At 32.8% G+C, this 68612-nt stretch overlaps 13 protein-coding genes and 1 non-coding gene across 19 annotated transcripts in view; 6 read left to right on the top strand and 8 right to left on the bottom strand.

The window, feature by feature from the left end:
* Positions 1–543, top strand: part of LOC114169708 (anaerobic nitrite reductase Hb1-like) — a 1054-nt gene extending 511 nt beyond the window's left edge. The window contains exons 3-4 of the mRNA XM_028054975.2: positions 52–168; positions 244–543. Of these exons, the coding sequence (XP_027910776.1) occupies positions 52–168; positions 244–381 (255 nt within the window). The 3' untranslated portion in view covers positions 382–543. The remainder of the gene's footprint in view (positions 1–51; positions 169–243) is intronic.
* Positions 544–6614: 6071 nt separating this feature from the next.
* Positions 6615–7767, top strand: HB1 (hemoglobin 1). Its single transcript, XM_028054974.2, has 4 exons — positions 6615–6791; positions 6897–7011; positions 7102–7218; positions 7360–7767. The coding sequence occupies exons 1-4, from the start codon at positions 6682–6684 to the stop codon at positions 7498–7500; spliced, it is 483 nt and encodes a 160-aa protein (XP_027910775.1). The 5' UTR covers positions 6615–6681; the 3' UTR covers positions 7501–7767.
* A 1640-nt stretch (positions 7768–9407) lies between these two features.
* On the bottom strand, positions 9408–10476 carry LOC114168565 (uncharacterized). The gene has a single exon (XM_028053440.2). It carries the CDS (start codon positions 10305–10307, stop codon positions 9852–9854), a length of 456 nt encoding a protein of 151 aa, XP_027909241.1. The 5' UTR covers positions 10308–10476; the 3' UTR covers positions 9408–9851.
* A 4004-nt stretch (positions 10477–14480) lies between these two features.
* LOC114169120 (Cysteine/Histidine-rich C1 domain family protein) lies at positions 14481–15838 on the bottom strand. Its single transcript, XM_028054152.2, has one exon. It carries the CDS (start codon positions 15340–15342, stop codon positions 14617–14619), a length of 726 nt encoding a protein of 241 aa, XP_027909953.1. The 5' UTR covers positions 15343–15838; the 3' UTR covers positions 14481–14616.
* A 1313-nt stretch (positions 15839–17151) lies between these two features.
* Positions 17152–18877, top strand: LOC114170413 (Tetratricopeptide repeat (TPR)-like superfamily protein). Its single transcript, XM_028055890.2, has one exon. The coding sequence runs from the start codon at positions 17330–17332 to the stop codon at positions 18785–18787; it is 1458 nt and encodes a 485-aa protein (XP_027911691.1). The 5' UTR covers positions 17152–17329; the 3' UTR covers positions 18788–18877.
* A 193-nt stretch (positions 18878–19070) lies between these two features.
* Positions 19071–20838, bottom strand: LOC114170566 (CASP-like protein 5C1). Of its 2 annotated transcripts, XM_028056071.2 has the most exons (4): positions 20118–20838; positions 19703–19835; positions 19506–19609; positions 19071–19280 (listed from the first exon to the last, which is right to left on the bottom strand). In XM_028056071.2, exons 1-4 carry the CDS (start codon positions 20246–20248, stop codon positions 19250–19252), a joined length of 399 nt encoding a protein of 132 aa, XP_027911872.1. In that variant the 5' UTR covers positions 20249–20838; the 3' UTR covers positions 19071–19249. The 2 variants fall into 2 exon arrangements, with proteins under 2 accessions (XP_027911872.1, XP_027911870.1); XM_028056069.2 differs by lacking the exon at positions 19071–19280 and having other exon boundaries at positions 19287–19609; positions 20118–20833.
* A 1198-nt stretch (positions 20839–22036) lies between these two features.
* Positions 22037–24026, bottom strand: TOM6 (translocase of the outer mitochondrial membrane 6). The gene is made up of 2 exons (XM_028053764.2): positions 23726–24026; positions 22037–22299 (listed from the first exon to the last, which is right to left on the bottom strand). The coding sequence occupies exon 1, from the start codon at positions 23909–23911 to the stop codon at positions 23747–23749; it is 165 nt and encodes a 54-aa protein (XP_027909565.1). The 5' UTR covers positions 23912–24026; the 3' UTR covers positions 22037–22299; positions 23726–23746.
* A 2927-nt stretch (positions 24027–26953) lies between these two features.
* LOC114168373 (RING/U-box superfamily protein) lies at positions 26954–29072 on the top strand. The gene has a single exon (XM_028053159.2). The coding sequence runs from the start codon at positions 27079–27081 to the stop codon at positions 28273–28275; it is 1197 nt and encodes a 398-aa protein (XP_027908960.1). The 5' UTR covers positions 26954–27078; the 3' UTR covers positions 28276–29072.
* Positions 29073–31441: 2369 nt separating this feature from the next.
* Positions 31442–37498, top strand: LOC114168391 (putative CoA ligase CCL6). 3 transcript variants are annotated; one of them, XM_028053184.2, is made up of 19 exons: positions 31450–31811; positions 32195–32258; positions 32669–32758; positions 32845–32901; positions 33275–33323; positions 33471–33547; positions 33893–33929; positions 34018–34112; positions 34240–34404; positions 34820–34930; positions 35026–35113; positions 35257–35323; positions 35404–35479; positions 35552–35669; positions 35918–36163; positions 36346–36485; positions 36631–36813; positions 36969–37088; positions 37223–37498. In XM_028053184.2, the coding sequence occupies exons 1-19, from the start codon at positions 31663–31665 to the stop codon at positions 37259–37261; spliced, it is 1971 nt and encodes a 656-aa protein (XP_027908985.1). In that variant the 5' UTR covers positions 31450–31662; the 3' UTR covers positions 37262–37498. The 3 variants fall into 3 exon arrangements, with proteins under 3 accessions (XP_085525532.1, XP_027908985.1, XP_027908986.1); XM_085669406.1 differs by lacking the exon at positions 37223–37498 and having other exon boundaries at positions 31442–31811; positions 36893–37015; XM_028053185.1 differs by lacking the exons at positions 31450–31811; positions 33275–33323 and having other exon boundaries at positions 32189–32258.
* TRNAI-AAU (transfer RNA isoleucine (anticodon AAU)) lies at positions 31975–32048 on the bottom strand. The gene has a single exon. It is a non-coding gene; the product is annotated as a tRNA-Ile (tRNA).
* A 1887-nt stretch (positions 37499–39385) lies between the features above and the next one.
* On the bottom strand, positions 39386–42251 carry COR413-PM1 (cold regulated 413 plasma membrane 1). Its single transcript, XM_028056055.2, has 4 exons — positions 41995–42251; positions 40494–40601; positions 40330–40400; positions 39386–39948 (listed from the first exon to the last, which is right to left on the bottom strand). Exons 1-4 carry the CDS (start codon positions 42159–42161, stop codon positions 39695–39697), a joined length of 600 nt encoding a protein of 199 aa, XP_027911856.1. The 5' UTR covers positions 42162–42251; the 3' UTR covers positions 39386–39694.
* A 4567-nt stretch (positions 42252–46818) lies between these two features.
* On the bottom strand, positions 46819–48645 carry LOC114169762 (allene oxide synthase 3-like). Its single transcript, XM_028055055.2, has 2 exons — positions 47794–48645; positions 46819–47701 (listed from the first exon to the last, which is right to left on the bottom strand). The coding sequence occupies exons 1-2, from the start codon at positions 48557–48559 to the stop codon at positions 47025–47027; spliced, it is 1443 nt and encodes a 480-aa protein (XP_027910856.1). The 5' UTR covers positions 48560–48645; the 3' UTR covers positions 46819–47024.
* Positions 48646–51507: 2862 nt separating this feature from the next.
* On the bottom strand, positions 51508–55979 carry LOC114168514 (clast3-like protein). Of its 3 annotated transcripts, none has more exons than XM_085668583.1 (8): positions 55703–55979; positions 55313–55478; positions 55156–55214; positions 53880–53998; positions 53427–53664; positions 52846–52966; positions 52280–52360; positions 51508–51786 (listed from the first exon to the last, which is right to left on the bottom strand). In XM_085668583.1, the coding sequence occupies exons 1-7, from the start codon at positions 55760–55762 to the stop codon at positions 52281–52283; spliced, it is 843 nt and encodes a 280-aa protein (XP_085524709.1). In that variant the 5' UTR covers positions 55763–55979; the 3' UTR covers positions 51508–51786; position 52280. The 3 variants fall into 3 exon arrangements, with proteins under 3 accessions (XP_085524709.1, XP_027909167.1, XP_027909166.1); XM_028053366.2 differs by having other exon boundaries at positions 51508–51740; XM_028053365.2 differs by lacking the exon at positions 51508–51786 and having other exon boundaries at positions 52135–52360.
* A 6082-nt stretch (positions 55980–62061) lies between these two features.
* On the top strand, positions 62062–68118 carry LOC114170412 (uncharacterized). Its single transcript, XM_028055889.2, has one exon. The coding sequence runs from the start codon at positions 62173–62175 to the stop codon at positions 68035–68037; it is 5865 nt and encodes a 1954-aa protein (XP_027911690.1). The 5' UTR covers positions 62062–62172; the 3' UTR covers positions 68038–68118.
* The last annotated feature ends 494 nt before the right edge of the window (positions 68119–68612 follow it).

Below are 68612 nucleotides of genomic sequence, written 5' to 3'. Positions count from 1 at the left end.
TTAGATACGGGATATTGATATATTAATTTTCGTTTGTTTTTGTTATTGCAGACATGTGACTCAGCTGCTCAACTGAGAAAAGCTGGGAAAGTCACTGTGAGGGAATCAAGCTTGAAAAAATTGGGTGCTTCTCATTTTAAAGCTGGAGTTATAGCTGAACATTTTGAGGTATGTGAATGTTGCATAACTTTTGGTTTCTCTTTATGTATAGAGTTTCATTGTTTTTGTTTTGTTTTGTTTAAGGTAACAAAATTGGCTCTGTTGGAGACCGTAAAAGAAGCAGTGCCTGAAATGTGGTCACCGGCGATGGAGAATGCATGGGCAGAAGCTCATGATCAGCTAGCAGATGCCATCATCTCTGAAATGAAGCCATCTTCTTAGACTCTACTTCCTTTCTCTCTCATTGAATAAGATTTTTAATAAGGTGGTGTTTGGGTCTCCTTTGTATGAGAAAATAATGTATCTTTTTCAAAATCCTGTATTTGAATGTGATGTAAGTCGGAACAATTTGGGTCAAATAAATGATTACTAATATCTCAACAATTGTGGCCGCAAATCAGGATCACAGATTACAAAATCACAAATTATTATATATTTAAAAAAATCATTATATTTTGATTATTAAATTTTAATAATTTTTTCTTATAATATAATATATCTTCTATTAAATGGTTTAAAAATATTGAAAATAAAAAAATAATAAATCAGATAAAAAATATTACCTAAAATTATAAGAAAAAATTATCAAAATTTAATAGTAAAAAATCAATTTTCATGTGAAAACACATATATTTATATTTTGTTGTGAGGGATTGCATATGTTTAGGATCTGTATGTTTATATGGGAGAACAGAGAAGATAATTTTTGTTGAGATTCTGGTTTTATTGGAGACAGGGGAAGGGGGTCTCTGCAATTACACTGGCAATGGGATCTTAATACTTACAAAGTGAAAACTAATAAATAAAAAAGAAACTGTATGAAAAATAAGAAATTGATAACCCGGGATGGCAAGAAGACGGGTTCTAAGTAAAAATCAATTTCCTGTTCTAATATTCAATAAATATAAAACTTTTGTTATAATCTAAATTTGTATTTAATTATGTTTTAATATTAATTAATTAATATTTATTAAAAAAATTTAAAAAATTTATTATAAAATACTTGAAATCAAAAGAATATATTTAATTTAAAATATTTAGAAAAATGATAATGTAACTTAAATAAAAGGGAAGGAATTATATACAATATTACTATAAAATTTTATAACAATAAAAACATTAAATGATTTTGAAAATTTTAATAAAATAAAGTTCATAAAATTAAAAAATATTTTTTAAATTATAAAAAAATAAATATTTGAATTTAAAATTATTTGTTGAAAATTTCACGATCTAATAAAATATATAAGGGGTGAAAAAATCAATTTACGATACTCCTTAACATTATTTCAGACGTTTATTTCCTTTCTAATTATAAAGGTTATAATACTTTGAAATTAATAAAAGACTTTTTGAACATAATTATAAAAAAAAAGTGTCTAGATTTTGTGGATATAAAATAGAATAAATCAAACAATCAATTTGAAGAGTCTAAGAAAAAGGTGGGTAGAGAGAGATAAAACTTACAACACTAAATACTAAAATAATAATATATATATATATATATATATATATATATATATATATATATATATATATATATATATATTTGTTTCGTATGTATATAAAAGGTGGATTGAGAAAGGAAAAAAATTACAAAACTAAAAACTAATTGTTTTCACATTTAAAAAGTATAAATAATAAATATATTTGTACTTATTTCAGAAATAATTAATTGTAGTGAATAAGATTTGTTAGTAATAAAAATTATAATTAATTTTTAAATTGATCACTATAGTGACTAATATTTTTTATTATTAAAATTTGTTGTTAATAAAACATATTTTATCTCTGTTCCGATTTAAAATACTCATGTAGCATGAAAAACTTATATACATACATATACAAAATAACTTTAGATAAATATTTATATGTTTTCTTAAAATTAAGAAATTGACTAGTCTAGAACCAAATTTTAAGTTAAAATGATTTAAGATAGTTTTTTATGAAATAAAATGTTATATTGAGTTTTAATATTTCTCATGAATCTTGTATTTTGGTTTATTGAAGAAAAATCTTAAAAACATAACTTTCTACTCATGCATAAAAAAAGTAGGGTTAACAACAATTATTTATGAAAAATTTAAAGAAAGATTAATTTACTTCAAAATTAATGTTTACTACAGTAATTTTAGGGTTAATTATTATGTTTTTAGTTCCTAAATTATTAAATAATTTTGGTTGTTCTTTTAAACTTTGATCTAATTTGGTTCGTATCCCTTTTAAAACTCAAGGATTTAATCCTTCATGACCAATGACCTAAGTCTTTTTTTTTTTCGTGACAAACGAAGTGCCATGTCATCATCATGTTTTAAGCCACGTTCACCATTAGACTTCCCACGTGGAAAATAAATTATGAGAGGTTGTATTTATATTTTAGAAGTGTTATCTAAAATTAGGATTGTTTGTAATGGGATTTGGGAAATTTCATAGAGTGTTGAAGGTGATTGCGTTTTGATATTGAAAGGAGAATCGCATTGCACTTTTGACGAAGGGAATTTGATGTTCGAAGATTAACAAAAGCAGCAAAAAGGAATTTTGAGAACGAAGAACACATTCAAACACATGGTTTGATTTAGGAATTCACAATTTCTGCAAGTAAGGTTAGTTTGTAGATTCATTTTGTTTTTTGCAATGTTTGTTTGTTTGTTGAGTACGTTTAGGCTTATGATTGTTTGAGTTTGTTTTATTTGAGTGTTAATTTAAAATGTAGGGTTCAAAATGGCGTTCGACGTCGCTTTTCATCATATGGGTAAGTTCAAAAAGAAGAGGGGAGTGAAATACATTGATGGGGAATGCATGTAGTTAAAGGAATTGATCCAATTGATGGTTATACTTTGAAGCATTGAGAATAGTTAAAGAGTTCAAATATTGTGGTGATGTGAACATTTGGTGGAAGGGTTCCAAAGAAAGCTTGTACAACAGACTCATACTATTGAGTGATGATAGGAGATAGACTATGGTGAGAGATGGACAATGGCAATATGCTCGCCTACATGATTATGTTGTTGAATTTGTTAGAGTTAATGTTGAAACATTCAAGATTAAGATCAATCAACCTCGAACCACTTTGGAACCAAGGTTTTGGTGTTTTTACATGTGCTTAGATGGTTGTAAGGAGGAGTTCTTGGTTGGTTGCAGACCCTTCATTAGTGTTGACGGTTGTCATCTAAAGACATCTTATGGTGGTTAGTTATTGGTTGTAGTGGGTAGAGACCCTGATAACTGATACTTTCCACAAGCTTTTGCTGTTGTGGAAAACGAATGTAAAGAGACGTGTAGATGGTTTCTCACATTTGCTGAGTGATATTAGGGACATTTCAAAGTCATCATTGGATTTTCATTTCAGATCAACAAAAGGTAAATTATACTTGAACTTAATACCAAATTATTTTTTATAGAGTCATTTCATGATCATATTTGAACAGAGTACTTATATTCTTTGCAAGGACTTATGATTGTGTTTGCTGATATTTTGGATAGGGTGGAAATTACAAGAAGAAATTTAGTGGAGGGGCAATGATAAGAGACCTTATGATGGGGCTATAAATGCAACATTCTATTAGGAGTGGAGAAAAAATGGGTGAGTTGAAGAATAATTGGTTAGTTGCAATTCACAAAAAATATTGGTGTAAACATGCATTTAATAGTTATCTTAAGTGTGATGTGTTGATGAATAACTTGTATGATAATAATCCAATAGTTCAATTTTACTGGCTTGAGACAAACCAATCATTACTGTGATGGAATGAATTAGATCATACATCATAAGTAGATTTGCAACACTAATAGAAAAACTAAATACATATCTTGGAAGTGTCATACCTAAACCTCGAAAAAGGCTAGATATGAAAGTGAGAGATACACACCCATGGTTGCACCCAGTAACGAAGCACCCATAACACCAAGAAGACGCACAAGAAGCATGACTACACAAGTTTTAGGGTCTCAAGCTAGTACTAATACACCCTCTGGACAACCAATGTGATATTTGATGGATTAGTTGTCGTTTTAGTTGGTTTTATTTAAATCTAAACATTTTTTGGAATATGTATGCACTTTTGTCACCCACTTATGGAACATATTAGTAGTGGGTAGATTTATGGTGGACCACTTTTGTGTCATGGACCACTTGTATGATGCAAAATATTGTATTACATTCAAGCTTATAATGGACCACTTGTATGATGCATAATTTTTGTATTGCATTCAAGGCTATAACAAAAATGACTAATTACCTCATTTTGTTTAACTACTTTATTCAATTCCCAATGAAGGTAACTCATATTATTGATTAGCTCTTTTACTTTATTCAATTTCCATTACTTATAAAATTACAAAAGGCCATGTGAAATCATGAACTACAACAACATTTTTCAAATGCTTATTTCACATAACATAACATCACTAACAACATATTCTAGGAATAAGTAACATACAAAAGTAGCATATTACTTTGCACTTACAATATTACAATACTAATTACAATTAATCATTAACAAAACATAACAAAAAACAAAATTGTTGATGCCCATAATACAACAAACAAAATTAGCATAATTTTCCCAACTTTTCTCTCTTACTATAATTTCCTCTTCAACTTATCATTCTTCTTTATCAACTCCAATACAACTTTTCCATTTTCAAAACAAACTTCATCTTCTCCAGTTTCTGTTTCTACATTAACTTCAATTTCAGTTTCACCTTCATCAACCCACTCAAAGTAATTACAATGTGAATTGGTCTCTGCAATAAAAATTAGAAACCATTATGACAACAAATCATACTTGATAAAACTAATGCATTTTTTGACTTACTGTCCAATTTCTACACATCTCTATAATAATCTTCCTTTATTCTTCAAAGTAGTTGCTTTGAGCAACAACAATCTTTCCCCACACCCACAAACTTTTGATGCTAATTCTAAAGACGACCCCACATGTTTGCGACATTCTAGAACCAATGTTCCTCAGCATAGAACCAAATCCTTTGTTGTCAGATTTCATCACACTACAATACTGATTTGCAAATTAAATTACCAATTAATGACATAATTCAACCACAATCTCACAACAATGAAAAACCCTAAATGCCCAAACCCTAGATCCGCAATCCCACACTCCATTCCCACAAAGACAAATTACCTATCTTCCCCAATACGAACTTGAGAAAGCTAGCGAAATTCCTAAGCACCACTCCATTGTTTGAATGCAAAATTATGGAGCATAGTCAAACATAGGAGCTTCAACAAATTCTTCATGTTATATATGTTGATATTGTACATAAAATTAATAAGTCTAATTACTTACTCAACACTTGAGAAGTCTAACCGTGAACGTGACTTAGAATGGAGTGATGACACGACACTCTGCATGTCATGTAAAAAAAAACACTAACGTCGTTGCTTATGAAGAACTAAATCATGAGTTTCAAAAGGAGAGACCTAATTAAGTAAAAATTTGAAAGAGAAACTAAAATCCAAATTGGGCAATAGTTTAGGAAAAAAAAAACAAAATTAACCCATAATTTTATTCAAAATCAATTTTCCAAACCCAACACTTAAATTGTAGTCCACTCTTTACAATTATAAACAAGACTTAAACAAATTTAAGTTTTTCCAATCAACATTTTTTATTTTGTAATATATATATATATATATATATATATATATTTTAAATTAAATAATTATCTGGTTTAAGTATTTCTTTTCTTTACTTTTTTATTGTACTCTGCTGGTGTATCTTAAGTTTTGACAAAAACTAACTTTTAGACTTGTTCCTGAATAATAAAACTAGTTGATAAATTCTAAGTTATAAACTTTGAGCTAATAAATCAGTTTGTTCACTCAGAAGCATGTGGTAAATATAAAATTACATAGAAGAACTCAATTATATCAGTTGTGTGCTGTCTGGTCTCCCGAGAATAAATTAATCAACCAGAATGCGCCGCCATAATTGCAGAAGAAAAAAAGAAACCGTAGTTGATGTTGTACTCTTCATCTTTTGGTCTAGTTGTCAAAAGAAAACACAAAAGTTAATAATATGATCATAAGAGGAAAGAGATAAAAATATAATGAAGCATATCAAAGCATAGAATAATTTGATTTGATCTCATCATGGCTTACGTAGGGTATGTTCAACCAAACCAATTGAAGTTCAAATTAAACTCCACGACCATGTTGACTGACCAAAACCATGAAGCAGCCCCTGGTTTTTGTGCTCCTAGTATGCCACTTTGGAACTGTACATACCTTTGGATATACAACAAAAGGTGGCATGAACCAAATCTAATCACACATGATCCAGAAACCATGTTTTTTTGGATATATTTTACCATTCTGGAAAGTAAACGGACTAAGAAAACTTGAGTGGCAAGGTACCCACATGCATTGGGAATGACTCAACGTTGCAGTGAAAGGCCAATGAATTCCACTATAAAAACTTTACCAAACCATTCCACAACATCATCAACTTCCACTGCAATCACAATCCTAAACAAATACCTTAGCATATACCCGACAACATGAACTCCATGGGAAAATGTTTCACGGAAGAGCAAGAAGCTCTGGTGGTGAAATCATGGAACGTGATGAAGAAGAATTCTGGGGAGTTGGGTCTCAAGTTTTTCTTGAAGTAAGCTTCTTCAACTTTCTCAAACCCTCTTCTTGCTTATGTTTTAACTTTATCTCTTTCTCAAACCATTAAACAACTCAACTGATATGGCTTCAAACTTGGTAGAATATTTGAGATTGCTCCATCAGCTCAGAAACTGTTCTCGTTCTTGAGAGATTCAACCGTTCCTTTGGAGCAAAACCCCAAGCTCAAGCCCCATGCAACCTCTGTCTTTGTAATGGTAAGCTAAAATTAAATTAACACTAAACTATTACTCTATTATACAAGCCATGTTTCTTGGTATCACTTCACTTTGTTTTTGTTATTGTAGACCTGTGATTCAGCAGTTCAACTGCGGAAAGCTGGTAAAGTCACTGTCAGAGAATCAACCTTGAAAAAACTAGGTGCTACCCATCTCAGAACTGGCGTTGCAAACGAACATTTTGAGGTATATAATACAATACAATACAATAAACTTTCATTATAAGTATGATTGACTAATTAAACATTGTTAATGAGGAAGCATCGATTTATAGATTGAAAACTATATTTGCTGCTATCTGATTATATTGTCTCTGGTTTTGTTAAGGTGACAAAGTTTGCACTTTTGGAGACCATAAAAGAAGCTGTGCCTGAAATGTGGTCACCGGAGATGAAGAATGCATGGGGAGAAGCTTATGATCAGCTGGTGGATGCCATTAAATCTGAAATGAAACCACCCTCCGCTTAGACAAAAAATTCCTCACCTGAAGCTTTTCATTCCATCCCTCTGAAACTGAATAAAATTGATGCGGAGCTATACTTTTCCCCTGTTTGTAATAGTAAAATTGTTCAGTGTTGGTGCTTTTCTTTTGTGTGAAAGAAATGTTTTTTATGTAATGCAGCTATTTAGAAGTTGCTAAGTAGAAAGGAAGTGTCTTCTGGTATTAATGTAACAGTTCTATAACTGCAGGTGACTGAATGAATTATAGAATTATAGCTATTTGTGGCTTTGTTACATTTTTTTGTTGTGGCTCTATGAAGGATTGTGGTTTACCAATGTAACTTGCACTGATAATAGCCTTGTTTTTGTGCATGATGTTTCTTCATATCTGTTCCCAACCCAAAACAGAGGAACAGTAATCATAACAAGCAAGTTGATCCTCACTTCTAAGAAGTCGGTATTCTGAACTGGGAACTGTGTAAACTGCACATGGATTCTGTTTTTGGCAGAGTGAAAATAAGAGAAGAGAGAGGAAGCAAAAAAAGGTTTATTTTTCTTTCTTAAAAAAAAAAAAAACCAACGTTAATATATAAACTTTTGTTCTAATTTTCTCTTATTTCGTTTTAATTGAATCACTTTCATTTTTTCCTTTATTTCTCTTTTTATTTAACCTATCACATGTACGGGTGTCCCACCATGTCAAGATTTTTGTAGACACATTATATCTCTGTATCCTTCTTCCTTTCTTCTAGAAATAGAACTCACGTGTAAAGAAAGATATATCATTTTATTGCAAAAAATGTTGAATTTGATATCTTTTAAATGTTCTAATTCAGCAATTTTAATTTTAATGTTTATTATTATTATTATTTTTATTTAAAGTCTTTATGATTGAATTTGATATGTGAAAAATGACTGGAGAAATAAAATGTTACATCATCATAATATTATAGATCATTACCAAGTACTGTATATAAACTAAGATTTTTTTTTTTTAGGAAACTCACAACAAAATCAGATCATAAGACCTAAAAGTACCAAAATATAAACAGTATCCACTAATGTTACAGAGACTAAATAAACAAAATATTTAACTAACTTTATTGTTAAATAAAAAAAAAAGTGTATTAAAGCATCACTTTAGAATAGTGTGATCTCAATTAAGTGCACATGTACGAAACAACACACCTGAAAAAAATTAAATAAAAACCCTAGTTCATGAGGAAGTGCACCCAATATAACAAGTTCCCAAATAGAAAATAAAGTCCTCTCTCTCATCTCATCATTCATTCAGAGAAAACAAACAATGGTCTGAAACCCTTCAGTGGGATCCACTGAAGCAATGTGCATACATACATGCACAGACTCAAGTCTGAACAGCAGGGGAAGCATTTGAGAAGATGCAGAAGCATAAACACAAGCATATAAGCATGTGATGTGTACCCATTTGTCGATGCATGTTTGTGCTTCTCTCTCTGTCTCTTCTGCTTGTCGAATCTGTTTATAATATTTATCATGATATATACAATTTCATATATATGGATATTCTTCGATTCAACCCAATTGTGAGATCATAATTTATATGTATATATCTTGAATCGAAGACCTTGACCAATTAATAACCATCTAGGTTCACAAAATTTGGAACATAGTTCTTCTGCTGACTGGTTTTCAATCTCTACTTCTACTTTGAATAGAATGAAGTTTATGAAAATGTACATTGTCCCTAGTCAAATTTTAAATCTATATGTGACGGAATCGCTTATGTCATATGTATACATACCTAACATACACATCAAGATTATTTTTGATGATTGAGTGAGGAAAAGAATCCAACACGAATATTTCTTCCATTAATTCGAATATTATATGTATGGTTCATAAATAATGACACGAACGAGTTTACTTTCTTGCAAGACAAAAAATCATGATCATTTGCAAAGTGCTAAAGCACAACATTCAATTATCTCAAAAGCTTCTGTACAGACATATAAACCAATAGCTAAAAAAATTGAAGTGAATATTTGACACAAATGTTTATCAGCTAGCATAGTTCTAGCATACACATTTCATTTTTTGGCTTATAATTCTGAAGTCTCGTCCATTTCACATGCGTACTCCAGAGTAGGAATTGATCGATAATCTGGTCTTTGTCACCTTAATTCCCTTCACCATATGTAATTCTTCGTTGTTTTTCATGAAAGTTTCTGCAGAACTTCAAAAATCTGCAATATATGGTGGCTTAAGCATACATATATGTGTATATAGATCCATAGACCGAGCTTGTCTCTTGACTTCACCACACCATCATCATCCAGCAGATCAATCCACAGATTTCACAACACGTGTGAAGATATCACACACGCAATTTCCAAAACCTAATGGGAATACCCCAGAGAAACGTTTGAAAGAATAGGATGCGTGCGGAATTTCTTTTGTGGATTACGTTTTAAGATTGGGTAGTTAGGTGTTGTAGCAGTAGTTGCAGTTCCAGTTCCAGTTCCAGCTGCAGCTATAGCTGCATTAGCCTTGATGGCAAGTGCCCCCAAGTCCTGAAGAGAGAGTGGAACACGGGATTTGGAAAGTGGCACAATGAAGTATATGAGACCCAATTGAAGATCTTGAGTTGGAGGCACAGCGAGCATTGGCGATCCGACATACATGGTTTCTGAGCAGCATATGTAACAGTTTGGGTTCTCCGACAAGACATGCCATGCCTTAACCGGCTCCTTCAGTTGCTCCAACCTCCCATCTATGCTCACTATGTTCACCGTCGATTGCCAACTCAGCTTTCCACCTTTCACCGAGTATTCAGTAGATGTGCAGATTCCCATGCTGTTCTTCGTTCTTCTGTGTTAGAAACCGAGAGATGAGATTATGATGAGAATGAATGAAAGTTGTGAATACTAGTTTTTTTGTGAGGGAATTGGGAGAGTTGGTGGAGGTATTTATAAGCAAAGAAGAGGAAAAAGAGAAGTAAAATATAGGTTGAATGAATGAGACACATGATTGTTGGATTAGTATTTATAATATGAAAAGTAATGCAAGAAAAGCACGGAAACTGATAGGAAGGTTATATATTAGTCTTGAACATGCTTCTTCGTTGCTTCCTTTTCTACTGTGCGGATAACGAAACCTATGCACAGTTGTTATGTCGTGCGTAAGTGCTTTTGTCCTCAAAGGTTATGGTCCCGTTTTCCACATGTCGTCAAGGGAAACTAATCATGGCTTTAACATCATTTTTTTATGGTTCAAAAACGACAGGAGAAAAAGAATATCAGATTGGAGGTAAAAAGTAAATCTTTTTTTATTCTGGTTTTAGTTTGCAGACAAAAGTTTAGGTAAAAACTGCAGTACTTACGTACGAAGGAGTAATTAATTATAATAAAATGTGCTTGAGAACTTGTTCTTTATGGTTTGAAATTAGTTAAAGTGGTTGTTTAGGTTGAAAGATTTGTGTTCTGGTTGCATTGATGAGTTAGTGTTTTATAAAATAACTGAGATAATAGAAAAAGTTAGTCCTATTATTGGTAATGATATATTGGTTGCAGATGAGAAAGATGAATGAACGGATGAGAGTGGTGAAAATGACATGAAAAAAAGAAAAGCATGTCGAGTTTGAAGTCTTGGATTGTGTGTGCGTGTGTGTGGTTGGAAGCATCACTGAATTTTCTGTGATGATACGTATTTTGTTTTCACATGACTCCTCCTATCTTTGCATGGGTTGGAGCCTCTTTTCTATCATAAATCATCTTTTTCCCATTACTGTTTCCACTTTTTTTCCATATACTCATCACTCCTTTATTCCTCTCTCTCTCTTTTCTTCTATATTTGTATCATCTTCATCAATCATTAATTAACTTGTTTCACACAACATATAAAGCCATTTAAATATCAATCAATATATAGATAAATAATTAAGTTCAGAATTCATGAAAAGACTATTTAATTTTATACAGATAAATAGACTAATTAAATATACACACCTAATATTAAGTAATAAACTACACACACAGACATACATATATATGAGTAAATAATAAATTAAATAAATAATTTAGCTCGAAAAGTTTTTGGATGTTACAATAACCAATCAAACAATAAGTTAATGAAAAAAAAAATCAATAGAACAATTTAAGTTATAATTGATTTCAATAAGTCATTTAAAATTTACTGTTATATAGTTATCTATATTTAAATGAATTGCTTGATTATGAAAAAAATATTATTAAAGTTTTTATAATAGATTAAGATATATAATTGTAATGTTCATTCCGTAATTATATCATTGTTGGTTTTTTTTTATAAAAATAATTGGTTTAGAAAGAATGAAGTGCATATAAAAGCACTTATTTTCTGCTTTCTGAAGCTGTTCTAATTTTCCTATTCATCAAGAAAAATATAAATAAAAAAATTACATCATTGAAACTTATGTTTTATATAAATAAAATTTAAAAGAGAAGTAAACCACATAAACTTCTCACTTTTAGTATAGTATTTTTTTTTTCATTTTTACTTTTTTGAGAATTTAAAATCGGATAAGTGCGTTTTCCATATTTAACTTGTTTTATAAAAGAAATAACGTTTCCCACAAAAAATTTAAACAATATTTTTATGATTTTTTTTCAAACTTCCTGCAAAAATATTTTCGTAGTGAGTATATTTTAATGGAACCAAAACTGATTCAGATAGATTATAAATGTTATGAAATTTGTTTGGTACTATTTTATACCTTAAAATATATATGAAAAGAATTTGTATTGAATAGTATTCGTAGACGAAATTGAAAATGATTTAAAAGAAAAGTCAACGAGTCGTTGTTACTCGGTTTCAGTACTAATGCGACATTTCAAGAAGATATGAACACAGACTGGAATATTTGAAATTATTTACAGCGTGTTTCTTCACAAACGCGGAAAGATAGGAAAAAAAAAAGAATACAAATTAATTGCATAGATCGAGGATCTAAACAGGCAAAAATAAAAATAATTTCAAGATTTAAACTTTTAATACAATATAGAGATCATTCATTTGTTGAAGAATTACATGCTAAACAAGACATAAATAATGATGCATTTCACATAATTTATTATCATTACTTACATTTTTTACTATAATAAAATGAATAATTAAAACAAAAGTTAAATTAAATTAATCTATACACTTTTATAAACTTTCTACTTTATTTTTCTTTTTCACCTTCTTTTCGATCTAAACAAAACATTAACATATAATTTATTTCAATATGTCTCACGTATTGGATTATATTTTAACATGATAATTGATTATTAATTTAATATAATATATTCTTATTCTATTCAGTAAAATAAACAATTAAAATAACATATAAATTAAATTAAATTAAATTTATCTGTAATTATATTATAAATTATTTTTTAATTATATTAATATTAAAAAATATGTTTTCATATCAAATTATTTATAAACTTTTTATTCATTTCTTTTTACTTTCTCAAACAACTCTTTCTTTAATTTAAATAAAGCATCACTTTGAAATAAATGTTTTTTATTTTTATTTTTAAAAAATAAAAGTAATATGATTTTTTTAATTAAAATATTTTTTACGAATTAATGAAATCTATAATATATGTTTATTTTTTTTTCTTTAAAGAAAAGGCGAAACTACAACATTTTCACTTCTAACAAATGTTTTCCAATTTGATAATTTTAAAATAAAATATTATTTTGTTTATTACTTATAAATAAACTTAAATATATTTTTCTTCACGATAAAATAACTATAAAATTAATCTCTAAAAAGAAAGAAAAAGGGACATATGTTTTTCTGTGTGCATAAAATCAATAATTGATAAAAAATAGATTAAAACAATAACTAATTTTAACAAATTGCAAGGAAAACATTCCAAGTAAAATTTGTGCCCTAAAGTGTTGAAAAAGTACAGAAAATTGGTGGAAAGGATTAAGGGGACAACCAACATGAAGTGTCAAGAATAGCATTTAGAATTTTAGAAAAGACAACAGAATATTTTTGGGTTTTAAAAGAAAAAGGAAGGGGAGTATAAATAATAAAAGCCCAACTTGTGGAAGTGGGTTCATTCAAGTCCAAAGCATCACATATCGGCCCAACAGCTTTCCAATTGGACTTTCTCTTTCGCACTGTATTTCTTATATCCAGTAAGTTAGTCCTGAAAAATACTATGTATATTACAAAATCTATTTAGAAAAATATATTTCATTGCGCATTCTAAAAAGCCTGTATGAAAATTACATTCCAAAATTTTGAAGAAATTGTCCTAAAATATTTTTAAAATAGATAATCTACAAATCAACTTTAAAAAATAAAATATTTATTTTAAAAATTATAGAACTACGTACAAGAAAACAATAAAGGAGAAACAAATGTGTTTGACATGATTTCACTTTAATGACTTAAAAGTCGTGTCATTCACACGAATCTTTCATAATCAAGTCGTTCTATGTAGGTGCTACTTATCATTTTTATAATTCTTTTAAAACTGGTACCATTTCGATGTTTTTGAAAAAGAAAATTAGATCTTGGTGTTTTGATTTAAGGGTTAAATATGTTTTTAATTCCTTAATTTTTAGGAAATTTTGTAACTAGTTTATTTTGAAACTTTAGACCAATTTAGTCATTCATCTTTCTAAATATGTGAATTTAATCATTTTAATCAAATTTTGTTAGATTTATTTGATGTTTCACACGCATTTTAGGATTGTATTTGAGTTGTTTATACTATTTAACACATTTTTTCTTTAATGTTAAGTCAAATACTATTATGAAACGCGCTTGAAATATCAAATAAATTTAACAAAATTTAATTAAAAGAATTAAATTCACGTATTTCGAGATATAGAAGACTAAATTGATCTAAAATTTGAAAATGAACTAATTTCAAAATTTACCGAAAATTAAAGGAACCAAAACATATTTAACCCTAATTTAAACTTGATATAAAATTTATGTCACACGCTCAAAATGAGTTGAAATGTGAGAACTGATAAGATAGTTAGAAACAGATAGAATTCAGATCAAGACCAGCATCAGAACCACAACAAATTTAAAGTAGTGAAGTGAAGTTTACAACCTTAAAAGAAGTTATTAAAGTGACAAACTATGTTCCATGTTCCCTGTGGTGGCCATCAAGCCCTTGACATGAAGGAGCCGACAATGCCGGCAATGAGAGCCGTTGGATCTCCCAACACAGCCGATATGACAATCTGAACAGCGAAACCAGCAATTTCACAGCACTTCTTCAACTTCCCTTTACTCCTCCTACTGCTATGAGGAGTGTAGAGTGTGTTCCTCAGACTAGGAATGTTGCCATCCACATTCCTTCCTTTGCAGCGTCCGACATACACCTCGTACCAATTCTCCACCAACATCTCTCTAACACACGCCACGTGCAGATTGTAGTTCTTGCACTTCGACCTGTAACTCCAGCTACGCCCTTTTCTGCCACAACGGTGACAGGGTGAGCTAACTTTTCTGTACAGGTAAAGCTTCACTTCGCCATCATCAAGGACCATGGGTAGCTTCGCGCAACAAGGGTGGAGGTCGAAGCCGCATGCTTTGCAGTGGTACACGAACCCACTCACGTCCTTCTCGCATGCGTTGCAGTAACGGGGTGTGTCACCTGGAGGTTTGGCCATGAACTGGAAGGTGCATTTGGTGTAGAAAGGGTGGAACAAAGTGGGGGAGGTTATCATGGCACAGTGCATGTGAAGGTCGAAGTCACAGATGGAGCATTTGTAACGCGATCCTATGCCTACTTCCTTGCACCCATCACATTTGAAGGGGAATTCTGAATACTCAAATCTCAGCTTGTGTTGTGGGTGGCTGAAATGGGATATCTCACTGTATTTCATCGTTTGTTGTGTATGAAATATCGCATATATGAGGCTTCGATGTGATGAAAATGCCAAGTGGTTTTGACATTAAGGGTATTTATATGGGAGGGGGCGAGTGGTGTGGATTTCTGTTGCATGAGGGGTAATTGAAGACATTTCAGAGATCGTGGTTTTCTTTTGAGTTTTGGGTTGAATTTGGCTTATTGCAGAAGCAATTGAAAAGGAATTATGCCTCCTCCGAAGATGGTGGTGATGGTGTTAAATAGAGACTTCATTGGAATCACCACGTCAACGGGAAGGAAAAGAGCTAGACATAAGGCATATTGTGCTGTGCCCACCACAGAATATATACCAGTTTTTATTTTTATGATTATCATTTATATACTTTAGTTCACAGTCTAACTTGTTATGGTTTCTGCATAATTTTCAATGTCAACTGGTTCATTGCTAATTGGTTATCATGTTCAGTATGCAGATCAAGTACAAAATAGAATCAGTGTGTTTTATAACTTCTCTAAAACATGAAGATAATATTGCAATCTAGGGACTTTTTTTTTTCAGTACATTACAGAATAAGAATTTTTAGCATCTACCGAATTGGGTTGCAATGGAATGAATTGGCAATAGTTTAGTGTCTGAATGAGGTGGTTCAGATAACTTCGTATTCATTGAAGTTTGGTCTGTGTTTTCAACGTACGCAAAGAATCAGAGGCTTTGTTTTGGATATATATAATTGGATTTGTTTAGGTGAAAGCTAAGGATGATTGAGAATCACGGGCACGCAGGCTTCTTCCTGATTGAAGTTATGAAACAAAAAATAATGGAACAAGGGAATAAATGCCTTTCCATAATTATTAGTAGTTTCGAACCTTCTAATCTTTTGAGTCCACTCGGTTATAGCCAGGAAAGAAATTATGCCTGATTTAAAGTGTTATCCATTTGTGTCTTCACCAAGAATGCTAATGACCCATCATGATGCAATTTTGAGGAACTGATTCTGGTATAGTTCTTATACTTTAATATCTATAGTACATGACAAGTTGGAGTATGAGGTTATGGGATTTTCTTAGCAAAGCATTACCATCACCAATTCATAAAGGCGTTTATTGGAAGCTGCACAGTGATTGGAACGTGTTACAATGTGATAGATGTTTCAGTGGTAGAGAATAACTTATGCCACATACCCTTTTTTCAACTGTATTGCTTCTTAGTTCTTGAGGAACAAATTCTAGAAGAATTAACCAACCCAGTTGAACAATAATGACGAAATCCTACTTTGATCCTTTTTCTATCCTTTAATTTTTTGACCATTTTCCTTTTTGTTTCTTTTACCTCCGAAACAAACATCTGGAATCTTTAGTTATTTGGTTGGTAACTTTCTCCGTTCAATTCTGCTACAGCAATGGTACTAGCGTGATCTTCATCTAAAGTGAAAGCTTAATATCATTCTCTTTCTGGCCTCTGTTATTGATGCTGATCTATGTTTTGGTCCTTGTCAACTATGAAACTATTCCTTCCAACTTCCCTCTCTAAGCCTTTCAAACTAAACCACCTTTGGAAACCGATAAGAAAAAGTATCAACACTTCACAAAATTAGAAGAAAAAAGTCCGAAGCCTAAGCAATTTAAGATAAAAGAATAGTGCTGCTTAGTGTTTTTCTTCAGCTTTTTGGTCAAAGCATCTGCTTTTGGTTACTCATCCATGTTTAATAAGGGAAATTTGATTCCCATTAGAACATAAGATATTCACAACAAACTGGTAGTAATTATTGATTTTTTTTGCTGCTGGTAAAGAAAGTTTTCTACTTGCCTCCATAATAAAGCTTAGTTTATTGATCCTTTTCTTATTCCAATCATTGCCCATTCAATAAATTTGTTACTTGTTGCATTGAATGCCTCTACTGGATCCATATGGTAGTTTTACTTTTTCCCCAAATAAAATAACGATGATAAAAACGATTTCTTTTTAGATTTATGGAAAACGATTTTCCAGACCAGAGAAGTGAATGGCGATTCAAGTCCTTGAACAGTTTTCGCAAACACTGAGACCCAAAGCATGGGCTCTGTTATTTTCATCTTCTTGTTCAAACCATGATTCCCCGAGTTTAGTAACAGACGTGGTTACAATCCTTATCAATCACCGTTCAAAGTCACGGTGGAGCAATCTGCGATCGGCGTGCCCCAACGGCATAGAGCCCCGTGAGTTTTCCCAAATTACCCTCCACCTCAAGAACAAACCCCAACTCGCCCTACGGTTCTTCCTCTGGACCAAATCCAAATCCCTCTGCCACCACAACCTCGCCTCTTACGCTTCCATCATCCACCTCCTTGCGCGTGCGCGCCTCTCCTCACACGCTTACAACCTCATCCGAACGACAATTCGCGATTCCGACCAAACCGACGACCTAAATTGTCGTTTTGCCTCGCCGCCATTGAACCTTTTCGAAACCCTCGTTAAGACCTATCGGGATTCTGGCTCCGCTCCCTTCGTCTTCGATTTGTTGATCAAGGCGTGTTTGGATTCCAGAAAGGTTGACCCTTCGGTTGAGATCGTTAGAATGTTGCTCTCTCGCGGGATTAGCCCTAAAGTTAGCACCTTGAATTCTTTGATTACTGGGGTTTGTAGAAGTCGAGGGGTGGATGCAGGGTATGCAATTTACCGCGAGTTCTTTCGGTTGGATGAGGAAAAAAATGAAATTTCGAGAAGGGGTTTAAGAGTCACACCCAACGTTCATACTTACAATGAGTTGATGCTGTGCTGTTACCAAGATGGTTTGGTGGAAAGGATGGAGGAACTTTGGCATGAAATGAGAAGTAACTGTAAACCCAATGCTTATAGCTACAGTGTGTTGATGGCTGCTTTTTGTGAGGAAGGGAGGATGGGGCATGCAGAAAAGTTGTGGGAAGAAATGAGAAAGGAGAAAATGGAGCCTGATGTTGTTAGTTATAATACTATTATTGGTGGGTTTTGCAAGATTGGAGATGTTGTTAGGGCTGAAGAGTTTTTCAGGGAGATGGAATTGGCCAGTGTTGAGGCCACTGCTTCAACTTATGAGCATCTTGTGAAGGGATATTTCAGTGCTGGGGATGTTGATTCAGCTGTTCTGGTTTATGAGGATATGTCTAGGAGGGATTTAAGGCCTGATGCTTCCACCCTTGACATGGTGGTTAGGTTGCTTTGTGATAAGGGTAGGGTTGAGGAAGCTGTGGAGTTTGTGAAGCGCGCAGTTAGTAAATTTGATTTGATTCCAAGTGAAAAGAGTTATGAGGTGTTGATTAAGGGACTGTGTTTTGAGGGGAGAATGGAAGAAGCATTGAAGCTTCAGGCAGAGATGGTAGGAAAAGGTTTCCAACCGAAATCTGAAGTATATGATGCTTTTGTTGATGGATACATTCGACAGGGAAACGAAGAAATGGCAAGAGCTTTGAGGAAAGAAATGCTCCAAAATGAGATACAGAGCTAAATGAACAATAATTTTTGTAGTTTGCCTCATCCAGTGCAAATGATTTTCTTGTAAGGTTCTGAGGCCATCAATGAAAGAACTATATCCTGATCTGTTTTTGTGCTCAGGCTCCATTCTTAATGGCGGTTTTCTATCGATAATCAGTTTGCCAAAAACTGACCACTATAATTTTGACCGATATCCATATTCTGTATAATTGAATGTGTTATTTACTTTTTTTCTTTAATTGAAAATTTCATTTATATGATGTTTCAAGATTGGCCGAGACATAAACATTTAGTAGTTGACAATCACATAATAATTTCTCGAACTTAATATAGATGGCATCATTCCCCGAAACAACAAAGGTGTTTTTATAAAAGTAAATGAAGAAGAAAGACCATATTTGTGATCTGGTTTCAGTTCAGGATGAAGCTGTACTTCGCAAATTTAACTGTTTATTGTGTTTGTTTGTTCTGTATATCACTGCAACTTCTCAAGGTGTACTTTGCTCCTGTGCAAAGTTTAACATTTAGTTATAAAAATATACATCATTCAAAATCCTGAACCCGGTATTTTACATGACAGAGGAAATTACATAACAAATAATGACTGATCTAATTATTTTACAGAAGAAATAAATGAGAATCACAAAGAGGGTAATAGCCAAAGGTTAAATAGAGAAGATGCCAAAGATAGGAACCATGACAAGAAGGCCATAATTGCAGATATCCTGTACCTGCTGCAGAGCTTTGGAGGGCAAAAAGAGCCGTGAGTGTTGAGCAGAAGATCCACAACACTAGCTGTTGAGCTAGCTGCTGCTAGTGTGAGGGTTGATAGTACCTATAGCAAATGAACTGAAGTCACCAACAGATAGTTGCCATTATCTATCTACATCAACTGATATACATAGCACCTGGATCATAAACTACATACCCAATCTCCCACAACAATAATCAACAGAATTCCTGGTTGACGAATGGGGCATTTGAGCAGAACCGAATATCCATCTACTAGTGCCAATGTGAAACTCCATGGAATGACCAACCCCATAATTGTCACCAAATAGCTTGGACATGGACAGTAAACACAAAAATAAACCAGTTGATTAACAGAAGAATCAACAAATTCGATTGTACTAATGATGTCTGCTCAAGTGGTTCAAATAACAGAAACAGGATATTTAACATATATAAGAGAACATTTTATAAGGAAGAAAATGAAAGAGAAGCCAAAACATTGCATGCAGAATGTCAGGGAGAAATCATTTTAGAAAATCAAGCATCAACTACCCTTTGAGATTAGAATAACAGCAAAGCGTGGTGCAGGTAAAAGGAAAAAGAAAAGGTACCAGAAAGCTGTGTAGCTGTAGAATTCAACCCCAAAAGACATGAAGAGAAGGGAAGCAGATGAGAACATGGTCTGGCCCATTCTCAGACTGAAGCTAGCACTGGTGCCCAAGGAGCCAGGTACTTCATCCATTAACTCAGTGCATGCGATATACAAATTATGGACTTTCCTCTTTCCTTGCGATATTCTTCTACCATATTTGTTCTTCAAGATCAAACCAAACTCGTCTTGTGATCATTGTTTACTTCTTTCAGCTGAAACCTTCTAGTGGTATAAAAACATCATCTAAAAAAGATAAGATCTCACAACTCCCAAGCTTTTATGAAATTCGTGGCCCCTTATCTCCCCTTATGTGGAGATTGAAACAAGCCAAGGAAGAAAAGAAAGAAAATCCAATGTCTAATAAGCACGTGGGTTGCCCTTTATGACAACGAAAACCTTTCTCTTCCAAATAGAAACTTCAAGATAGAATTCCGGCAAGTTTATGTTAGGTGCAAGTTTGGACTATGTGCATAGACTTTTTCTGTCTGCTGATTGAACAATAATGTTGTTGCTTTAATTAAGATGATGGTGTTGACACATAGGCTACTTCGTCATTCGGTGCCGCTAAATACTTCTTGTGTTTATAGCAGAAACGTTTTTGCCTTCTCCACTCCAGCCTCATCATGATGGAAAGAAGAGTAAAATATTTTGAGATATATTCAAAAGGGTTATCAAAAGATGCGTTTTTTTGCTTTAAGATTTGGTTCTTTTTTTCCATCGGAAAATTTTGTTATATTATTTTGTATGATTTTGAACGGTCGTTAGTCTTTCTTGATAGGGACCAGACAAGACAAGAGATGCATCTGTGTCCAAAATGAATTTATGAATGGAATGACTAGCGGCAGATTGTGTGCCAGTGCTTTCTAAAGAGGGAACTCAGATTCGCCAATTGTCAAACTAGTATTGACCCCATTTTCATTGGAAAATGATGTTATCATGTGATGATGCAAGTGCTAGTGGAGTAACTTCGAATGCTGGGTCAAAAACCTATAAGGACTCTCAATTCTCAACGTTTTTGTGTTCAACTCACTGTCATTAGTCTCAGCTTAGCTTCATAGCTTCTCAAGCTTTATTTTTTAGGTCTTGAACAAAAGGGTACAACACAACTTCAATATGGGCAAGGAAACTTGAGTCTTGCAATTTCTCTTAGCTGCAATTATGAGCTACTTTCCTTTTTATTTGGTTTTGCTATGTTATCTTTTTTCTTTTTTTTATGGATGCAGGAGCGTCTATCGTGAAAACAAAACCGTTTCTTCTCTCACACAACTTCAACTGTCAACTACTTAACTACCTTCTCCTCCTGTCACATCGTTAATCGTCTGATGTCAACATTAATATTAATAATGATAAAAAATAATACTAAAATACGATTAATAATGGATTTTTGTTTATTTGATCGACCAATATATAAACAGGAATGTCAAATTATCAAAATAAAAGAAATGTCAAAATTTTATCTTCGAGGAATATTATCTAACTTAATAATTTTGTGATAAAAAAAAACAAAAAACAAATTTACGTTAACTTTTGAAGTTTATTATCCCCTTCTCTTATAACTTTTTTTCCTCTCTTATAAAATTAAATAGGATAACCCCGACTAAGCCAACGAAATAAACCTAAACATCGAAAAGAAAAGTCAAATAAGTATAACTGAAATGTCCTATTTTCAAAATAATAGACTGGTTAAAATGATTTCTTCTATTCTGGCCGACAATCATCATTACATATAATTTTTAACTATTTCTATAACATTTTATCTTGTAGCTAGCTTTTGTTTTCTCAATTTAAGCACAAATTCTTTTTAAAACGAAAAATTAATTGGAAAGAATAATTCCATTCATTTATTATAATTTATTACAAAAAATATTTCTTAAAACGTTATTCTTGTAGACCAGTAAAAGCATATATTTAGCTTAAAACCATTCTTCACCTGTCGCATCTTTCATACAATCAATTATAATAATATAATTGATTATTGAAAATGTCTACTTTCTCACCAATAATTCAAACACACTTACATTCCAAATACAAAAAGGAAATGTAATTAAATTAAAAATACCATCTTGGCCTCAATTTCAAGAGTTATATACTACTTCATGATTGTCCCGAGCCCCAGGACCCGTCCTGCTCCTCAAGATATGCTGCAGCAATAAAAAAGATGCCAATATGTCAGCATATAAAGCATTCAAACGGGGAAAAAGGTATCCACGAGCTTAACATTTTTCTGTTCAGTTAGAATTAAAATAAACAAATAAAGTAAATCAACTATAGTAAATGGAAGAAAGACAGAACCGGAACTTCTTTGTGTTGGAAAAAGCACAGCCGAAAAAACCGTATTAAATAGACATGTTCAGGTGATCACCATAAACGAATAATGTTTCTGCTAAAACGTCACAATTCAAAGAAATTATAGAATAGAGAGTGTAACGATATACAAATCATGTATTGCAAGAGCCATACACATCCTGAGACAAAAAATTATATAATTTGATACTTCCGCATTATTTCAGTTGAAGTTAATCTTAAAAACCAGCACATAAACACGATACAGGAGAATAAACCAGCACATTAGTCCTCACCCAAAATTCTATTCATCTTATTATCACACCATCATTGAATAAACCAATACTAACTTTATCATTTTAACCTCCACTTTTATTTCAGTTTGATCTCAACCACGGTAACCATTAAATTAACAATGCAGATATCACACAGGCAGGTATGACATAATTATACGTCGAAACAAATTATAGTCGCATGTCAGTTCATAATTTCCTGCCTCCATACTTAAACATAAGATATTAAATCTCGCACTGATTATGGATGCTACTTTAGCTTATTTAACTTTCTTGATTTCGTATAAATAAAACTATATTTCCTGAAGTACATTTAATAAAATTTACTGGAATGATGACTAATTAAGGATATTGTTGGAATAATGACACTAAATTTACTCACAATTAAATTCACCAAACATGATTAACTTTTGGCTTCTATTTGAGACCAGAAAAGTAACCACCTATATGAAAGGTTTGCACAAAAGGGGGTGATGCAAGTGTGCAACTGATATGAGTAAAAAGTTTTGTGCTGAATAAGAATGCAACAATTAGTAGAAAAAACAGCAAAGTCGTTCAGGATACCAATACCACCACAAAAAAATAAAAAATAAAAACTTGTTTGCTATTTTCATTATTTTTATCCAAATTACTGCAGCAAATGTTATAAATTTGTGGGCTTGATTGCAGAACAGTTCCCTAACACAAAAGAGCATATATCGCCGCTTTATGTACAATTTTGCTTCTTAAGCTGTACTGGGTGTGGAGAAACAAATGCCAGGGTTTAAAGGGAGAAACTTTTTATGAAATAATCCAGTGTGCTTGGGTTTTCAATGTCAATGGGAAAAAGACAATAAATTCTATAGATTAACATCTTCACTGATTGACATGTTAATTCAACATTTTTAATAAAGTTCCCATATTTTTCACTAAAACAGAGACCCAGTTCACAAAATACGACAGTGAGTTGCAGAAACTGATCAAGTAAATGGAAAGGAAACGATGAATGTACCAGGCGAGGAAGAGCGATAAATTAAAGCTCGAGCTTGAGTTCTTCTTTCTCAGCAGTGAGAAAATGAAGAACGTAAGGGGTGACTCGAAGAACAACCACCAATGTGCCGAACATGGCAACGTGAGATTTCAGCTGCTTCAGTGCTGCAGCTTTGTCTGGCTTCCGCATGAACATCCCTGGAAACATGATGCCTTCTCCGATCTGATCAACCCTAAACCCCAACTCTTAATCTTCTCTTCTCTTCTCTTCTGATTAGGGTTTCTTGCAACCTCTCTCTTCAAGGGTTTTTTGGCTTTTGCTAACCAACAGCTCTATTGGTATTGGGTATACAAAGCCCATTGAATGGGCCCATTGGGCCATGCAACCCTTTTCTTTTTAATTATAATTGGTATTTTAGTTTGTACATGATAAATTTTAAATTCTGTGCAACTATTTTTTTTTTAATTGGAAGATTAGGAAAAACCATTTTTAAATCACGAGGAATTGAAAAAAAAAATTAAAATTTAGGACCAAACAAGATTTGAGTTCAATTTGACACACTAAAAAATATTCAACTTATGTTTGATTTTGATTATTTACTGTATATGGAGATGGATTTGCAAATGATTGTTTATGTGTGTGTTTTAATGTATTTAAAGGTATGAATTTGCGATAAAGGAACATATTTCCATCGTTGTACACTGCCAGAGATTTACTGTAAAGTGACGAATTAACCCTTCATTTTCTTTGAAAAAAAAAACTTTATTCTTTTACGCATGCATCATTACTGCACCTACAATTTATGTTAAAAAATGTTTATTTTGTTACAAGTTAAAAAATTTAACCTAAAGTATGCTATCTCAAAATCATTTCCTTGAAACTCTTTCACTACCCACGTTCCATATACTATGTCAAAATCATTTCCATCACATACCAATTACGTCAAGTATCACCTTAAAACACCACGTGACACAATTAGTCAATCACAAAAACAATTCAAGAAAACAATTATGTACCGGTCTTGCTCAATGTACGAGTTCTCGCTTAAGTGGGACATTCTCGCCTGAGTGAGATTGTTCTTGCTCGAAACTGAAGCTCCTCGCCTAGACGACAACTCAAACTAAAAGGCAAGGACGAATTTTCTACTATTCTTGGTCAAGTGAGAGTTGTTCACTTGGGCGAGAACAATAGATTTCCCACTTGCTCACACATAGAAACCCAAAAACTCAAACAACTTAAACATGTCATTCATTCCAATTCAGTATAATCATAAATCAGGCATTCATGCCATTCATCCCAATTCAGTATAATCACAACAAAAACAAGCAAGATTCATTTCAAAAAAGGATGATGTTCTAACTTTTCTTACCTCAAACTATCACTACTCTTGACGGGAAGAAAGCCTAGGTGAAGTGAGCACCACAATCCCGAAACAGACCAAAGAACTGAAAAGCAAGAGCATAGGGAGAAAAAGCGAGGCTTTATACAAGACCTCAAATTGAAAAAGAGAGATACAAGACACAAGTTTGGAATTTTTGACTTACACAGGGAAGGAATTCGCTCAACTGTATGGGAGACTCCGCAATGGCCCTAACTCAACTTTTGTTTCAGGAAACGAGAAAGAGTGGGTTATTTGGGGTTAAGGGAACAGAGAGAAAAAAAGATAGTGAATAGCTAAAAAGGTGTAAGAGAAAAAGACGGGCTTTTTACCCCATTCTTTTTACTTAACACTTATAAAATAATAGAAAAAATAGTTTTACAATATTAATTCTAACCATAAAATAAATTTGTAATTTTGTATTTGGATCTATTAAAACATCTCATTTTATTTATAACAAATTATTCACCAACTTTATCTTATAATCTCTCCACTTCTACTTCCAACTTCCTTAAAACAAACAACATAAATTTTATATTCATGACAAATCCATCATGCCCTTAGTGATGATACTAACATGCTACTCAAATATACGTAGTAGATACCGATAAAGTCAGTATTAACTTGGTTTAAAATGTTCACAACATTATTAAAGAAAATTATTTTTTGACTACTAAATTTTGACAACTTTCTCTTACAACCTTATATGTCATCTTTTAAGTGGTTTTCCATCTTTTCTTTCTCTTATTCTCAATATTCAAAAATCACTTAAGAGATAATATCTCATGTTATAAGAGAAAGTTGTCAAAATTTAATAGTCAAAATATCATTGTTTCATTATTAAAGATTGGAGACTAAAATAAATTTATGTAAAATTTGTCATTAAATTTGAGAAACTAATAATATATTATACGAAAATCTTAGAAACTGAGAATATGATTAGTCCTTTTCACTCTTATTTAACTTTTATATTCCATTACAGTATTCATTATTGTTCTCTTTTATAAAGTATTGAAAATTTACATTCCATAGTTTATTAATTTTAACAGTATGTATATATTAACATACTATTTGAAAACATCCTTTCCTCAATGAAATTAAATTATGAAATAGTATTTAGAATGTATATGCTTACTAGTATAATAAATAATAAATAAGACGATATATTTGCGGGTAAAATCTACATGTATATTTTATCTTTCTTGAAGTAAATAAATTTACCACAGGTGACAAAATTTGGTCTCTAGTTATGTAATATATCTTTATACTTCAACTCGAGATTTAAATTTGATTTTCTTAAAAACGTTATAATTTACTATACTTCTATAATTTACTATACTATCTATCCCATTAGTTTATTTTGTTTTATCAAATTTACATAATTTTTCTTTTTCCTCTTCACAGAAATGATCCTAGTTTTTGTTTATTTACTATTTTCTTACTTATTTTATTTCCTCTAATTTGGTGGGATCCACATAACATTAACGAAATTTAGCAATTAATTGCAGTGGGATGAGAAAAGATGGAAGTGTTGGTGGTTGATAGCACTGTTTGATAACCATATCGTGTCCAACAGGAGAGTGTATTGTATCCTGCTTCGCACACACAGCACGCAGTAGTGGAGAATCCAATAAGCACTCATCGAAGGGTTAAATTGATGACGTGTCAAGAAAGGAAAGTGAGAGGATAGCGTAAAAGAGTGGGGAGAAGCACAGGGAAAGAAAACCGTTGGCCTCAACTTCACCAAAGTCCACGTGTCTCCATGGAGCAGAGCAGCCACGACCATAGTCGCAAGTGAGTTAGTGAGTGCGCGAAAAAGGCAAAACGAAGATAAAAATATTAAAAAAAAAAAAAAAACAGAAACACAGAACCACAGTCAACGTTTGTATCTGGTGTTTGCATTAAACCCAATTGCACAGTTTTCTCTTTCACTCTATTTTCAACAACTAAAACCCTATTCTTCTCTTCTTCTTCTTCCATTTTCATCACCATCACCATGATGTCTCCTTCTCAGCCACCCCATTGGGCCCCATCTCCGTCTCCGTCTGCATCTCCGACCCCAACGCCGACACCAATACTAAACAAATCATTCCTACCACCGCCGTCCAACACGCCGGCGGTTGACTTCAGCCCTCCCTTGATAGCAATGGTCGTAGTCGTCGCCGCCGCCTTTCTCGTCGTAACCTACTCTCGTCTCATCGCGCGACACCTCAGGCCGCCTATCCACCGCCTCCTACACCGCTTCCGGCGGCGGCGATTCCCCCCGTCCTCCGTTGGCGACCTCGAGTCCTTACCCTACGAGTCTCCCTTTGACGGCCCGCGCGTGTTCTCTCCCTACGGCTTAGACGAAACGGTGATTAAAACGATACCGTTTTCGCTTTACACAGCTAAATACGACGCTCGTTTCGAAGAGTCTCGCAACGACTGCGCCGTTTGCTTGCTGGAATTCGAAGACGAAGACTACGTGAGAACGCTTCCGGTTTGTTCACACACGTTCCACGTGGACTGCATCGACGCGTGGCTTCGCTCGCACGCTAACTGCCCTCTCTGCCGCGCAGGAGTCCTCTGCGCCGATTCGCCTTTCACTCCGATGATGGCCGCAAGAATCCGACCGAGCCTCGACGACGACACAATTCTTCACCGCATCAGCCTGGACCCTCTCATCGATCCCCCACCGCCCGTGGCAATATCCGCCGTCCCGGAGATAACACCCTGCATCGACGAGCAATCTCCGAGGAGGAACCACAACCACGCGAACGTCAGCTCAGAGGATTGTTTTAGGGATTTTCTGCTGAAGAGATCATATTCGTTTGGGTTTGAACGGAGTGTCGCGTCGGAGAGGATGGTGATGGAAGCCACCACTGCCTCGCCGTGGCGATACCGCAGAGGGAGTAATAGTTTCTGGAGCAAGAGGCCTTCACCGTTTGGGTCTTTGGGGAAACCAAGGGTGTTTTCATTTCGGTATTACAGAGGGATGAAATCACCGTTCTTCCGGCGGAGGGGATTCTTCCCGCTGTCGGAGTCCAGCGTGAGGTACGGCGGCGGCGGGAGCTCGTCGCGGCGCAGCAAGTCGATTGCAAGCCCAATGTTTCTTCGGTCGTCGGGTCTGGCAGCGGCGGCGTTCTCGTCGAGCCGGCTGAGATGCGGGGATCCCGAGGCGCTTCTGTCGCCGGAGAGATTTAACCGGAGGTGAGATTGATGCAAGGAAGGTAAAAAAGAAAGATTGAAGCTTTCCTCGAGAAGTGAGAATGGGCGGCAAGAGGACACGTGGCGGCGGTTGATTGGTAGATGGGGTTGAGGTTTGATCGGAGATGGGTGGAGAGTGGCGGTGTGGGTCAGGTCAAGGAGGAATTTAATGGAGGTGGTGGCATGCGGTTTAATTTAATGAGACGGTCTGGCAATTTGTAGAGAGTCATTAATGGATGGTAGGAAGAGCATTAAATGGGAGAGAGAAGAGAGAAGAGAGAAGTAAGAGATTTCATGGTGATAAGGGAGAAGAAGAAAGAAGAAAGAGTGGTTTTCTCTCTCCCTATATTTATATATCTATTATTCTCTGTAAGTATGCTCAGACTGTGGTGTGTGGTGTGTGGAAGCTCATAAATGAGCAATGAGCAGAGGATTGGATAGAAGGTTGTGTTTTGATTCTTGAACCGACCGAAGAGAAGAGGGTTTTGGCAAATGCTTGTTCATGCAGTTTCTTTATGGCAGCACCGACTGAAGCCACCCATGTGAATGGATTGAAGATGCAAAACACACATTAATATGAGTTATGGTGCGACCTAGGTCACTCTGTATAGGTTTATGCCCACAGACGCAAGGCATTTATTGTGGCATTGGGTATGCTGACAAGCAACATTGGTTGATTCGTTTTAGTGCGTGACACTCTGCTGTGAATTCTTTCATCGTCAGATAATTAATGCCATTTATAACATTTTGAATTTGGAATCTTTTGTGATCAATGCTCTTTCAACTTTTTTATTTTTCAACTCACCTTTTTCCATAAACAAATACCCTGCTCCTATCTTCCTCTAAATATTTGTCTTTCTACCAAAACAACAAACACTTTTTACTACCCTTCTAATATGTAAATCATGTGATGGATAGATAACATTGAAAATCGATAAATCATGTGCAATTTCATATTTGCTGTAAATTTCTCTGTCTGTCTTCATCCAATTCATTTCGATGAATCCATTCTTTTCTTCTTTCGACAAAACAGATCTAAAGACATACCTTTGGTATTTTGGCAACCAAACCAACACTGGTAGTAGCATTCTTTTTGGTGTCTTTTTTTCCTTTGACCCATAATCAGCAATAGTTGTTAACCTGTGTAGCTATCATCATGCACAGACAACACAGTTACTGTTAACTTCACAATCTGTCTTGAAGCCCAAACCAACTCTTCTGAGCTCATACTGTACAATCCGGCCCAGTAGATTTCAAGTTGGTCCAATCACTCACAGCATACGTGGCCACGAAAAGGATGTGTAATTCATCTGAGACATGCATTCACACCAAGTTAAGAGCTTATATTATCAGAATTCTGTAAGTGGTCACATGCACTATTAATGTTGCAGATAACATTAAAGCTAGCGCAAAAAGTTAGGTGTGGATTTTATTTTTTATCTCTCTCAATCCTGTGTAAGATTTTAAGTATATGATATGATTGATTGTTACTAAAAGTAAAAGAAATTAATTCTTCTGTATAATTTAGACCAACTAATAACTTGAACGCTCAAATATTCAAATATTTTACTGTCTCAGGCTAATCTGCATTAACGTGTTTTTAGTATGAGCAAAGATGTTTGTTGTGGTATATAGTATTGGAAAGTTTGACAATTGACATAGATGTTGGATAAAGGGTCCACATCATGTGCTTGGCAATAATGAATACTATGAAGTTAAATGCATAGGTTTTAGATTTCAAGAAAATGCATGCATTCCTATCCAATGTACGTGAAGGTAGGCCAGTGTGCACTTTCTCACAAGGCCAAACTCAGAGACAAATATATCTTCTGAGTATTGAAAATTAAGGTTATTAGCGAAATTGTCATGGTGGAGAATACAAGAAACGAAAACGTGGAAATGGAAAATACTGGGAAAAGATATAAAAGAAAAAAATAGAGTTTGACTTCGATATTTTTCTACAAGGTGGCATGGCTATTGGTGTTGGGTTCATTTTTCTACAGGAAATTAAAGACGAACGATGATGGGTCCCGAGACAGTGCTGAGCAGTGGGTATATGACACTTTCATTACTTTAATTCGTTCATATTTGTTTGATGATGGTGGTGCATGTTTACGACCAAAACAGAGAAAAATATTATACCTATTAACTCAGTCTTTGCAAATAATAAATGTCCACATATTGTTGTTCATAAAGTATTAATGGTAAAGAATGGAAGTATATGGGGATTTTAAGTAGTGATTAAACTATAAAAAGTATTAGTAGTTACTTATAAATTGAGTAAAAAAATAGTTATTATTATTGTTTTATAACACAGTTTTTCTATAATTTATTATTAGACATATTTTAATAATCATTAAAAGTTGTTATTTAATATTTTAATTTTCGTATATGTAAGAGAGTTATTAATATTTTTAAAATATAAATTAAAATTCTATCCTGTTATTTTCATTTTTAATCATGTTTTTCAATATTAATCTAGTGAAGAAAATCCTGCAGTAAAAAACATTGAAAAATTATGACTTAACTATTTTTGTAAAATAATCATCATCACCTATTCGAAGTAAGGACGTAATAAGAATGCTCCTGTTCATTCAATTTGAGTCTTTTGGAGTTTATTTTTGCAACTTCAATATAAGAATTAACTAATGCTAATTAGATTTGGATCAATTTGAATTAAGTATGATATCTATATATATAAAGAAAAAAGTTTACAGATATAGATTAACTTCTACTAATTTTCCACTAATATTCCTTTTAAAATTGGTAAACTAATTAAAGTTATAATATTTTAAGAAAAGTATAATTAAATGCAGCAGGTTAAAATATAATATTCAATAATAAGAAAAGCATGATTTTCGAACAAATCTTCAATTATTTTGTTTCTAAGTACCATTTCAAGTTTAACCAGAGTTACTCAGTTATTGTAAAGTTTACAAATTGATCGAAACCCTAAATTTAGAGAAAGTTACAAAATTTTCATGTAACTTTCTCATACATAGTATGCACAAAGTATCAATACTGTGTGTTTTTTTAGCAACTTCTCTTAATCAGTAACTCAACAACCACTAACAGTGTTACGTAATTATGTTAAAAACGCTGCATCAAAATTGGTTTTCTTGACAAAAACTGGTAGCAGAAGAAAATTGTGAAGTTAAAAGAGAGATAAAGGAAAGGCATGATCTTTGCACCAAACTTTGACGGCCAAAAATAAATGCAGAAGAAAACACTAAGTGCTGCAATGTTGGAATTTATTGCTTCAGCCTTCAGCTCAACTAACTCTTTTAAGGCCATGATGTGTTGTTAAATTCATCAACCATTTTCTCAGACCATTTTCTTCAGAGGCTTTTGGAGAAGAAAACAGCACCATTTTTTAGGAAGCATTTGTGTGGTAATGGCTGAGGTGTACACTGTGAAGGTAGAGGAGGCAAGGTTGGAAAGTGATGGAAAACCTTCAGCAGGTCCTGTCTACAGGTGCATCTATGCCAGAGATGGTTTGATGGAAGTGCCTTCTCATTTTGAATCTCCATGGGACTTCTTCAGGTCACTTTCACTTTCTTTTTCAACTTTTCGTTTGTATGAGCAAAAGGGTTTTCAGAAGTTGCAAAATTTATGCATAAAGTTTGTGTTTTGATGAAAATTATTGACTCCAAGATTCAGGGCATGTTAACAAAAAAAACAAGTTAAAAAGCTTTTTTTTCAAAAATGGCCCATGCAGGTCTCGAACCTGCGACCTTCGCGTTATTAGCACGACGCTCTAACCAGCTGAGCTAATAGGCCAGTTGAGAAATTGTGTTTACTTTACTATATTGAATCATAGTTACAAAATAGTGTACACTCTGCTGGGGATTTTCACAAGTGGTAGTGAGTTGTATCTGTGGTGGGGTTTGAGGATTCATTCTTAGTTTCGATGGATTCGTGTGCAGGGACACGACCAAGAGGTGCCCCAACAACCCTATGCTGGGTCGGCGTCAAAAAACGGATTTCAAGGTACCGACTTTAATGTGGTTTTGTTTCTTCTATCATTTTCTGGCAATTTCAGTCTAGTCTTAAGTTGGCACATGCCAACTTTTTGTAGCATAGCTCCTTGAGTGTTATTTATATTGAAAATAGTTAAATGCCTGATAGGTAACACAACATCGATGTTCTTCTGAGTATAAATAGAATTGTAGTTTGCATAATTAAAAATTCTATTCAATATTAATGCATATTGATGAGATAAAACTCAAACTAGTACTAAATTGAAGGTTCTTTTTTTTCTGTGTCCTGGGAGCTAAATTGATGATTTACATATTAGTAAAAGACACCTAAATTTTTTGAAGCATAGCTTAATACCCAATAGATTAAAAAGAAAATTATTGCATTGGGTCAATTATGCAATTATTGAACTGATTTTGCAGGCTGGTCCCTATGAATGGATGACATATCAGGAGGCTTATCATGCTGCCATTCGAATTGGTTCAGCCATGAAGGGCCTTGGTGTCAATCCTGTAATCAATCTTGCTCTTTTTAAGATACTATGTATGGAGAAAAATATATTTGCAATTAATCTAACTCAGTGCTTTTATTCCACAAGGGTGACCGTTGTGGCATATATGGGTCTAACTGCCCTGAATGGATACTTGCAATGGAGGTATGACACTGAATTTTAGGAGAAATTGCATTTAAGCAGTTAGTTTATTATATTAATCACAACCAGGAACAAAACTAAAATGAGTTAATTATTTTATTCATGAGAAATGCTAAAAACACATTTTTTCCTGTTAGAGTGGATAATATTTAGGGGTGTACGGAAATTCATTCAACTATAAAGAGTGAGTTTGGAAAGCATGTTCTGCTAGCATTAGTCTCTCATTCCTAGCTATAATTTGGCAACCAAAAAGTTCAGTGACCTTGTTTGTATTATTGTTCTTCACTTAACATCGCAAGAGTTGATACATTTTTACCATATTCTATGATTATTCCAATGGGACTCGAGTGGCTTGATTCAAATTTGCTGTTTGCAGGCTTGCAATAGCTACGCAGTAACATATGTTCCATTATATGACACACTGGGTTTGTGTTTTGTTCCTTTTTCAAATCATTCTCAATGTGTTTGCTTTTATTTGTTCAAACAAAAGGAAGAACTCAAGAGTTTGTCATGTTTTTTTGCGCTCATGTTATCGTCCAGCTAGAATGTATCTTGAAATTTACATCTAACAGGTCCCAATGCTGTGGAGTTTATCATAAACCATGCTGAAGTCTCGATAGCATTTGTACAAGATAGCAAGATTCCTTCTGTAAGTTCCATCATATTCTTGGTGCACACATCTTCTATTATTTCCTTGGATGAAATTTTATTTTAGTCAGATGCACACACCTTCAACATGTAAGTGTTTCAGTTGATGATCAACTAGTTTCCTAACAAATTGTATGATGAGAAAGTAGTTTGCAGTTTTTAAAATGAGTTATATAAATTTATTTCTAATATTTCTCTCAGTCACTTGCTTAAAGCAGTAGTAATCAGATATTCAATTCTAAGCTGACAGAATGTTGTACATCCTGCTAGTCCTTTTAACATTGCTATTTATTGCAGTTCTTGTAATATTTTAAGTTATACATTAAAGCAATGTCCTTTTCCACAGGTTTTATCATGCCTTGGCCGCTGTTCAAATCTTAAAAGTAAGTCAATTGTGTCTATCTTGTCCCTGTCACTGTTAGTTTAAGGTTTTTCCATCTTTTAATAAGCCTCTTTAATTTACTGGTGTAGCTATTGTGAGTTTTGGTAATGTTTTAACTGCACAAAAGAAGGAAGCTGAGGAGCTTGGCGTATCTTGCTTCTCGTGGGAAGAATTTCTTCAGTTGGTAAGAACCTGAGGAACCCGATTCTTAATTTCATGTTGATGTTTATAGTTAAGAGCAATAACCATTTTAATTGAGTAATGGGAGAAATATATTTTAATATTTAATAGTGTATCTTCATTTCTTTCAGGGAGATCTGGATTTTGACATGCCACTGAAAAAGAAGACTGACATATGCACAATCATGTACACAAGTGGAACAACAGGTGAACCCAAAGGAGTCATCATTAAGAATGAGGCTTTCATGGCTCAAGTGTTGTCCATTGACCAAATGCTTGAATTAACTGACAAAGCGGTATGAAAATAACTTTTTTCACTGGTGCCACCCCCACCCTTTCAGAAAAACTTTTATTAGTTGCCATTTTTGTTTTCTGTTTATTTGTTTACAATTGAGTGAGAAAAGTAATAGTGATGATAGTTTTCAGGTTTTATTTGCTATTTATTTAGTTTGTTCACTCTTAATTTGTCATTGAGGTCCTTATCATTAGAGCTAGTAGAAAACATGTGAACCATATCCTTTTCCATGAATTGGAAAAATGCATGGCCATACTTAATGTCTGTTCTTGAGTTGTGCTAGAGAAAGTAAAGTTCATGTAATGTTTTAGTCATATTCCAGTATAAGCTCATGAATGATGAGGAAACACACTTGTTTATCCTATTTGTGTATTGATATGTGCTCACAAGACAGATGTATTATGTATTATTGATAGGGAACAGAGGACGATGTGTACTTCTCTTTCCTTCCTCTTGCTCATGTATATGACCAGATAATGGAGACCTATTGGGTTTATAAGGGTTCTTCAATTGGATTTTGGCAAGGCGTAAGTTTTGAATTCAGTTCCTTTAATTAAGTTCTAGCTCATTGAATCTCTAATGTTGTCTCACTGAATGTATTTTTTCATGTCAAATTTTGCAGGATGTCAGGTTCTTAATGGAAGATGTTCAGGTGCTGAAACCAACTATATTTTGCGGTGTCCCTAGAATTTATGACCGTGTTTATGCTAGTAAGACTATAATCTTCTTGTACTATTGCTCTAATCTTAGTGTGGGATATAATGTTCTAAGTACTGAATTTAAGCTCTGTGTGCTCTTGTAATTACCATCTACAATGTCCATTAATTACTGACTATAAACTTTGCACTTGAAGGTATCAAAAGCAAAATTTCATCTGCAGGAGTACTGCGAAGTTCATTGTTTCAATATGCATATAGCTAGTATGTACTCCAATCATACCCACCCCTTTAAACTTCTACTCTTCTATCATAATTCAAACTAATACAGATTCTACTGACAGCAAGTTGGGATATATGGAGAAGGGTCTTCCCCAAGACAAAGCAGCACCTTTGTTTGATAAGCTTGTGTTTGATAAGGTATTTCAATTTCTTCTGTGACTCTTGTTCAGAAAGTCATTTGAAAATTGAAATATATTGGTTTTATCGTAGATAAAACTAGCATTAGGTGGACGAGTTCGTCTTCTGTTATCGGGAGCTGCTCCTTTGGCCAGGCACGTGGAGGAGTTTTTGAGGGTCACGTTTGGAGCTACTATGCTGCAAGGATATGGTATTTGAATCTTTTTGCTAAAACATACTGGTGGATTACTTTATGCCATTTTAATGACAACTGTTAAATACAATATTTTAAGAAATTGTTCAGCTATGTTAATCTGTTGAACAATTTTGGCATGTTTTTACTCTTTTGGTTCTTAAATGCATTCTATAGAAGTGGTCACATGTTAATCCTAATCAATCTGTTTATTTGTGTGTATGTCATTGAATTATGCCATGTTTATTATCATTTTGATGTGACAGGTCTTACTGAAAGTTGTGGTGGATGTCTCACTGCAATAAGTAATGTGTTTTCCATGATGGGAACAATTGGAGTCCCTACAACAACCATTGAGGCCAGGCTTGAATCTGTGCCAGAGATGGGATATGATGCACTCTCCACTGAAGCCCGTGGAGAAATTTGCCTGAGAGGGAATACCTTGTTCTCTGGTTACCACAAGCGTCAAGATCTTACTGAAGAAGTTCTGGTTGATGGTTGGTTTCATACAGGTAATTGCTCATGTTTTGGTGGATTAAACATTGGTTTAAAATGTCAATGAAGAGTTCCTTTTTTCCAACCTTCTTAGGATTCTCTTTCTCCTTCTTTGTTTTTTTTTTCCTTGCATAGTGATTGTAGTTGCTAATTTCCTCTAAATGCTGTTTGTTTTGTAATATTTGGAAAACCATTACAGGTGACATTGGAGAATGGCAGCCAAATGGAGCCATGAAAATTATTGACAGAAAAAAGAATATCTTCAAGTTGTCTCAAGGAGAATATGTAGCTGTGGAGAATATTGAAAACAAGTATTTACAGTGCCCCCTTATAACATCGGTATGCTTCTGCTTCAATGATGAAACATTCAGTAAATTTAGAGCTACATGAACTGTGTTGGATGCCTAGTTTTGATGGGAAAGTGGACACTTACAAATACCTCAATTCTCAAATATATGTGTAATTCTTTTTATTCTACATGCAGATTTGGGTCTATGGAAACAGTTTTGAATCTTTTTTGGTGGCAGTGGTGGTCCCTGAAAGTAAAGCCCTTGAGGATTGGGCAGTGAAGAATAATTATACAGATGATTTTAAATCTTTATATGAAAATCCAAAGGCAAGAAAATACATTTTGGATGAGCTCAACAGCACTGGTCAGAAACACCAAGTATGTGCATAGAAAACCTAATAGTCATTCACTTCAATTTTTTTCCCTTTGATCTCAGTGTTGTTTTGCACTAAAACAGGACTAATAGGAGAATGCCTAATAATACTATATTTTGATGTTGCTGGTTAAATTTGACGTTGTTGATATTCTCTCAGCTTAGAGGATTTGAAATGCTAAAAGCAGTTCACCTTGAACCAATTCCCTTTGACATGGAGAGAGATCTGATAACTCCAACATTCAAGTTGAAGAGACCGCAATTGCTCAAGCACTACAAGGTTTGTTTCATGTTCTGTGATCAATATTACTTGTTTCCTTAACTTCTTGAATCAGTAGTATGGTTCATGGTTTTCCAAAATGTGCACCACTTTTGGCTAAATAAAATCTCACTCTTTGGCAACATCAATTACAGGATTGTATTGATCAACTATACAAGGAAGCAAAGGCATAGACGACACCGTCCATATATATATATGCAATTATGATGATTCGGACAGTTTTCATATAAACCATTTGATATTTTTTTTACACTTTGGTTCATTCATCAGTGAAGTGAATAGCTGCAAACAAAACCTTGTATTAGTAACAACTAAGCATATCCACTATTATCCATTCATTCTTAAGAAGATTACATATCAACTTTTGTTCATTGATTCACTATTTATATTAGTGTTTTGTTCTCGGCTAATACTTCCCTGCACCCTTTCCCAACACCCTATCATCCCGGAATTCATTTTCCGGAACACATTAAACCAAATTTGGAATTTTTTTTTCAGTAGATAAATGTTACAATTCTTAAGTAATAAAATGGAAAGTTCATATTAATTCCAAGAGATTCGCGTTGTTTAAAAACTCATGATTATTTACTAATTTAAGCAAAAAATTGAATGATAAAATCAATATTGAATGTTCAGAAAATAAAAAATCTAAAAAGCAATTAAATTGGTGAAAAATCTTATGTGTTAAAGACTTTATTGAGTTGAATTTCGTGCATTAAATTAATATGAAAATACTAACAATATATTGTTAAGTCTTGACTCTTGATTCACACACCATTGTATAACAAATCCTAATGTTTTAGACCTTTTATTATTAAAAGTTTGTATTAAACCTTAACTTCAATTGTTAAAAATGACCAATGAACCAATGATGAATTTAAGATTGAGAATAAAACACAGAAACATGGAAAAGAAATATATTGAATAGCATAAATTATAAAGAGTTAAGATATATTACATTCAACCTTATCTTCTATTGATTTCAAAAATTTTAAGAATTAATTTTTACCTCTCTCGAGCCTTCTATTTATAGATTGTCTGAATGCATAATTTGCTAGGCAAATGGATCTCTTTTAGTTGGACGAGTTAAACTGTCTCTTTTGGTGAATGGGTCGAATTTGATTTGGATCTAAAATTTGTACTTGATTTTGTAATTGGAATAATCACTTTGTGAATAACTGATGTTGTTGATATTTTATCTATCCTGGTTAATAATTTTCTTAAATCTTTATGATTTTCACTTATATGCAAAATAATAACTAAATATTTATCTTTTTCAAAATTATTAAATAAAACTTTATTTATTTAAAAAGATAATAATAAAAATATATATCAATAAGAAATAAAAATAAACATAATAAAAACTGACTGTCAATTATCAATAATCACCCCAATTCTATTATGGAAATAATTTTCCGAAAGCTTTTGATCGGTTGCAACAAGAAATTTGACAGGGTGTAAGGAAGTCGTTGCCTTTGTTCTCTCGTGTAGTCTATAGAATGTATCCATTAGATTATATGTGATTAGGGTAATGCTGGATCTGCGCTATTTTCATTCCTCTCTTAACCTCTTGTTAACAATGCGTTGATTATTCGTGGCAGAATTTACACTTTTGAAGTTTGACAAAGTTAAAAATAGTATGTTTAAACGACTATAAAAACTCCAACATAAAAAGTTGCAGCTACTTAGGTCCCATACTTGGCATCACACTCCTGCAAGTTCAGAAAAACTTCTAGTACTATGATCTCCAGATGCTTCAAAAATGAAAAAATAGTTGCCATACCCGTGTTGTATACTCCTTTGAGTACTTCCATATACGTACACCAACAATATGATTATTTTCTTTAAATTTTTATTTATTTTTCAGATACTTATAGGGTATTTTAAAATAGTTCAAGGCACGTAAATGCATTCTGAAAGTATATAATTTATAGGTACCTAAACCTGACATCGACTAATATGGGACGTTGGGTGTAGTATTTAAGTGTTTGATTCTCTCTCTTTAGTAGCTAATTTTTAGGATGAATTTCTCAAATGTTTGAGAACTCATCAGTATTCAATTCATCTTTCTTTTAATTTTTTTTAAGGAAATGACTTGGACATTCCCAAAAAAGAAAAATGTTGTGTTGCTGTGTTTATCGTATTCGTGTCTTACTAAGTGCATGGAGGTTCATATCTCTAGTGTCTGGACATTGTTAATTCATTTGGCATTTTTTGTTTACATGTTCATAGGGAATTCTGTTATAGTTTCTAGTGCTGCATTTTCTGGAAACAAAATGGTGTAATAATGCAGAGCAGAAACAAATGTAAATTTATATTACACCCAACAGGTAAGAGTACAACGGTTTCCCTAAATCATACATGACCTGTGAATACTCGACAGCTAAAACAATACCACAAGAATCATCTTCATCTTCTTTTGTTTTTTTACATTCCATGAAACCCAAAAATCTCAGAGAGATTTGATTCCACTTTTTTACACGGGCTAACTTCACGACAGGTGAATCATAAAACAATGCAAGGTGCTTATACACATCAAGTTCCAACGAATGAATGGTAGAGAAAACAATTGGTTTAATTCACACATATCAACCAAGCGATGGTTCCTAAAAAAGTATGACCACCAACGCCCAGATGGGATAGACCAACAGAAGTATTATGCCAATGGAATTTGATATGCCATGGGCTTTAGTGAAGGAGTTTCTAAAACCACCAGAAGCCCGAATATGTTCTTGCAGCAGATAGCATGCAATGATGAGACACACTACCACCCCAACAATGTCGTTTCTAAAGGTGTTTGCAAATAGAGAAGGAGCTACAACGATAAGAAGAATCAAAGCACCCGGCAATTCCAGCCAATCTGCAGTAACAATCATACCTGGTTACTAACCTTAATTCTAAGCACTGTTAAGAAATGGGTGAGTAACCAAATTTAGTTTCTTACTTATTTTTTAAGTATGGTTCTCCAATCGAAATGGAAATTTCATTTTGATCACTTACGCAAACTTTTTATTATGCGGATTAACGTTATTTTTTATTGAGAAAATGACACTATGAACAGTTTCTATACAAGTTTTGTAAAAAAAAAAAACATTGACTTGGTTACTTTGTTTTAGAATGACAGTGATCATCAATAGGGGATAGCAGAAAAAATAGATGTGTTTTCTGGAGTTCAATCAATGGGTACCATCACAATGTTTCAGGACTCGGTAATACTACATTTTGAGTAGATATAGCATACCAGGGAAGTGTCTTGGAATGAAAAGGCGCAATACAACAGCAATAACAGCAATCCATTTTCCAATCTCTCCTCTGCATAAGTAGAATGGTAACAGAAAGGCAATTCAATACTAGAGAAAACGAAGGTACAAAATTGATATGAAATAAGCGTAATAGTCTAATCACCTGAAGACGGCAAAAATTATCGAAGGCAAGCTGAAGAAAATGTATGGAATGAGTAGTGCTGTGAGAATATTTGTCCTCCAGTTTGTACGATCCAAAATTAACAGATAACTGCAAACAACATGATAAAATAATCGGTGAAATACCTGTCAGAAAGAATGTGCTTAACTGTTTATGTTAAAAAAAAAAATTGATCCAGTAACTTCTATAGTGTGCTTGCTTATAGAGTCAGTGTCTCTCACAGCATTGACTAATTAGAGTTTGGCACCAACTACTACAACATCAATTCTCCCATTCAAAGTTAAATGAATACAGCTTTCAAAAGTTTTGGATGGACCTTCCTCTTGGGATAAAACAAAATTTACCTGTTCTGAATAAACTTACAGACAGAAACTATACTATAAAATATTGAGGTAATGAACATGGGGGAGGAGATAAGATGGTGGACCTCCTATAGCTTTAATAATATCTTGACTATTGGATGAACCTTTATCCACACTCATAACTCATTCCACCCACTTTAGTAAAGCAACTTGTTATTTATAATCTATTATTCTATAATAACTATTTGCATCATTGTTATTTATATTAAAATGAAAGAGAACATAGCAACCCATTATACAATACAAAAGAATTTATTTTATATATATGATTATCAAGTTATTTAAAAGAAATAATTTCCCTGGAGTTAATTGTATACTGTAAAATTCATAATGAGTTATATCAATTTTACAGTTTTTCAATCAATCTAATAAAGGTCATTAAAGAAAAATAGATCGAATCAGCTTAATCGTTTTTTCATAATCTCAACCAATTCAATAACTGGTTCATAGCACATCATCCAAATAATTTATGTACATAAACAAATTCTCAACGGCCCCAGTAAAGTGTTTGGATGCATTATTTTATCATTCTTTAAAAGTAAAAACAAACGGATTTACATTATTTTATATTAACTATACAAAATACAATGACATATTACAAGACAAACAGACAGAGTCATATTATAATTTATACTTTTATAGATCCAATCTCAGCAGCATCTTTATAAATTCATTCTTTCCAGTTTCCACCATAGATCAATCGAGTGATAAAGAAAAAGGTGACCAGTGTTATATATATATATATATATATATATATATATATATATATATATATATATATATAGTGTACAACAAATTCATAAGATGAAAACAATATACAAAATGAGTAAAATCCAAATTCTTCTCGAAAGAAAAGTGGGTTGGCTTACTTATCCTCGATTAAAATTCATGTGAATGAATCTTTCAAAAAATTATCCGTGTATATGTAAGTTCTTACGGATGCAGACACATAATTTCTTTACAGGAATAATTTAGAAGTAATTAAACGAAGTTGGTTTACGATAAAAAAAATTTCAGAAAACTATAAGGCAGCTTTGAAGATATAAGTTTAGGAATTTTGTGATCACAGAAAGACACATAGCAGACACGGAAGTAGTAAAGAGAGGGAGAAGAGTACGTACATAGCAGCAATGGCAGCAATCAATCCGAAAAAAGAAGCTCCAAAGCCTATGCCACCAAGTTTGACCACGTGATTCGCCAATTGATTAGCAGCTACGCTTAGGTCTCTGAAATCAGAGTTGATCAATTCAACAACTGCTTCTTCTTCAAAACCCATTTTCTTCCACATTTTTTTTTTCTTTGCAACTGAGAAGATGCAGAAGAGAGCAGAGATCGTGGTTTGGCGAGGGAAGAAGAAGGTGTGAAATTAAGAGATGAGGATCTGCATAATGTATGTACAGGCGTTGCAATAGTCAAAGGACACGTGGAGCGTCATGATTTGGTAATGATGTAAGCGGATATTGACGCGCTGGCGTGCGAGTGTATCACAGCTGCTTTTGCTTACTCTAGCAATCGCTTATCACGAAAGAAAATTCCAGTATCTGTCCACACTGTAGCCACGTGATCTAAGTCTCGTATATGATTAGATTAAATTAAATTATATGATTACATAAAATTTTACCTAACAAAACCGTTAAATTTAAAATTTATATATTTAATAATGTGACACGTATATATTCAAGTATGTTTAGTGTACTAGAACAATCGACACATTATTTATTTATTTATTCAGAACAGTTTCGAAGAGACCGTGTGATGTGTCGGCCACGTGGCAACACGAACCTCCCTCCTGCCATTTGGGTCAATACGTCAAGTTGGGCCGGGTCAACGGCCTGCATTTTTTGTTTGGGCCGACACTGTGTTGTATTTAAGTATAATAATGCGAAATGATTGGGTTAGTAATGATGGGAACAGGTGTATTATGAAAATGTTTAAGGTGTTGTAATTTGAGTTGGATAAGTTATTATTGATGGTTAATTATTAGCATAAACAAGCTTAGTTTAATTAAAGATGACAGGTGTAAGAAGGTGATGGATGGATGGATGGACCTGTCATCTGGATGCTTCATTCTGACATTCTTTAATAATATGACATTTTCACTTACTCACTTCATATCCAACCAAACATATCTGTCATTTTCTTCACATTCAATCAATGTCTTGGTTCAACCTTTTCTATCTTATCTCAATTCTCACCTGAACCAAAAGACTGAACAAACTTATCTGTGTATGGTTGAACAGATATAAAATCCTGATAAAGATTAAATAAAGGTGAAGGTTTTCCGGTATAACAATCACAGAATGTAATTATCCAAAAGACTCCGATTTTTTTTTTTTACCGGTAGTACGTTTTCAGAAAATTTTTCCTCAATAAATTATGTTTTATCGGATAATTGATTATGTGACTTATTCAGAATAATTATACAATAATCGATCTATATCAAGGAATTGTTATGCATCTTTTATTATTTTAGTGTCTAAATCAGATAATCTCATCTATCTAAATGAATACATATTTATTTTCTTAGTAGATCCATATATAAGATTATAACCAAAATCTTATCTAATAGACTAAAGACGGTCCTACCTAAGATTATTAATGGATCACAATCGACATTTATCTCAGGAAGGGGATTGTTTGATAGTGTTCTTATTGCTAATGAGATAGTGGAAGAGATTAAGAAAAAAAAGAAAAGTGGGGTGGTAGTTAAGATAGATTATGAAAAAGCATATGACTTTGTAAATTGGAACTTCTTTTATTACACGATGGATAGATTAGGTTTTTCCAGTTAGGGGATTTGCTAGATTAAAGAGTGTTTAGAGTCATCAACCATCTCAATATTGGTAAATAGTTCATCAAGAAAACAATTCAATCCTACGAGAGGGTTGAGACAATGTGATCCTATAGCACCATTCTAATTCTTAATAGTGACACAAAGTTTATTTGGAATAATAAATCAGACTACTAAAAAGCAATTATATACTAGAATTAAAGTAGGAAAAAATAAGGTCAAGGTTAACCTCTTACAATTTGTTGATGATACATTATTTATGTGTGAACAAACATTCAAAATGTATTGACTATAAAAAGTATTATTTGATGCTTTGAGATGAGTTCAGGTCTTAGGGCTAACTTCCGTACAAGTAGAATTGGAGATCTGGGTGTGGACAAAAATGCAATATAGAGGTTCTCAAATGCTTTAAATTGTAGTATAATGAAAGTACCATTTAAATACTTGGGAATGATCGTGGCTGGTAACCCAAGAAAGCATTCTTTTTTGGAGACAGTGGTTACTAAAATAAAAAACAAGTTAGCTAGGTGGAAAGGAAGGTTTTTATCATTTGCAGGACGAATGTGCCTTATAAAATCAATGATCACTGTCACGCTCTTCATTACTTTTCTTTCTACAAAACTCCAATAGGAATATGCTAGATCATTAAGAAACTTCAAAGAAATTTTTCTTGGGGATGGGGACACGAAGGTACAAAGATTGTTTGGGTAAGATGGAAATATTTATGTAAATCTAAATAAGAAGGTGAAATTTGAATAAAGACATTGAACTATTTAATACAACTTTATTAGCTAAATGGAATTTGAGGTTAGGTATGAAAGACCAAGAACTTATGGAAGGATATACTAGAATCAGAATATGAATCTTCGAGAGGCTAAAATGGGAACATTATAAAACAATATACATCTGGGTGGTGGAAAGATTTAAGTGAAATATGTGGAGAAGGAGAAGAAGAGAGATGGTTTGATCAGAACATAAAGTGGAAAGTCAATACTGGGTTAGGATTAACTTTTAGTAATTATATTATTAGGAATAAAACAATAGGAGTATTTGGGAGATGGACTAATAATTGGTGGGAATGAACAATTAAATGAAGAAGAGATTGGTTTGAGCGGAAAAGGACTCAATTAGTTGAATTTATGCAACTAATACATCAAAAACCAATTAAGAGACAAAGTAAGGATCTATGAATTGAAAAGATGAGGAACAAATATATATTGTCTGATCTTTATATGTAAAATTGCAAAATCCAAATATAGGAGAACAATCTGAAATGTATAACATATCTTGGAGCATAAAGGTGATTCCATCAACACAACATTTTGCTTCGAAAGTAATGTTCAATAAGGTGGTGACCAAGGAAAATCTTAGAAGGAGAGGATCACCTTTAGGAGAAATTGTTTGTGCTTTTTTTGGGTTAGAAGATGCTCACATGTAACATTGTAAGTAAAGTTTGGAATTTGTATAACAATTAGGTAGGTATTTGTACAATACACCATAACTAGCTAAATGTGCATTTTCAACAATTCTCCTTACTGGTGATCAGTAACAAAGGAAATAAATTATGAAAGGGACTATAGATATTGTTTGATATTATTAAGATATTGTTAGATATTGATAACCACAATATCAAACAATATCTTCTATTTAATCTTTTTATTTTCAGTTACTCTTTTTATTTGTACCTCTCTCTATTATAAATAGATTACCCTATGTGTGGTTTATACTAAAGGGAGATTAATCTCAATCCCTATTTTCTTTATTCTCAACAGATATAAATCATATAGCACATACACTCTCATAGTTAGATGAATTATATTTAGGTAAACTAAAATGGATGCAAAAAAAGTTCTTACTTTGGTTCAATTAAGTACTTGAGCATGGATGAAATATAAAATTCCTGATGTTAATTTTTTCTATTTAGATTAAAACAAATATCCAATTGAGTGTATTAATACAACTACCTAGGAATTAAAAAATCTAAATATGATATGAAAAGAGTAACATAAAAAAAAGAAGAAAAAAAAAGGATGAATCAGGTAAAACATGTTGCATATTGCATTGTAGTAAAATCTTATGAATCTAACCAAACTCATACTATCTATAGTCTAAAGATCATTTTTTTTTTTTTGCATAAGCTGTCTAATTGTTTTGCTCAATGGTGGAACCTCCTAGTATATTCAACCCATGCAAACCTTATGTTCACAAATTCACATGTCAAAATGGTCTAATGACCCACATTCTGAGGCACTAGTTTATATAAGACCCATGTGATGAGATAAGTTATTTTGTCAAAACATAATAGAAGCGGTTATTCCATGTTGTAGAGTACAATCCATTGTGCTTCTTCTTTGTGTAAACAATATGGACAAACGTGTTCTCCTTAAATTATCCATCACATGGTCTCTACATAAGATTATTAGAAAAATTGTTTGCCAACTACGATATCTTTGTTAACTTTTTGTTTTTTTATACGGGTTGAGACACCCAAGTGTCTTGTGTATATAAATAATATTATTTCTTGTCGATAAAAAAAAAATACAGGTCTCATTGATTACTGTTAACTCTATTATTTTGTTACTAATTCATTTGAATATGTGATGTATCTTTTAGCTGGGTCACATTGCTATATTAAACAGTAGACGCATGGATTATTTTTACTTTTGGATAATGTGTCGTTATTATTGAGATTCGAACATTTGCTTTTAACAAAACATGACCAATCAATCATGCACCTAAATATATAGGATGTTATGTCAAAATTCAGAAGTCGTGGCCAACAATTTCTATTTTTCCTAAGTCAATCTCATATATTTACCAATTTTTCACTCTTTCATTAAGTTCTAACGTTTTATTTCCCACTTTAACTATTTGTAGAGTTGTAATTTGAGCTGAGATAAAAACGATGGGGTCAAGATTCTTGACCCTTGATTTTATCGTCCAGATCCGCATAACCTATAACCTGAGAACGTGTGAAACATCGAAAATTGTGGGTTAAGTTAATGATAATGTCGGTTAATGTAAACACTGCGAACTAATAATTAAAAAAAACGTATACCATGGATGATTAATGATAAATGATTAGTATAGTTTTGTTGATGTTGCTGGTTTAGCAGACAAATGAGAGAACACTGCACTGACCGATGGAGAAATATTAAAGAAAGAGAAAATAAAATGTGATAGGAAAGGAAAGGAATACATCGGCTAATGAAACACAACAGAAACAAAAGTGAAATTTGAAACATACATCACTCTGCAAGTTACAGTAACTACTTACTCCTCTGCAGTGCGGAACAGGAAACAACCAAACTTACTTAACTTAATCCGAATTATTTAATTAATAACAAGATTAGTGGAGGATTAGTAGGATGCTTTAACCAGTGACTTGATGGTGACTTGGGGACCCAGAACCACAGGTTTAAAATCGAACGTAAAAGTATCGTATCTCAAGAAGAATTCCACCAGGTAGAGCCTGCACATGAGCACCACCAGATTCTTCGCCGGACATTGTTTATTATCAGGTGTGGGCTCCTCCGTCTCGCGTCCATTGGACCATAACACGTGGCTCAACAACTTCTCTCCATCAGGCCCAACGAACCTCTGGGCCACAAACTCCTCCGCTCTCTCAAAGATCTTAGGGTCTTTCGTAGCGAACGGCTGATATCCAAAGATCATCTCGCCCTTCTTGATCTCGTACGCCGCATCATGGCTCTCCACCACAAGATCTTCCCTGGCCTTGGCGTACTGGAACGGAACCGCCGGCTCTATCCTCATCACCTCGTAAACCACGGATTTAGTCAAAGTCATCCTATCCAACGCACGGAGACTCACCCCGTTTTCTTCCTTAACAACGGTCCTGATTTCCTCTGCAAGCTCTCTGTGCAAACTCTCCCCGCCCAACCCGACCCACTTTATCAGAATCGGAAACTGGTTCACCAACCCTCCCTGCGCGTTGAACCCTAACATGAACACAAGGTTGTGGCAAGCTTCGTCCCTCTTTATCCCCAACCGCTCCGCTTCGTCCAGCACCGATGAACCTGCACATCAAACATAACTATAAACTATATAAGAAAAACTTGCAACTGTAATAACACGTTAACGCATTCAGAATAAACGACGATTACATTACCTGCACTTGCAAAACCCTCGAAGAGTTTCTTATAGCTGGATTTCACAGCCCACGCGGGCACGGGGATTGTTCGGATCAGGAAGTCTTCCACGTAGTTGAAAATCCGGGGCAGACCTAGAGTGGCGAGTGGAGCGAGCTGCGCCGCGAGCCAGGTAGTGACGAGGGAGGGGCCGTCGGAGCCGATTTTGGTGGCGGAGGGGTCTTGACCGGTGAGGAGGCGGAAGAGGAAGTTGAAGGAGGCGGAGCCGACGGAGGAGTTGAAGCTGGCCTTGGAAGATTTTCCGGCGAGCTGGTCCTCGAGGTCGGTGAAGTGTTCGGCGAGGTTGTTGCGGAAGAGCGGGATGAAGGAGGCGTGCTTGGCGGCGAGGAGGTTGAGGTAGAAGGTCTTGAGGAGCGCGTGGGAGGGCTCGGTGGTGTCCTGGAAGGCGCAGGCGCGGTAGCCGCCGGTGAAGGAGGTGGAAGGCATGAAGGTGCCGTCGAGGACGTCGCGCTTGTCGACCTTGGAGTTGTCTAAGAGGATTTGGAAGGAGACGCCGTCGAGGAGAGCGATGACTCTAGGGTTTGAGGAGATGAAGGGACCGGGTGGCATGTTGGTTCTGATGACGGTTGATTGGTACTTTTTGATTCGCTCGGCGAAGAACTTGTCGCGTCCCTGGTGGTAGAAATAGTCGTGTCTGTCACTCATGGGTCCGAAGAAGGGGAGGCCGTAGCTTCCAGGGATGGGCTTCAGGGGAAGCTTGGTGGCGCTGCTATCTGAAGAAGCCATTGATGAAGGTTGATTCAACTGTAGCTTAGGTGTTAGTGTGTAGGAGGAGGTTGAGTTGAGTTGAGTGAAGTATGTCTGAAAAATCTATAATCTATATAAAGTTAAGAAATTGAGCAGCGTGGACAACGTGTGTACGCTATTACTATAATAACGTATTTAAAATAACACTGGGGGGCTCCATCTACCGTCGATTAAGATCATTTGTTTCACACACACCTAAGCCACCCTGTCCTTAACTTTTTAACCTTTTTTTATGCTTCACATTTTTTGACACTCTCTGTTACACACTTTCGATGCATTGCTTAGGATGTTCTAAGTTTGGCAATGAATGTTCACACGAGAATCTGAAAGAGATTTAACTGACCTATTTATTGCGTACCCTCCATTTAAATATTTTTTTTTTTGAGTTTGATAAAAATAAAATCGATGGACGTTCTTTTCTATTTTATTTTATTTGATACATTTTTAAGAACTTTTACCGCTTTTTATTAAGCGACAAGAGTTTCTCACCGTTCACGCAATGCCTCTTTTTAAATTGAAATTAAGGTGCATTCAGATAAACAGATATGTTGAGTGATTATTCAATTGTTTTGTCATGTGAAGTGTTTCGATACCTTCATCGTGTACGTGAACTTAATGTCGTTAGTTTAATCACGCAACTAAATACATGTTTTCAACAAGTTTCCTCGAGATGTTAACTATAAATTAAATGTTTTCTTTAGAATCATAAAAATAAATTTCTCTTGGTAATACCAAGTTACTTATTCAACTACAAAAGAAACACGTAAATTCATTTGGAAGAAATGGTATTCGATATTTTGTAAGTAGCTCACCTATATTTGTATACGTATATTTACTATTTATAACATTTCTAAATGATTAACCGTTCAATAAACAAATCTTCGTATAGGCTGTTGTAGAATAATTTTGTTTTTCTTAATATATTTTTCGATATTATCAAAGTTTCTCATTATTTACACGTGTGCGAAGGTGTATTTGTCTTAATGTGAACTCAAATAAATGCCAATCGAACACATTCTTTACTTCAACTCTCTTTTTTTTTTTCTTAAATGATGTTTCATGGAAACAAGCATACCTTGAGACATGTTTGGAAATACGTTTTCTACTGAGAAAGTCATTGGTTTAAATAGAGACAAGTTTTACGTGAAAAGCAAAACCCATTTTCTGGTAAAAAATTGTCCGTACCAAATATTATCACGTAATTGAATCCATCTCGGTTACTTTTATCTTTTTATAAAGAGATAGAAAATTAAACACGTCAGTTTCTAATACAACTGTTATGTTCAATTTCTCAACAACATGTTCGCCGAGTCACATCTCTCTTTGTCTCTTGTATTGGCCGTTTTCTAGACTTAGAACTTTAAAAGTTTTGGTACCAGAAGTTATTATTACTTCTTTATATAACATGTAATTCAATTTAAACAAAAATATCATAAAATCGTTTTTTTGGTGCAATCCACATTAAAAAGGTAACGTGAAGTAAAATAATTAAAAATTCATTTATTTAATTACTTTCAATTTGATTAAACTTAATACATAGCGATAATATATGCGTGCTATCTTGTTTTGTTTTACTTCACGTTACCCTTTTTGATATGGATTATTAATTTAGTTTCAAAATAGAAAATATTGTTGACTGACTAAAACATAATCAATTTAGAAGATCGCATAGAAATACAAATACTTTTAGTTATAGAGTTGGAGAGTAAATGATACATCTATGACAAGAAGTATAAAAACTAGAAATATGTAATTAATTATTCTAATGTGTAATATACGATTACATTGCGTCATATTTGGTTAAGTTTATACACGCTAAGCTAATTGAAGTCATGTATGATATCGATGGTTCAAAATTATGAATAAGAGTTAGAAAAATTGAATGTGGGTTATACTTTATTGCTTCATTAATAGTAATTGATTTGTGGTCTGAGACTCAGCATTTTTTTTCTAATAGAGACTTAGATTTGTTGAACACACTTAAAATTAAATGTAGCCGTTAAGTTTTGAGCCTAATTTAGAATGACATTTTTAGTTCTACCCAAATATAATCATATTTGTGTTAAACATGCAAAATTAGGTCAAAATTGAGATTTTTTGTCCACACCTCTTATTCTTTGCATGCCGCATTTGGTCGGATACATTTAATTTTGGAAAAGAAAGATTGTTTAGTTTTCAAAAATCATCAGCAATACTAATTTGGGTTGGCATGAAAGCAGATCGAACACACCCTAACTGGTATTACAAATAAATTATTTTCTCAATAGATTATTCAATCATTTATAAGAAGTTAAATACAATTAATGTGTTTAATATTTAAAAACAAAAAGATATATAATACTTTTATTTCTAAATGTCATCTGATTATCACAATAACATAAAATAACCGATCGACTTCCATAAACAAGATAATAACCCTAAGTAAACGTTGCACCCTAAATTGCAAGACTTTTGACTAAATTGTTTATAAGGCTTTGGATAACGTATGCAAAAAGTATAACGTACAAGGACGACAATAATTATTATTCGAAGAATATCCAAACCCAAACTGAGTAATATTACAAAATGTAAAGTATAGGTGAAATATAATATGATTCATAACATGATTGGTGTTTGCCAACCACTAAAGTTACGCAGCATTATCTATGGTGGGGATTCTTAACAACTATACAAAAAGAATAAGTATTTCCCATGATATATGGAACAAAATAATTCAATTTAACATTATATAATAATAACAAATTGAAAATTAATTTTAGAATATTCCATGTATTGTGTAAAAAGGTGGTTTATCAATTTCAGAAGTCAAAACGATGACAAGTTTGTAGATAATTGGAGTTGAAAATAGTGTGGTGTTTAAAAGTTAAGGCCGAAGAAGCAAGGGCTGCAAAATGAATTGGATAATGGAGATCAATCAAAGTGACAGATATTACAACCCTCGAGTCATTTTCATTGTATTATTCTCTCCTTATAATCCGTGAATTGCATATGACTTTTTCAACAAAATATAATACAAGATTTTTTGTATAACATTTCATTGCAATATAAATGAAAATTGTTTATTTATACACCTTATTTAAACAATCCAATCCAACTGGGGTCAATAAATACATAAATGTACGATGGTTTATCTTTTTCTCCAGTCAAACATTGACGAGTTCTGAAAATTTGGTTGTGCTCATCAGAGTTCATAAACAAGAGCAGTGCTGTATTTACAATAAATTCTTACATTGGATTTAAATACACTTTTACTTTTTTAATAATGCAATATATATATATATATATATATATTTCAATTTTCACTTTTCACTTTTTCTCTTAATTATTTTTCTAAAGTACAAGAACTATAATAAAATAATTGCATAAATAAAATTACCCATAAATAATCCTAATGAAGCAATGGATATAGTTATTTTCACATTTTACTTGTAGTTTAGACCTCTCGAAGAAAAATTTTAAAATTGACATATGACACTTTGTCCGGTTTGGGAAAGTAATAGATTGCAAAAGACGTTTGCTTACTGTTCCCATTTCACAGTAACGGTACGAACAAGTTCTATTGAAGTTAGAATTCCACCATAACAAATTCTTAATGAAGTTATATTATTCTTACATAGGACTAGTTTAGGATTATTTAGACTTTAAAAAACTAAGTAACTAAGTAACAAATTACAGGAATCAAACCAAGTAACTACTAACCTTAGAAGATGGACACATCCGGGGGTGGTCCATACACACTCATCCAAGAAAGTGGCACTCGCCATTTGCCACCTTCAATTCCTGAAAAGGCATTATACGAAATATTAGAAACCAACTCTTACGATTTTTTACTTACAAAAATATGTTTATTCATTCGTCACAATTAAATCTTTAACATGCGAAAAATGAGAGATGTGGTTGATAGGAGAAACACTAAGTATTTGTATCTTAAAATAAAATATCCATGAAAATACACGAGCCAAAGATGTTCTAATCCAACAAATTCAGGAGACCCAGAAAAAATGATAATAGTCTCAGTAGTGGGATCAGGGACAAAGGGTTTAGAAAATAATAATTTTTAAAATCCACATTAAAGTGACAAATCCGGGCAGAAATATCCTTGAAAAAATATATTGGGAAAAGTCATTAGTTGTTATGACAAGACAATTTTTGTATGAATAACAAAACACAGACAAAAAACAATAAAACAATATAAAAAGACGACAAAGATAAATTAAAAAGTATAAAATAATTCTAAAAAGACAACAAAGAAAAAGAAAGCTCACCGGTAGGAGGGCGAGTGATCTGGAGAAGTTTACATGTTGCATCGGCTAATTGAAAAGCATCCGATACATTGTCCCCTTCTGAGCAATAACACAACAAGCAGGTGACCTTCAAACCTTTAGCCTGATACATGAAAACCAACACCTTACATCCATCAATCCATATAATGCTCTATTTCTACAATTTTTGCAATTAAAAGGTAAGGGATAACCACCCTACGACACTTATTTATTTATTTATTTATTAACTTTAAATATGGAGATCAACTAAACTACATTCTCTGGCATGGAGATTTATTCTTCATATGAAAACAAAATCCCAAATAAGCCTGGCCTCACCTTTCGCAGCAATTAATCCAGGTAGATCCTTAATAATTTTTTCAAGCAAAAAAATAGAGCATACCATGCAACTGAAACTACTTCCAACTAGAAGGAGTACTTTTTAAAGAAAGTTTATGACAACAGGCATCAATATAAAAAAAAAAAATTAAATGATGTCAACACTTTTCGTATATTCTTCATATAGAGTCTTTAAGGATTAACAAGAAATGTAGCATCATGAAATTTGAATGCATGTAAGTTACCTTGAGAAAAGCAAAAAGTGCAGCAAAAGGCAAGCTAGCATAATAATTTTCATCTTCTAGCTCATCTTCTACAGAAATAATATCTTCCAGTGTAACATTTCCTTCAGCTAAATCACTAAGATATTTCCAATGCTTTTGAGAAGGGTCATACTCCTGAAGTTTCTTCCATCCAAGCTGTTCGCAGCTTTCATCAGTTCCATTGCTGTTGGCACTAGAAAGATAATAGATCTGCAAACCACTAATGTGATAGCCAATAGATGTATCAGAATGGAAAGAATGACAATGCAATTTCCACAACCAAGTTGGATTCTGAAATACTGCATAGTTGTCATAGTGACAAAGCTCAGAACCTTCTGAGGGTTATAATTTGAACAGAAGTTACAATCTCAGAATTGAATGAATTAAATATCTTAACCACGAAGAAGGGCAATTTCAAAGTATACAGCTCCTCACCTTGACATATCAACTTTTTGCCACTTTCCAAAATCTAAGCTGGAGAGAACAATAATATGTTTCTTTCCACTGCCAGCAAGAAAATCAGCCATGTTTTTTGCAAACTCAACCATCATACCCTACTCAAATGACCATGTATCAGAGCAATTTCTTCTTACAGTTTCCAAAATTGTTTGTACTAATTCCATCATTAAATTTAATAGAAAACATTAAGACGTTGTATAGTGCAAAAGCATCCAAGAAGATTGACGTTAACAAGTGGCATGCACAGTAATTCGTGCTTACTCCAGCCAAACCACAAGTCAAATACACACAGTCCTGTTATTGTTAATCCAAATATTAGGTAGTAATTAATTATACATATTACTCTTTATGACTACACCAAGAATCAATCTGGTAATTGTCATACACTTCTAAAATTAGAGTAGGAATTTCACAATAGCGTTGTTCATGCACTGCACATCCTTGAATTTTTCACCTCCATTTCAAAAAGGACAGCAAACTAACTGCATTGTTCAGAGAAGCTACTAGGACAGCTAAGCAAGTAACACAATTATAAGAACAAGATTTTACAGGATAAGTTACTCGGAAGTTGAGGAAAAAGAAACGTAAATGATTAGACGGATGGAATCATTCAAGGAACAATTGAGAAAAACACTGACTTGAGTGAGTGTGTTTTTAACAGGTTTAACACCTTGGATTTCCAACAAGGCAGGATGATAGAGAAACAGAAGTGGTTCAAACACAAGAGGGAGTTAGACATACTTCAATCATTCATTCAAGAGGTCGAACTTCAGTTTTTCAGGTTAGAACATTAACCACAAAAGAAATATGCGCAGCCAGGAAAATTATGGATTAGTAAGGCAACTGCCATGATGTCGGACATGAAGATACACAAAAACGCTACCAGTCTAGTAATATACTAACAACACTGATAATCTATTGATTCCACCCAAAGGAGATGATAATGTCATAATGTCCATCGTTGGAGTGAATAATAAAAAGGAGACAACAAGCAGAAACACAAAAATATCACAAACTTGAATGATAAAAATGGGGCTGAAATTAACACTCAAGCACGCACTAGTTTAAAATAAAAAAGGTATCACTGAAGTCTCAGTTTGTCAATATTAAAAGTTTACGGCCAACAACTAAGCTTAAAAGGAACAATCCACAGTTGCAAATCACTTAATGATCCGCTAGCTAGAAAATCAGCACATTACAGACAAATAATATAAGATTAAAGGAACAAAATAGATGTTGTCATAGGCAATACCTTAATCACCGGCGATCTCTGTTGGATGATAGTGAGAGCATTAGAAGGAGAATCATAAGCTGCAAAAAGTTGATGAGAAAGAGCATAGAAAATGAAATTAACAAGAGTAATAGTTGTGAGATAACAAATAAAAATAAAAACAAAAACAAAGGAGGACCTTCAAGGGGAAGTGCAAGGTCTCCTTGAGGAAAGGGTGCATAAGCATCATTGCCAACACAAGGCAAAACGTTAGGATCGTCCAAATACCCAACTCTCTCTGAACCCATTGATGAAATCAAAAGATCCGCAACTAGCTGCCCCACATTGCCAATCGACAGAGCAGGCTGAAAGGCACACAAATTACAATGATGCAACATACACACACATAAACACTCTCAAGAACCAAATTAGTAGTTAATATTAATAATTAGGTCTAAAATTGAGCTAACTCCACACATATTATTCAGCCATGAAATGAAAAAGTGAATGTCTATTTGCAGAACGGTATAAAAGACCGAGTAATGAACTGGGAAAAAGGGAAGGGCAAAACCCTAGAACATGAACGCACTAAAATCAAAGTGGAGCAATCCTCGTTAAGGTGCTTCCCCTCTTCTGGAACAAACTCCATTCTCAATGCTAATGCTGAAGTATTGTATATGCCACTCCTTAAGCTCTTTCTTCCTTTGCTAATTACCACTCTATTTTCTATAAACCGTTTTCAATTCTTCTGATCAACGACAAGTTTTCAACTTGAGGAAGACGAAACAGAGAATCATCGGGTGGGCTTTTGAATCGGGCCGGCTAATGGGCTTATCACAGGCCTTACAACATACTCAAATTACAGGCCTGCTATGGTTAAGGAATTACATTCATCTTTTTTTTTTTCTCTCTCAAATTCCTCCGAGTGTTTGAATGGGGAAGCTCTTTAGAAAATAATTTACTTTTATAAAAATTTAAAATATCTTATAATGAAAATATGTTGCTTAGATAATTTCTTCAAAAATAAAATAAAATATTTAAAATTCATGAAAGTAATTTAATTGTTTAAAATTACATAACTTCATCCTAAAAGTGTACAACACTTGTAGGATCCATGCTTCATCATGTATCATCTAGAACTACAAATGGAAGTTATAGATTTCTTTATCCATTATTTTCATACTTTTTAATGCATATTTTATTTTTATTCATATTTATTTCATTTAAATCTCAATTTAGAATGATTCTTTATTCAAACATGCACAACTACTCAATCTAACCACAAATGAATGTCAACACTTAAATGATCCATAAAAAATATTATTATGTAATTTCTAACTTGCTCAAGAATTTAGCAATCCATTTCAGTTTCAATTCAAAATTAAAACTCGATAATCAATAATTAATCAAGTATAACTTCTCATACCTTACGATTACCTAGCTCAAGTAATTATTATAAACACATAAATTAATACCAGAATCCTAGAAACATAGTGAAATATAATAAAATAATACTTATAATATTTAAAAAAAAATTATTATTAAAAAACAAATTATACATGGAGACTAAAAAAAATCTAAGAATTAAAAAAAATATATAGACTTTTTAGCATGTGTATGAATTAAAAATGTATGTTTTTAATTATTAAGACAAAATGATTAAATATTAAACTGTAATTTTAAAATTAATTAAACGATTCCTAGTTTAGGAAATTATATAATTTTGTTCTGGTCAAGAAAAGTGCCAGATAATTCTTAACCAAAAACAAAAAGAAAGAAATATTTTTAACCATAGCTTAAGACTTGCTTAGGTCAAAAAATCTCCCTCCCTTGACCATGGGAGCAACCTTCTTATTTATATCATAATCAGTTACAAAATATTAAATTCTAGATATACAAAATAAAAAATGAAATTATCTTCTGCTCCTAAAATATCTCTAAATATAATAACAACCTCATTAACTCCTAAAAACAACACCAAACACGGAACTTAATTCGGTTAATATTCTCCCTCGGTGCCTCCCCGACCCGATACCAAAATCCATTTGTCCTCTCGGTCTGCAACCGAATCACTCCTCTAGTCCAGTACATAGCTCTCCAAATTTTGCACGGTCTCGTCTTCAAAACGAGGAGAGCAGAATTTGTCTTGTCAATAACTACTCCTCACCACTTTCCGTAAAATCATCATTACTCCCTATCTTCACGCCCCACAATTTCAACCTTTTAAATTAACTTAATCAATTTCTTATGTCACCCCAGTTTAACTAATCTCTATCAACTATCCCCTTCACACTTCTACCTTCTTTGGTCTCGGTTATAAACTGAGTTCTCAATCCTGCACACATTAAAAGACTCCAAAGTAATTAATCACTCGTTCATAAACCGAGCTCTCAATCCTGCAAACATAAAACTCCAAAGCAATTAATCACTAGTTCATAAATCGAACTCTCAATCCGGCAAACATTAAACTCCAAAGTAATTAATGAACCGAGCTCTCAATCCTGCAAACATATAAAACTCCAAAGTAATTAATCATTCGTTCATGAACCGAGCTCTCAGGCTCGGAATAGAACACATAGGTTCTTTTAATCTCGAGCACATAGGCTCGGAATAGAACACATAGGTTCTTTTTAACCTCGAGCACATAGGCTCGGAATAGAACACATAGGTTCTTTTAACCTCGAGCACATAGGCTCGGAATAGAACACATAGGTTCTTTTTAACCTCAAGCACATAGGCTCAGAATAGAACACATAGGTTCTTTTAACCTTAAGCACATAGGCTCGGAATAGAACACATAGGTTCTTTTAACCTCAAGCACATAGGCTCGGAATAGAACACATAGGTTCTTTTTAACCTCGAGCACATAGGCTCGGAATAGAACACATAGGTTCTTTTTAACCTCAAGCACATAGGCTCGGAATAGAACACATAGGTTCTTTTAACCTCAAGCACATAGGCTCGGAATAGAACACATAGGTCCTTTTAACCTCAAGCACATAGGCTCGGAATAGAACACATAGGTCCTTTTAACCTCAAGCACATAGGCTCGGAATAGAACACATAGGTCCTTTTAACCTCAAGCACATAGGCTCGGAATAGAACACATAGGTCCTTTTAACCTCAAGCACATAGGCTCGGAATAGAACACATAGGTTTTTTAACCTCAAGCACATAGGCTCGGAATAGAACACATAGGTTCTTTTAACCTCAAGCACATAGGTTCTTTCATCTTATTTCCAATGAAGCCAATCTTTATTGATTTAAACATGATGAATGAACTTTTAATATATCTACGAAATTCCCGTTAGTAATTCACATAATATCACATGTATATATATGACAATTGTAATATTTATATGTAAAACATTTTATAAGTATCTTAATTTTAATTAAATAATTTTCACTTATAAAAATCATACCAAATAAATAGTGAATTATAAGATATCATCAAAAAATTTAAGCTGATTAAAATAACATACTATTATAAAATAATTATGTTTGTTATTAAAATAAAGTAACACCAGAACACATTTATATCTAGTAACAATAAATTTATTTTAAAGATAACTAGTAATATTTACTATAATACTCACATTTTAACATATGTATCGAAATCTTAGTTTATATATTTAAACAATCTTATTTTATAATTCTAGCACCATATAAAATAATTATATTGATATTTTGAAACAACTTTATGGTAGATTAAATCTTCCTAAATTGTTAAGAATATTTTCTTAAAACTCCTCTAAATATAAAATACTTCACACTAAAAGTTATTTATTTAATAATATTAAATAAAATATTAATGAGAAACATACATTTTATCTAGATGTAAAAGTCATTTAGTTTTATGCATTGAAAAGGACGACGAGTAATTAATTCATAAAACTTGTATTATTCATTAATTTCACTATTTTGCTCTTTTTCTAATAAAATGGTTAAAAATAAAAGGAACAATCGATAATAATAATTCTTTTATATAAATATATTTTATTATCTTTTAGCAAATCAATTTATTATTCTTGTACACATAATTAAGATTACATTATCCGACAATATATTTAAGTTAAAACAACATAACAATGTATATTTTATAAATTACAAAAATAATATTTTTTTTAAATTAATCATTATAGCTTTTTATTTTTAGTGTCCTAAAGAAATCATTTAATCAAATTTGTAAAACTATTAAATTTATACTTGTGACCCCTACATAATACAAGAAGAGTAGAATGATTTATGACTGTGATCAGGAAATTGTTTAGATTTTCTGGTTTGTAATTTTTGTCCAATTTTTTTTTTATATATCAAAAAATAGCAACATACTTGGAACTTTGGGTTTTTTCGTACCTGTATCGAGAAAGAGCGTAAGCTTCAATCGCAATGATTAATTGTTGATTTGTAAGTAGAGACTGAGCATAGATCGATCATCTTCTCATGATTTGCATATGTCAAAAGTTTCTTGTGAGTATTGCAGAGGCGTAATCTGCTACTGCATGTTTTCATTGAGTTTTTTCAGTTGCTCTTGATGACGAAGGGCTTCCTCCAGCCGATGATGGGTATCCTCGGTCTCCTTCCGAAGTATCTCCCTTTCTTTGAGTGTTATTGAAATTTGGTGGAGTTGGGATCGAGTTTTACCGGACCCCACGGTGGGCGCCAATGTTCTGGTCAAGAAAAGTGCCAGATAATTCTTAACCAAAAACAAAAAGAAAGAAATATTTTTTACCATAGCTTAAGACTTGCTTAGGTCAAAAAATCTTCCCCCTTAACGATGGGAGCAACCTTCTTATTTATATCATAATCAGTTACAAAATATTAAATTCTAGATATACAAAATAAAAAATGAAATTATCTTCTGCTCCTAAAATATCTCTAAATATAATAACAACCTCATTAACTCCTAAAAACAACACCAAACACGGAACTTAATTCGGTTAATATTCTCCCTCGGTGCCTCCCCGACCCGATACCATAATCCACTTGTCCTCTCGGTCTGCAACCGAATCACTCCTCTAGTCCAGTACAAATTTCAATATAAGTCAAATACTTAAACGAACTAGTAAGCGAACATAATTCGTATGTCAAATAGTCATCGATAAAATTAATAAATATATACTTCGTAACAATAATATAATGATACAATAATTAAGATATTATCAAATTACAATGTATGTATATATTATTTTAAATTAGTTTTAACTATTACTTTACTTCTATAATCGTGAGATTTTTAGTGTTTTTATCTTCTTTATTAAAAATTAGTGTACACATTCGCGTATGTGCATGCATTTCTTAAATATACATGATATTATATTAGTAAATGATGATAATGTAATGTTATTAAGTTAATATATAAAATAAAATTATATTTATTAAAAATAAAGTGAAATATATAAAGAAAATATGAGGGAATAACTGTTGATAAATAGAGAAAAAAAATAGAGATAAACGATTTTATAAAAGAATTTGTAAAAATAGCGGTCAATTTTCAAAAATTTAATACATAATTATATTTTAAAGGATAAAATTGGTATTTTGAAATTGGACACAAAAGAAATCTTTATATATTGTTATAGATATATAATTACCATTAAAAAAAACTTATACTTTCTACCAATTTTATTTTAAATTTTCTCGTAGAAAATACTTATAAATTTTGTTATAAAAAAAATTATAGAAAATTACTACTAATTCTTTTGTAAAATATTTTGTAAAAAACACTTTTCACAACCAATTTTGTAAGAAATATTTACGAATTTTATAATTTTGTATGAAATAATTACTCACGAAAAAATTACATGTGAATTTAAATTCTTTAAAAAATAGTAGAAAAAAAATTCTTGTAATTTTTCTAACAAATTTAAAAAAAAAATTATATAATACAATAAGTTTTAGTAATGAATTTTCAATTATAAACCATGTTATTAAGAACATCGAAACAATTTCAACTGAATAATTGCAAAACTATCTTCTTTCTTTTTTACTACAAAAAGACAACTGAATTTTGCACACATTATATAAACCCGTAAAAAAATAAACACACACATTCATGATTATTGTTTTTTACATTAAAACAATAATTGACAAATATAGAACAAAAAATTCATAATTCAACTTTTTTTCCCCCAACATATCTTTTTATTGCAATTATAAATTGGAAAACTAAAAATATTTTGATTGATTGAAGTTCTAAAGTAGAATCGTCTCTTCAAACTTTTTTTTTTCAAAATAAATGAATTCTCAACCCTTATTTAGTTTTTTTATTTATTAAATTTAGTATAAAAGAGACATAGGACCTCTCTAATTTATTAGATCTTAAAACTAAAATTTCTTCAAATTTTTTAATTATAAAAGTTTTCGTTTTGATTTAAAATCTACCATTTTTCTGTAATAACAATAATATAAATAATAAATAATTTTTATTTAATACATGTATACATATAACTATATTGTACAACATTTTTTTACCTGTTTTCATGACACTATTAATTTAAATTATCCTTTTAATTTATTTAAATTATAATATGATCGATTTTTAAATATTGAATTTTAAAAGAGATAATAATTGCATTCCCTTTTTATTTAAAAAGAAAAAGTAAAGCTACATTTTTAAAAGGTAAAACATTAACGGTTTGACACTACATAGTCAAAATATAAGATTCTAATAGTAGATATTAGTAAAAATTAATATAAAACAGCTTAGACACCATATATAATTAGGCAAAATATAAGATTCTAATATTAGATATTAGAAGAATGTGTGCTAAAATGGAAGTTTTTATTGGTGTATATCTTTTCTCATAATAGAAAATAGAGTCATACATTGTTTCATCACCTTACATATTTGTCTATTATCTCACCGTTTCTCCACCTTTAATTATATACGAATATGCTTTTCTTAACATATAGCACAACTTTCAACTTTGCTACACAAATGCAACTTAAAACAAAATTCATAACATTTTCAAATGTTGTTTCCTCATGTTATGGTCTCTGAAACCAACAAAATCTAACATTTCATCCTCATTAATATTCATTTTCTCTCAATATTGAATGACAAATGCACATGGCGGCTCCATGTTAGTGGAGCTAAATGCACACAATGCCTTGCATAAACCCAAATTCGAAACGTTATCGCATTATGAACCCCCATTTATTACTTTCAACAATGAGGACGATGATTTCAACCTTGACCATAATCACAATTACGACGATAGCAACAACAATAATGCCTCTCCATACAACATGTCCCCATGGAACTACCATCCCAACACCTCTTCTCCGATCAAAAGGTCTCCTTGGTCATTACCCAACTCAACTGCAAACCACCACAACGAAGATTACCCCCCTGAAACAGAGCTCATTGGATCCCTCGTTCGTGAAACAGGACACATATATTCTTTAGCTGTTTCTGGAGAATTGTTATATGCAGGCTCCGATAGTAAGAACATAAGAGTTTGGAAGCATCTAAAGGATTTCACCGGTTTCAAATCAAACAGTGGTTTGGTCAAAACCATAGTAATCTCTGATGGCAAAATTTTCACTGGCCATCAAGACGGGAAGATAAGAGTATGGAAAGTTTCATCCAAGAATCCATATAACTACAAACGTATAGGGAGCTTGCCCACGTTTAAAGAATACGTGAAATGCTCTATGAACCCAAAGAACTACGTTGAGGTTCGACGAAACAAAAATGCAGTGAAGGTGAAACACTTTGACGCCATTTCGAGTCTAAGCTTAAACAAGGAAGAGGGGGTGTTATACTCTGGATCGTGGGACAAGACGCTCAAAGTGTGGCGCTTGGCGGATTCAAAATGTTTAGATTCTATCAGTGCACATGATGATGCAGTGAATGCAGTGGTATCGCTGCTTGAAGGAAGCGTATTAACAGGGTCTGCGGATGGGACAGTGAAGTTATGGAGGAGAGTGAATGTGCAAAAGGGGGAGAAAGAGAAGAAGTCAAAACATGTGTTGGACCGGATTTTGCTAAAGCAAGAAAATGCTGTTACAGCGTTGGCAGTGAATTGCATGGCCACAATAGTTTATTGTGGTTCTTCAGATGGGTTAGTGAACTTTTGGAAATGTGACCATAAAGGTGAGTACTTGCAAGGTGATGTCTTAAGGGGTCACAAACTTGCCGTGCTTTGCCTTGCCACAGCTGGGACCCTCATATTCAGTGGCTCAGTGGATAACAATATATGTGTGTGGAGGCACAATGAAAATGGGTTTCACACATGTCATTCAGTTTTGATAGGTCATACAGGACCTGTTAAGTGCATTGCTGTGGAGCAGCAACATCCACAATCAGAAAGGGAACAAGGGTGGATTGTGTATACCGGGAGCATGGACAACTCAGTAAAGGTGTGGCATGTGTCTGAACATGTGTCAGAGGTGGGCACAATCCAATGCAAGACCACTTTGAATCATTTTGATTCTTCGTGTTCCTCACCAAGAACAATGAGTGTTAATTCTTCCATATCAGAAACATATTATTCCTCCCCACGAAAGTCTATTATAAGCCATGAAAACGACTTTGATAACCGTAATAGTGATGCTACTATCAGCACTTTGAGTGACAACAATAAGATTTGTGATAAAGAAGAGAAATATTACATTTCGGGTGACACTCATGACAACATAGATGATAATAGCATGAGAGTCATTGATTATGGGAGGAACAAACAAAGTAGCAGTGATGTTGCTAAAAATAATCATTCTACAAATAATAAGATTAATACTAAAAGTATTAAGAATGACCTTAAAAATGTTGATGATAGTAAGAATGACATCAATGACATTAAAAGGGTAAGTGAAAACATTGACATTATCGGCAACAACAATGTTGATATTGGCATACACATTATGAATGACAACAAAAATCACCGCACTCATGGTCTTAAAAGTAACAACAATGGTGACAACACAGATGTAAGCAAAAAGATTGACATTAGCAACAACAATAACAATGTCGATATTGGTAAATACAATGACAATGACAACACAAATTACAATATTAATGGTCTTAAGAGTAGCAATAATGGCAATAACCGCCATAACAATGGTGGTGCTCATGTCAATAACAAAAGTAGTTGCAACTTTGATAGCACAAAGAGTAAAGACATTATCATCGACAGCCAAGACAATGACACTACTAAGGACATTGAGAATGACAACGACAACAAGTGCAACAAAAGTGTTAGAATTAAAGCCACTATCACTAGAAGCAACAACAACAATATTGGTGATGTTAAAATCAATGGAAGCAAGTGCAACAATGTTGATGATGTTCGAAACCTTGAGTATGGAAATAAAAATGAACAAATAGATGAAAGCATTGCTAAAAGTATCAATGATCACAACAAAGGAGCATATATATGCAACTACAACAAGAATTATAACAATGGTGACAAAAGCATTGACATAGGCCTCAATCACAACACTAATGCAGGTAAAAGCATTGACCATCAAATTAACAATATGAACTATGATACTGCTTATGCAAATGGAAATAATATATGCAATAGTGATAACACTAAAAGCAGTGACAATGACACTACCAACAAATATCATAAGAATGTTACAAATAATATTATTGTCGGTAGAGACAAAAATTGCAACAATGATATTTCCAAAAGTAGTGTCAATGGAAACAACATTCATACAAGTGCTTATCACATTGAGAATAATATTCAAAATAGTGACAATGCCAAAAACAAAATCGACAAAAGGAATAATAAAACCTTTATGACTGGTGACAACAACATCTATGACTCTAATGATTCTCATGTGAAAAACATATCTTCTAGTCATGATACTAAAAGAGTTGGAAATGGTAAGAAGATTATGAAAGATGAAAATTGTAAGAGTGGTGAAAATGGAAACAACATTCAAGCATGTACTTATCACACAGAGAATAATATCCAAAATAGTGATGGTGTTAAAAATGGAGAAAACAAAAGGGACAAAAGAAATAAAACATCTACAAGTGGAGACAACAATATATATGATTGTGATAATTCTTTTGTCAATAACATCTCCCACAATCATGATGCTAAGAAAGGTGGCAATGATAAAAAAATTATGAAAGAAGATAATTTCAAGAGTGGTGGATATGGAAACAACATCCACACATTTGTTTATCACAATGAGAATAATATTCAATATGGTGATAGTGCCAAAAATAGAGAAAATAGAAATGACATAAAACATAAAACTTTTACAAGTGGTGACAATAATATATATTATTGTGATGATTCTAACATTAACAACATCTCCAACATTCATGATGCTAAAAAAGATGGAAATTTTAAGAACATTATGAAAGATGATATTGCTAAGAGTGGTTGCAACAAAAATAACGTTTATGTTAGTCTTCATCACTATGAGAATAATACCCAAAGTAGCCATGGTGCTAGAAACGGGGAAAACAAATCGGACAAAATAAATAATAAAACATTTACAAGTAGAGACAATGATATTTATGGTTGTGATGAATCTTATGACAACATCTCCAAAAATCATGATGCTAAAAGAGGTGAAAATGACAAGACTATGAAAGATGATAATTCTAAGAGTGGTGATAATGGAAAGAATATTCATGCAATTTGTTATCACAATAAGAATAATATCCAAAGTAGTGATGTTGATAAAGATGGAGAAAAACAAACAAACAAACAAAATGATAAAATCTTTCCAAGTGGTGACAACAATATCTATGATTCTGATGATTCTTTTGTCCACAACATTCATGCACATGCTTATGACAATAAGAATAACATCCAAAGTAATGATCATGCTAAAAATGGAGAAAAAAAAAGTGAGAAAAGAAATAATAAGACATTTACAAGTGATGACAACAATATCAATGATTGCGATGATTCTTTTGTTAACTACATCTCCAACAATCATGAAGCTAAAAAGGGGGGAAAAGAGATGAAGATTGTGAAAGATGATAATTATAAGAGTGGTGGCAATAGAAAAAACATTCATGCAAATGCGTATCACAATGATAATAAAATCCAAAGTAGTGATGGTGCTAAAAAAGGAGAAAACAAAACTAACAAAATAAATAATAAAACCTTTACGAGAAGTGACAACAATATTTATGACTGTGATGATTCTGTCAACAATATTTCCAAAAATCTTGATGTTAAAAGATGTGAGAATGACAAGAAGATTATGAAGGATAATAATTCCAAGAGTTGTGGTAATGGAAACAACATTCATGCACATACTTGTCATAATGAGAAAAACACCAAAACCGATGATGGTGTTAAAAATGGAGGAAACAAATCTAATAAAAGAAATAATAAAATCTGTATGAGTGGAGGCAATAATACATACAATTTTGATGATTCTTACGTCAACAACATGCCCAATAATGGTGACACTAAAAGAGGTGAAACTGACAAGAAGATTATGAAAGTTGATAATTTTAAGAGTGGTGGCAAAGGAAACTACATTGATGCACACAATGAGAATAATATCCAAAATAGAACCTCTACAAGTGGTGACAACAATATACATGATTATGATGATTCTAAGTTCAACAACATCCTAATAAATCATGATGTTAACAAAGGTGGAAATGACAAAAAGATTATGAAAGGTGATAATTCTAAAAGTTGTGGTAATGCGAATAACATTCATGCAAGTGTTTATCACAACAACAACAATACTCATCGTAGTGATGATGTTAAAAATAGTGAAAACAAAACTAATAAAAAGAGTAATAAAACTTTTACAAGTAGTGACAACAATATCTATCAGTGTGATGATTCTTATGTCAACAACATGCCCAACAACCATGATGCTAAAAGTGGTGGGAATGACAAGAAGATTATGAAAAAGGATAATTCTAAGAGCAATGACAATGGAAACAACCTTCATGCAAGTGTTTATGACATTGATAATAATATTCAAAATAGTGATAGTGCTAAAAAGAAAGTTGACAAAAGGAATAATAAAACTTTTATGAGTGGTGACAACAATACCTATGTCTATGATGATTCTTATGTCAAGAACAACACCAACAGTCATGATGCTAAAAGCGATGGAAATGACAAGAAAGTTATGAAAGGTGACAATTCTAAGAGTAAAGGTCAGGGTGGTCACAAGAATGATGATGCTAAAATTAGTGGCAATAACTATAATGCCAACAATAATGGTACTTCAAAGAGTACATATCACAGTGGTCACATATGCAATGATGTTTATGCCAATAATATTCCCAACAATGATGATGACACTAAGAATAATGACAATGGTAATTACATTCGCAACATTGATGGTGTTAGAAATGGCAATAACAACAACAATAATAATGTCAATTCTAAGGACAACGGAAAAGGAAATAATAATCATAAAAGTGTTTACAACAATGGGAATGTCATTTGCAATAATGATGGTGTTAAAAAAGTTAGCATTGGTAATCACAAGGGTGATGATGGTAGTTCTAAAAGAGGTAACAATGATAACAACAATCACAACCTTTATGGCACCACCAACCCTAAGAATGATGGTGTTAAAAGAAATGTTAGTGACTATAAGAACTTAAAAAATAATGGTGTTTGTGGCAACAAAAGTAATAGTTACACTGATAAAAGTAATTCCTACAAGGATGAGCTCAACAATAATAGCATTGGAAGCAATGACAATGGCCACAATCTCAATGACTACAAGACTACAAGCAATCTCAATAACAATTCCAACTATAGAAACATCAATGGTTCTAAAAGTGTTGAGAACAATATCAATCATAATCAAGATCGTGCTAAAATCAATTATGATGCCAACAATAGTAAAATCAATGGCAGTCATAGTCACTCAAACAATAATTTCCAAAACAATAACAATGATATCGGTGACAAACGAAACAAGAATGAGAGACATTTGCAAAGTAGAAATCAATGTAATTAATTATGTACTTTATTTTATTAGTTTATTACAAAATGAAGTTAATTAATGTTTTGAAAGATGTATATATTAAATTGTATGTATATACATAGAAGTGAAATGAAAGAAATGGAAAGGAAGTCAATCTTATACAAAATTATGAATTTTGAAACTTAAAAAAAATATGATAAATTAGTTAGATTTCCTTGAGAAGAACACTTAAATTACTTTAGTTACTCGTTTATCAAGTGAGATATAGAAAATTATCCTTTATTTAACTGAATATAAGAAACTAATACTAATATTACTTTTACCTATCTTTCACCTTCAATTTATACAAAATAACTAATATATATATATATATATATATATATATATATATATTCTTTTATTTTATAATTTCTCTAAACTCTAATATTATATTAGATGATATATTTATTTATATTATTTTAAAATATAGTTTTAAAAATGTAATTTTTTAAGCCAAGAAAATCAATTAGAGTACGTAAATTTTGTTTTTGTAACCTTGACCTTGTATCACATATATATAGCCTTAATATATTATTTCTTTTTATAATTTGTTACTTTGTTAACTTCAT

Source organism: Vigna unguiculata, chromosome 11, assembly GCF_037176805.1.
Source record: "Vigna unguiculata cultivar grain cowpea cultivar isolate G323 ecotype 2 chromosome 11, ASM3717680v1, whole genome shotgun sequence".
Taxonomy (NCBI): domain Eukaryota; kingdom Viridiplantae; phylum Streptophyta; class Magnoliopsida; order Fabales; family Fabaceae; genus Vigna; species Vigna unguiculata.
The sequence above is the reverse complement of the archived record's forward strand: the minus strand, read 5'-3'. Positions and strand labels throughout refer to the sequence as shown.

What these genes read in the sequence shown, in the direction of transcription:
- HB1 (XM_028054974.2), top strand. Translation starts at nt 6,682, where the DNA reads ATGAACTCCATGGGAAAATGTTTCACGGAAGAGCAAGAAGCTCTGGTG. An exon ending in GGTCTCAAGTTTTTCTTGAA is followed by an intron (nt 6,792 to 6,896) that starts GTAAGCTTCTTC and finishes CAAACTTGGTAG; the next exon opens with AATATTTGAGATTGCTCCAT. An exon ending in CAACCTCTGTCTTTGTAATG is followed by an intron (nt 7,012 to 7,101) that starts GTAAGCTAAAAT and finishes TTGTTATTGTAG; the next exon opens with ACCTGTGATTCAGCAGTTCA.
- LOC114168565 (XM_028053440.2), bottom strand. Translation starts at nt 10,307, where the DNA reads ATGGGAATCTGCACATCTACTGAATACTCGGTGAAAGGTGGAAAGCTG.
- LOC114169120 (XM_028054152.2), bottom strand. Translation starts at nt 15,342, where the DNA reads ATGAAATACAGTGAGATATCCCATTTCAGCCACCCACAACACAAGCTG.
- LOC114170413 (XM_028055890.2), top strand. Translation starts at nt 17,330, where the DNA reads ATGGCGATTCAAGTCCTTGAACAGTTTTCGCAAACACTGAGACCCAAA.
- LOC114170566 (XM_028056069.2), bottom strand. Translation starts at nt 20,248, where the DNA reads ATGGATGAAGTACCTGGCTCCTTGGGCACCAGTGCTAGCTTCAGTCTG. An exon ending in TACAGCTACACAGCTTTCTG is followed by an intron (nt 19,836 to 20,117) that starts GTACCTTTTCTT and finishes TCCATGTCCAAG; the next exon opens with CTATTTGGTGACAATTATGG. An exon ending in TTATTGTTGTGGGAGATTGG is followed by an intron (nt 19,610 to 19,702) that starts GTATGTAGTTTA and finishes CATTTGCTATAG; the next exon opens with GTACTATCAACCCTCACACT.
- TOM6 (XM_028053764.2), bottom strand. Translation starts at nt 23,911, where the DNA reads ATGTTTCCAGGGATGTTCATGCGGAAGCCAGACAAAGCTGCAGCACTG.
- LOC114168373 (XM_028053159.2), top strand. Translation starts at nt 27,079, where the DNA reads ATGATGTCTCCTTCTCAGCCACCCCATTGGGCCCCATCTCCGTCTCCG.
- LOC114168391 (XM_028053184.2), top strand. Translation starts at nt 31,663, where the DNA reads ATGGCTGAGGTGTACACTGTGAAGGTAGAGGAGGCAAGGTTGGAAAGT. An exon ending in CAATTGGATTTTGGCAAGGC is followed by an intron (nt 34,931 to 35,025) that starts GTAAGTTTTGAA and finishes CAAATTTTGCAG; the next exon opens with GATGTCAGGTTCTTAATGGA. An exon ending in AGTGCCCCCTTATAACATCG is followed by an intron (nt 36,486 to 36,630) that starts GTATGCTTCTGC and finishes TTCTACATGCAG; the next exon opens with ATTTGGGTCTATGGAAACAG.
- COR413-PM1 (XM_028056055.2), bottom strand. Translation starts at nt 42,161, where the DNA reads ATGTGGAAGAAAATGGGTTTTGAAGAAGAAGCAGTTGTTGAATTGATC. An exon ending in ATAATTTTTGCCGTCTTCAG is followed by an intron (nt 40,401 to 40,493) that starts GTGATTAGACTA and finishes CTACTTATGCAG; the next exon opens with AGGAGAGATTGGAAAATGGA. An exon ending in CATTCCAAGACACTTCCCTG is followed by an intron (nt 39,949 to 40,329) that starts GTATGCTATATC and finishes TTGTTACTGCAG; the next exon opens with ATTGGCTGGAATTGCCGGGT.
- LOC114169762 (XM_028055055.2), bottom strand. Translation starts at nt 48,559, where the DNA reads ATGGCTTCTTCAGATAGCAGCGCCACCAAGCTTCCCCTGAAGCCCATC. An exon ending in CGAGGGTTTTGCAAGTGCAG is followed by an intron (nt 47,702 to 47,793) that starts GTAATGTAATCG and finishes TTTGATGTGCAG; the next exon opens with GTTCATCGGTGCTGGACGAA.
- LOC114168514 (XM_085668583.1), bottom strand. Translation starts at nt 55,762, where the DNA reads ATGGAGTTTGTTCCAGAAGAGGGGAAGCACCTTAACGAGGATTGCTCC. An exon ending in CCTTGCACTTCCCCTTGAAG is followed by an intron (nt 55,215 to 55,312) that starts GTCCTCCTTTGT and finishes AACTTTTTGCAG; the next exon opens with CTTATGATTCTCCTTCTAAT. An exon ending in AGAGATCGCCGGTGATTAAG is followed by an intron (nt 53,999 to 55,155) that starts GTATTGCCTATG and finishes TCATTTGAGTAG; the next exon opens with GGTATGATGGTTGAGTTTGC.
- LOC114170412 (XM_028055889.2), top strand. Translation starts at nt 62,173, where the DNA reads ATGACAAATGCACATGGCGGCTCCATGTTAGTGGAGCTAAATGCACAC.